This window comes from Eucalyptus grandis, chromosome 9 (genome assembly GCF_016545825.1).
Source record: "Eucalyptus grandis isolate ANBG69807.140 chromosome 9, ASM1654582v1, whole genome shotgun sequence".
NCBI lineage: Eukaryota > Viridiplantae > Streptophyta > Magnoliopsida > Myrtales > Myrtaceae > Eucalyptus > Eucalyptus grandis.
The window spans coordinates 34,811,960-34,884,048 of NC_052620.1; the positions used below are offsets into that span (position 1 = coordinate 34,811,960).

The 72,089-nt window shown below is 40.2% G+C and overlaps 4 protein-coding genes across 4 annotated transcripts; all 4 read right to left on the bottom strand.

Annotated features, from left to right (window-relative positions):
- Window positions 1-431: 431 nt before the first annotated feature.
- LOC104420726 (GDSL esterase/lipase 5-like) lies at window positions 432-9,318 on the bottom strand. The gene is made up of 3 exons (XM_039302566.1): window positions 9,268-9,318; window positions 1,393-1,628; window positions 432-603 (listed from the first exon to the last, which is right to left on the bottom strand). Exons 1-3 carry the CDS (start codon window positions 9,316-9,318, stop codon window positions 432-434), a joined length of 459 nt encoding a protein of 152 aa, XP_039158500.1.
- A 55-nt stretch (window positions 9,319-9,373) lies between these two features.
- Window positions 9,374-9,984, bottom strand: LOC104420727 (GDSL lipase-like). The gene is made up of 2 exons (XM_010032517.1): window positions 9,729-9,984; window positions 9,374-9,648 (listed from the first exon to the last, which is right to left on the bottom strand). Exons 1-2 carry the CDS (start codon window positions 9,982-9,984, stop codon window positions 9,374-9,376), a joined length of 531 nt encoding a protein of 176 aa, XP_010030819.1.
- Window positions 9,985-14,178: 4,194 nt separating this feature from the next.
- Window positions 14,179-14,967, bottom strand: LOC104420728 (GDSL esterase/lipase 1-like). Its single transcript, XM_010032518.2, has 3 exons — window positions 14,712-14,967; window positions 14,511-14,632; window positions 14,179-14,424 (listed from the first exon to the last, which is right to left on the bottom strand). The coding sequence occupies exons 1-3, from the start codon at window positions 14,965-14,967 to the stop codon at window positions 14,179-14,181; spliced, it is 624 nt and encodes a 207-aa protein (XP_010030820.1).
- Window positions 14,968-38,711: 23,744 nt separating this feature from the next.
- LOC104419513 (GDSL esterase/lipase 4) lies at window positions 38,712-40,903 on the bottom strand. The gene is made up of 5 exons (XM_010031190.3): window positions 40,533-40,903; window positions 40,331-40,452; window positions 40,014-40,244; window positions 39,181-39,430; window positions 38,712-39,103 (listed from the first exon to the last, which is right to left on the bottom strand). Exons 1-5 carry the CDS (start codon window positions 40,786-40,788, stop codon window positions 38,859-38,861), a joined length of 1,104 nt encoding a protein of 367 aa, XP_010029492.1. The 5' UTR covers window positions 40,789-40,903; the 3' UTR covers window positions 38,712-38,858.
- Between the last annotated feature and the right edge of the window lie 31,186 nt (window positions 40,904-72,089).

Consider the following 72,089-nt stretch of genomic DNA (forward strand, 5'->3'; position numbering starts at 1 on the left):
TTTGGCTTCTTATCTTTTATAATTTTGCGAAAGAATGAATATTTCGAAACGTCAACAAAAATTCAGGTGTCAGTAATTAGTAAGGCCACATGCACATGTGAAAAACCTTAAAGAACCAGTATTTAAAACTTGTATGATGTTCTATGGACTTCTAAATATTCTGGTAATGAAATAGACCATTAATCTGACATATGCTTTGATTTGAACCTCTTATAATCAAACTGCAATAATATGCCTCATTTATTCATGAGATAAAGTTTGATCCCCCTTGTTCGCATTATTACAACAGTAATGCTATTATAATTTTAAACTGTAATAATATGCCTCATTTATTCATGAGATGAAGTTCGATTCTCGTTGTTTGCCCTAGACTTTGAAAAAACAAAAGATCAAATGTCCCCATGTTTGAACAATGCTTCCAAATTATAAGGCTAGGTTGTGTGCCAACTTCCATTCCACATCAATTGAGCGAATTGCCAATAAGCCCTCTCACTCGGATGGTAGGAATCGAAGAACACATACTCCTCCGGATTAGGGCACAACGAGTACTCTCTCACCCCTCTCATACCTCCGTAGCTATAGTTCCCCTCGTACAGACCCGAGCTACAACACTCCGATTTTCCATTCTTTTAGTCAAGGAAGTATACAAGTCGAAGACAGAGTACTCGAATCCTTGCAATTGAGACTCTAGCTTGGGGAGAGTCGCGGGAAGAGCCACGTTGGGAAGCTTCGTTAGCTCAGTGGCTAATCTCTGACAAGAACCATTTTCGGTGACCGGTCAAACAGTCGGGAGGCACCCAAGAGGTGGCATCGTAACAAACCCAAATTTTCTTGCTCCAACTTTATATATGCCCTGAAAAAAAAAAATCAAAGATTGATAAATTTGTTACTATCCATTTACAAAAATCAATTGCGACAATTGATAATGATGTACGATAACATTTAATTTATTATCAAATAAAAGAAAGTCAAATTATAATAGGCTCAGAGTAGAATGTGGTGAATACACGAGCAAAAAACAAATAATAAATTGCAAGTGTCCTTACTTATTCATTATAACAGAACTCATAAAAAAAACAAAAAAATATATATTATGTGTCTCGAGAGTGAAAGTTTGTTCGCTTAATTTGACCCTAATAATAAAAAATACTTTGACTTCACAACCAACATGAAAATATCTTCAATATCTTGGGAGATAATAGATATAGATTTTAAAAAAGAATTATTGATCTGTATCAAACAAAAAGTCAGGTGGCGACTAAACTATAAAGAATAAAATGCGTTGGTCAACAAAATCCTCCCAATAATTGCAACCCGGTTTACTTGTTTATGAGGATTAAACAGTGCTGTACTGCTCCGCTAATTGGAAAGAAATTATGGACATGGGTTAACCTCAAGCACTGCACAGTGCTAATGTTACCAACCACCATCCCCACGTAATCCTCCATGGAAATGGACTGAAACAAAGCTGGATTGTTGAGAACCGGGTTCAAGTAATCGTTGCCTCCGATGCTGACCATGTAAATGCCCTCCAAAACCATTCTCTTCACCTTCTCGTCCCCCAGCTTCTTCCTTAGATCCTTCACCAGTTTCTCGAACTGCTTCTGCTGAGTCCTGAGGTCCACCACCTAATGAAAGAAAACTAAGGAAGAGAAACTGGAAGCGGAATGATGGTTTTAATTAGTGATGGGCCTAAGTTGGCCCGTCCGCCCATGCTGGGCCCAAAAGGCCCGACCCACGGGAATATGGCCCGTGGAAGGGGAAGGTATAAAAGGGAGGAGAGAGAGAGAGAAGAGAACGTTTTGGCAGAACGTACGTCTTCTTCTCTCCAACGCTCTCTCCCCCCTTAAGACAAAACAGTAAGCAAACGGACACTGTCTTCCCTTCAAGGCGTCATCGGATCGAACCGGGGCCAGATTTTCTTCCTCTTTCAGCATTGGTGTCTAATCTGTGGCTAACAAGGTACGCTCGAATCCGTGGTGTGCTTTAGGATCGGTGATACGTGTTTTCCCGGGCTTCGTCTTCCGCATTTGATTTAGGGGTTCGATTGAGTGTCGAATCCGTTTTCGGGGATCAGTCATTCCCAACATTGGTATCAGAGCCCTAGTTCATGTTTTTCCCGATCAATTTGACATTTTTTCATTGATTTTTTCGCGAAAACCTTCGGCCGTACGGATCGGGGCGAAAATCCCGACACCCGAGCGCTGTTCGGCCATTTTTATGAGTTTTCGTAAGTTGAAATTGAATTCTAAAAGCACTGGGTGAAAGAGGTCGTCGAGACGATTCCGGCGACATGTTGTGAGTTGCCGGAAGATACCGCACGCGCCCACACGCGCGGCCACAAGCCGCTGCGCGTGGGCGCCACGCGCCCGAAGCGCTGGCAATGGCTAGCGCGTGCGCCACACGCGCCGGTGACGAACCGGCACGTGCGCGCCGGGCGGCGGCGAACGGCACGCGCCGGTCCGCGGACCGACGCGCGTCCGACGTCACCGTGACGTCATCCAACGGTCGGTAACCGCTCGGATGACGTCACCGATGACGTCATCGCCGACGACGTTTCGCCGGCGGTCACCGGCCGGTGACCCGACGACGACCCGACCCGAACCGTGACGCCCGGCACGCGCGCGGCTCGTGCCGGGTGACGTCTGCGTGACGTCATCCCGCGCACGCGCGCGGCACGTGCGGACGGTTCGCCCGAACCGGCCCGACCGGTCTGTCCGGTCCGTCCGGCGACCGGCGACCGTTGACCCGTTGACCGACCGTTGACCGTTGACCGACGACCGTTGACCCGAAAAAAAAAAAAGAAAAAAAAAAAAAAAAAAAAAAGAATTTGTTTCTTTTTCATGTATGGCTATGTGGTTTATATGTAATCAAAATAATTTATTCTGCATTTGTTGCATGAATTTTGGAAAATTATGTATTTTCCCTTATGTAAATTATGGATTATGAGTAATCCATTTTTAGTTATGCATTTGTTGCAAGAATTATGATGCGTTATGCACGGATAACTGCAATCTCGAGAACGGACGAGGGAAATGCAAGACTTAAAAGGCTGATGTAAGATTTAGCTAATTATCCGTGGCATAACGGTGATTTAGTATTACATGTGGTCAAGGTCAATCAGATGATACAAGAAATCATCAGTAATGGTTATCTTATGCCGGATTTTGAGAAGGTGCCGACTTTGATGAACACTCTTCCACCTGAATGGTAAGCAGTGTTAGATCGGCTATGTGAGGTCAACGTGGTCCCGGGTTATAGGAGGCTGGTGGAAGCTTTTGTAAGAGAGCACTATAGGATTGAGTTAACCAAAACTTCAATCCTTAGGTTGAGCGCCACATGGCGCAAAGTGAATGCGCCTTGGTGGCGACATGAATGCTCTTCAAAAGTTTTTTCCATGGTTGGCAAATGTGCCTTCAGTTTTCTCAGATGTTTTGACTGATAGATTAGAAGGGACATTCCCTATTTATTTCTTTGATTAATTATGTAATGTTTACTACCTGATTGTTGTTGATGTAGCAACCGATATGTAAGTTGTATCATGTGAAAGCATTGTTATTTTATTGGATGTAGATTTTATTTGCTTTCTGTTATTGCTGGTTGTCTTTGTGGGTAATTAGTCAGTGGGTAGTCATAGAAGTTTTTGTAGCTTCATAGAATTGATTTTGCATATGACAATCATATTAATGATAGTTTTAAGTTAGGATTTTTGGAGGATGATTGGAAACGTAGTGACCTTTTGATTCTGAAACCTTACTTGAAATTATTCATTAATATGATGGGTATATGCAAATAGGGATGCATAAATGATAGGCATTAATTATTCGTGCACATATGTCTTATATGTTCAGATTGATGGATTCAACAACTAAGAACGTAATTGCTGATGTGAACGGCAACAATTGTGGAATATTGAATATGAAGATTCAATATGTGCTGGAAAAGCTAGAAGCACTAGAAGCTCTTGACCATATTATGGAAGATCTAGAGGATGTTGTGCGCCACCTTGAGCTAGTAGAGGACTGCCTATCGGCATTTGAGCCGAAAATATACATTGGCTATGTTGGTCCTAGCTCAGAAAGGGCTTTGTGCTAGAAGCGCAAACGTATTGATTCGTTCAATATGTGGGAATGCAAAGGATCAAGTCCTTACTGCAAGAAATCAAGAGTTAACCAACACAAGAGAGGAAAACGTCCTCAAGTGAAGAAAATGTCAAGGGTGAAATGTTACAATTGTGACAAGAGAGGTCACTATGCTCGCGACTGTCGTGAGCCAAAGAAGGCATACACCTCTTGTACATTTGAGAACTTTGCTTATGTGTCAAGTTCTGCATTATAGGCTGAATCCAATCCTTTGTGGAATGTAGATTCGGGAGCGACGCACCATGTAGCAAAGGATAGAGGATCCTTCATGGAATTCCGACGATACCAATTGGAACTAAGTGGATCTATATTGGAAATAATTCCAGAGCTGAAGTTAAAGAGATTGGCACTGACCAATTGAACATGAGTGGTGGACGCACCTTGATGTTCTATATGCTCCAGAGATTCGTCGAAATTTTGTGTCTGTTTTTTATGTTGGTTAAGCTTGGTTTTGGTATGAACTTCCATAATAAAGGTGTAGATTTGTATTTAGATACAAACTATTATAGTTGTAGTCACTTTCTGGATGGTTTTATTGTACTAAATGTTGACTGTGGTGATGTTAATATGTTATTCCCTTGTTTCACGTCTTCTACCTTATATGATAATGATGTGAATATGGTGGCATGCTAGACTTGGTCATATGGGCCAACAACATATGAAAAAAACTAGCCAAAAGAGCTTGTTGGGCAATATTGAAAAAGTCAATTTGTCTATATGTGAGCATAGCCTAGTAGGGAAAATGACAAGGAAACCATTTAGAAAAGGTAAAAGAGCTGAATTTTCTCTGCATTTAATCCATTTGGGCGTCTGTGGTTCAATGAATGTGAGAGGAAGGCAATGGGCTGTTTATTTCATCACTTTTTTATAGATAATTATACTCGAGTCAGATATGTCTATTTGATTTATCATAAATCTAAAGCATAAGTTGTTTCAGAAGGTTTATGAACCTGGCAAAAAAAAATCAATTAGACAAGAAAATAAAAGCATTAAGATCCGATCGAGGTCGAGAATATTTATCTGATGAGTTCAGAAAATTATGTGGTGATAAGGAATAGAAATACAATTGTCTATTCCATATACTCCTCAACAAAATGGTGTTGCAGAGAGAAGAAACAGAACCCTACTGGAAATGGTTAGGCCCATGATGGCGCATGCTAACTTACATATTACTTTTTGGAGTGATGCGTTGTTAACTGCTGCCTATATACTTAACCGGGTGCCTTCCAAATCAGTTAGTTCCACTCCATATGAGTTATGGATAGGTAGAAACCGGACTTAAGTTTACTTAAGCCATGGGGTTATGCTACCTATACTCATATGTTCTCTCACAAGTTTGGGAAATTGAGTCCCGATAAAAGTAGAGTATTTTAATGAGATACTCCGAACACTCGAAATGGTATGTGTTCATAGGTGAGCAGGAAAGTGGGAGAATAACTGAATTTTGAATCACGGGATGTCATATTCTTAGTGGATGAATTTCCTTAGAGGGGCGAAATAGGGGAAGATTACTTCCTATTTGAAACCTTGGATCAAGATAATGATATTAATGGAGTTCATCCAAGTGGGAGTAATATGAGATGTGATGAATTGAATTCAACTCATTCTCAATTGCAACCACCTGATGTGACGACATCATCATTACCTAATCCAAGTGGGAGCATAATGGGGAATGATGTGCTAAGTGTACAATCTCCCATACGGTGAACAAGTTGCCAAAGTATTCCCCGTCGACGTCTTGACATTGAAGGGGAAACTTTTATGATTGCTCCACAAGATGAGTATGAGCCAAGAAATATTAATGAGGCTCTAAATTGCCCTAGTAAGGAAAAATGGATTAATGCAATAAAAGAGGAGATGGAGTCAATGAAGTCAAACCAAGTCTGAGAACTGGTTGATCTTCCAAAAGGGACGCAGAGCTATTGGGAACAAGTGGGTTCTCAAAATAAAGCGAAAGGCTGATGGCTCGATAGAAAGCATAAGGCTCGCCTTGTGGCAAAGGGGTATAATCAACAGGAAGGAATTGATTATGTAGAAACATTCTCTCCTGTAGTGAGATTTACCTTGATTTGCATAATTCTGGCAATAGTGTTTGGTATGGATCTTGAGTTACATTAAATGGATGTAAAGACTGCTTTCCTCAATAGAGAATTAGAGGAAGAAATAAATATGGAACAACCTGTTGGTTTCATAGTAAAAGGCTAAGAAGAAAAGGTATGTCGACTTTGGAGGTCGATATATGGCCTTAAGCAGTCGTCAAGACAATGGTATATATGTTTTCATAATGCCATAATGGCATATGACTTTACAATGATAGACAAAGGATCATTATGTATATATCAAAAGATCCAATGATCAATTTGTGATCATATCATTATATGTTGATGATATACTGATTGCCGAAAGCAATATGGAGTTTGTTAATACTGTGAAGAATTGGTTATCTTCCAACTTTGATATAAAAGACATGGGTGATGTTGCATACATTATTGGAGTTAAGATTTCAAGATTGCGAACCCATAGACACTCCTATTGCAAAATGTGAAGGATTGAGCCATAGACTGTGTCCAAGGACTCCAAAAGAGAATGAACAAATGAAAGATGTTCCTTATGCTAGTGCTGTTGGGAGCTTGATGTATGCTATGATGTGTACAAGACCTGACATATGTTATGTAGTTGGAATGGTGAGCAGATACCAATCCAATCTAGCCAATCCAATCCAGGTCAAGCACGTTGGAAAGCCGTTAAAAGAATACTAAGGTATCTAAAGGGGACTGCTGATTATACGCTGAGTTATTATGGAAATGATCTGCGACTCTAAGGCTATTCTGATGTTGATTGGGGAGGAGATTTAAATAAAAGGAAATATACCTCTAGGTTTGTTCTCTTACCGAATAATGGCACCATGTGTTGGAGCAGTAAGAAACAAAAGTGTATAGCCTTGTCCACGATGGGAATTGAGTTCGTGGCATTATCAGCAGCAGTATAAGAAGATGTTTGGCTTAAGAGATTTTTTTGGATCATTTAGGTGTTATTGGAAGTGCTGCAGATTAATTGTTGGTTAATTATGATAGCCAAGTAGCAAAAGCGTACACCAAAGATCCAAAATATCATGGCAAGACCAAACATATAGATACCAAGTATAATTTTGTCATGGATATGATTGTACGAAAAGATGTGAACTTAGAGTACATACTACGCATAGAATGGTAGCAGATCCTATGACAAAACCAGTACCTAGAGATGTGTTTTGTGGCCATATGAAATCTCTAGGACTGTAGAGAGGCTAATGTACTGAATATTATAATTTTCCCTAAGTGTTCACATATGATGAATTTATGTTTTTCATCATTAATGCCTATGAATCTTTGTTTGATCTTTATGCATCTTAATGCTCAGTGCATTACTTTAAGTTAGGAAAGTATGTCGGACAGATATGAAATTAGCCCACTCACACGGGTAATCGCCTCTATTTACTGTGTGATAAATAGAGATGAGACTGTTTTTAAGCTTATTATCTAGGTGATAATCGAGAGCTCAAGCTTAAAACACGTATGTCGCCTTAACTGGGTGTTAAGATGAGGACATAATACTTACTATGTCTGAGAGTAAAATACCCAACATATTTTATTTTATCTGTCTAAGATGCCAGATGTGAGTTCTGATAAATTTTGTGAAAGAGTAGATACGTGAACTCAAGTTAGACATTGGGTATGTCTGAACTATCATCTGTACGGTATTGAAAGGTGTAGACATACACTCCATGGGAAAGGAGTTGATACTGTAATACGTATTTCATACTACGTATGCATGAGACGACCAATAAGAGTGGCAAAAGTTTGATCTCAACTTTTTATGTCGTGTGAGACTCTTGAGGAAAAGAGTTTCTCAATTTTTAGTCCCCTCATGACTCTTACTTATTCTCAAGATTTCTATTTAGTGTTTGCTATCTTAGGATGTTGCCAATGGTCATGAGTTTGATTCGATCTAATGGGGCATTTCTAGAAAAGCAAGTTGAACTGAAATTGAGAGTTTGAAGGGAAGAGGAAGATCGATTTTGGAGAATCACATTGTAGTTTTGTGTTCACCGGTTAACCAATTATGACTGTCTTTGGGATAATCATAATTGTGAATACAATATATATATATATATATATATATATATATCATTGTTTAAAAGAGATTAAGATAGATATAAATGTGATCGATCGATCTAGGGTACTGCATACTAAATCTACTCGAAGTGTGATGCCCATTATGAGCTGCTATATATTCCTAACAGATGTATGGCAACGAGCTCTCAAAGTATGATGGTCGCACGGATTATACATCGGTATGAATGTTGAAGATAGGTAAAGAGAATTCTGTTCGGCCCACCATGTGCGAGTGGGAGATGATGGTTTTAATTAGTGATGGGCCTAAGTTGGCCCGTCCGCCCATGCTGGGCCCAAAAGGCCCGGCCCACGGGAATATGGCCCGTGGAAGGGGAAGGTATAAAAGGGAGGAGAGAGAGAGAAAGAGAACGTTTTGGCAGAACGTACGTCTTCTTCTCTCCAACGCTCTCTCCCCCTTAAGACAAAACAAGTAAGCAAACGGACACTGTCTTCCCTTCAAGGCGTCATCGGATCGAACCAGGGGCCAGATTTTCTTCCTCTTTCAGCATTGGTGTCTAATCTGTGGCTAACAAGGTACGCTCGAATCTGTGGTGTGCTTTAGGATCGGTGATACGTGTTTTCCCGGGCTTCGTCTTCCGCATTTGATTTAGGGGTTCGATTGAGTGTCGAATCCGTTTTCGGGGATCAGTCATTCCCAACACGGAACATCAAAAAACATCAAAGCAAAGACGAGGAAAGACACTCGATATACAAATCCTTGGTAATTATCGGAACAAACGCCTGCTCCACCAGACGCGAAATTTGCCCCTTCTGCAGTCGTCGTTCTTCAGCTGGAGATATGGTGGGATCAGTGGTAGCTTCGCATATTCAGCTGAATCGCCCGAAAAGAATTTGAGTGTGCAATCAATCATTTATGGGGGAAGAAAAGGCTCGAGCATAGAGAAGTAATACCAATGAAATCAGCTATAAGACGATCGTCAATGAATCTGCCAGTGGGATAATGGGTTTACCTCAAGCACAGTGCTAATGTTGCCAACCACCATCCCCACGTAATCTTCCATTGAAACGGACTGAAACAAAGCAGGATTGTTGAGAAACAGCGGCGCAGTCGCTGAATCAGATGCTGATGAAGTAAACACCATGCGAAACTATTCTCTCCGCCTTCTCATCCCCCAGTTTATCCCTCAGATTCTTCACCAGACTCTCAAACTGCTTCAGCTGCGTCTTGAAATCCACGGCCTGAAAAGGCAACATTGAGGAATATGGAGAAACGACCGGGAAAGTTTCAGGTAAAGCACCAGCTCCAGCGGACGCGAAATTTGCTTCTCCCACAAATTGGTCATTCCTCAGCTGGAGATAAGGTGGGATCAGTAGCAGCTTCGCATATTCAGCTGAATCACCCAGAAAGATTTGATTAAACAATCGATCGTTTATGGGGGAAGAAAAAGCAAGAATATGGAGTAAGTTATACCAATGAAATCAGCCATAATACGACCATCAGTGAATCTGCCAGTGGGATAGTGAAAGAAAGTCTCGCCATCTGGAGAAAAATTTGCTTTGAAAAAAGCGGTGGTGTTTATGTAGTTGTTAGTCCCCGCGTCGTTGAGGATGTCGCTGAAGATGAACAGAGCGATGTCATTTTGGGTTTGATCGATGTTGCAGAGAGTTGACAGAAGGAGGCTGGCGAAAATGGTGAAGAACAGGATGTAGATATTCGGAGTCGACATTGGTGATCCCGGGTTGGACCATGCGGCTTCTCTTCGGATCTTATAGGACGTCCGGGTGATTCTAATAAGCAATTTGTATAGAAGTCTTCTCAGGGAAGAAGGCCCGTGATAGTTCTTTCCCTTTTTGGCCAAACATATGACGTCATAATGATTTTTTTGGAGGGCTTTAAAGATGATTTGCGTTCTGAACTTCACATTAATGAACTAACGATACGTTTGGCCAATTCACAGTTCCATACTTCATCTTTTGCTTTCCCATTTTGGGGTAAACTAGCAATTTTAGCACGCATCTACGCAGGGATTATGCTGAGATTGGGTAATGACACCATCGATGGGTTCATTGACCTATATGTAGGTAAATTAAGCTAAGAGCAGAGAGGATTGGCCGCTCGTGATGGTTTCTTTAGGTTTTGATAGTTTGGCAAGTGATGCGAGGTCGGTGCGCTTGATACAGCCGATAAAGAGTCAATGAAGCAATGACAAAAGAGTTTGTGAATATATTGGCATATAGAATACATTAGAAGGACCAAAAATTGTGTACGATACTCATTTTGGTGTCAAAAGTTTTCGCTGGCTCATCCAAGTACCAAATAAATAAAAAATGATAACTTAAATGCCCTTAGTGAGAAATTCTGGCTAAAATGATTACTTTGCTTTTATAATTAAAATTTTAATATGAGTTGGCATATTTTTATTAGAAACCAGTCCACATAGATATCATAAACGATGTCGCAAGAGCCAACGTGGCTGGCTTGCCTAAAAATGATGCCCTTTCTCTCCTCTCACTCGGTCACGCACAGAGACAATCTTCTTCTTTCTTATGGAATTTTTGCCCATGGCAGTCGCTGCCATCTCCTCCCCGATGCAGAGGATATTCCACCACCTGATCTCCGATGCGAAACCGTCAACGCTCTCCCTCTTCGCTACGAGGGAAACCAGGTCCTTCTCACGTGGCTTTATCCTCACCTTCATCGCCCGCACCTTCCTCTTTGTCCTCAACCTAGCCACCCACTCCTCTCCTTGGCTCATCAATTAGGGTTTCAATTTTGGGGGAAATTGAACTAGAGTATCAATGGAGATTTCTTTTGATTTACAATTTAGAGTTTATATTTTGGGGCAAGGCTGTAGACAACGTCATTTAGGGTCTATATGTTGATAGGGCATATTGGCGATCCATGTCGCCAAATAAATTAATAAAATACAACAACATCGCATTTCCGGCAACCCAAATAGAAATTGGCACTTAAGTGATTGCTTTTTTAAAAAGTAGTACTTAAGCAATTTGAAAGAAAACTTTTAACTTTAAAATGAGTGCTATACATAACTTTTGGTATTTTGATTGTACTTCTCTCCCCAAAAGGCTATAGAGAAAAATGATTAAAAAGCATATTTATCTACCATAAGCATATATGATAATATCTGCAACAAAAAGTATCTGAAAACAAAATCAAAACAGCTACAAGATGGAAGAAATCAAATAAAAGTATTAATTTATGTTTTGTCGGGAATATCTCTTTTTCATTTCATTGAAGAATGCATCGATAAGAAAAGAATTGGACCTCAGAACAAAGGAGATCCCTCAAGGTTTGAGAAGGGAAGGGGGGCATGGATCCCTTTAGGCTGTAATTGGTTTCGTTTGATTGATTTTCTTATATTATTCGAATCTTTCTAAGCTAATAGAATTGAAGACTTCATTGTTTTGATTAAGAGTATTATCATCAAGACGTAGTTTATTGAGCTTTTTTTGTTGATCTTACGATATCTAGAAATGTGACCTTGCTCTCCGCATTTAAAGCATTTGATATTCTAATTGAATGTTTGTTTTGGCTTTTGGTTAGGTCAAGAAGGATGAGATTTAGTTTGTTTCGTTTACGGGAAAACTATCTTTGTTTTGTCTTATTGAGCTTTTGTCTTTTTGTTTGGAGCAATTTTTATTATAAGAACTGGAGATTGAACCCTTGGGTTCGCTGAAACAATGATCATATTGAGCACAGAAAGATGGTAAATATTTCTTTGTTTGTAATTTTTCCTTCAAGAGTGGTACACATGCATGCCCTCTCTTTGGACATAGGAGATTAATTCTCCATAAAAGAGATTTTGATGAGGGATTTGACTATTGTGGTCCTCTCTAAGTTTATTACGGATATGTTCTAGGCTAGTCCTACGAGAAATTATTTTTTCCAGAATGGTGATTGTAATATGATCTGATCACGACCTAGTAAGGAATGTATCTTTGTACACTTGAAATTTAGAAGGTGACTTGCAGTTAAGATTGAATAGGAGTTCTGCACTCTTAAATTTAAATGGGCTACCTCAAGGTGAGCAAAAGTGTCATATTTTTCGAATAGTTGATAGTAGTTTTGTAAAACTTTAGAAATCCTTATAATTTACTACAAGCGATGGAGCCTTTCCTGTTGAAAAGAATTTCTTCTTCGCAAGTTTTTTAGCTTTCCTTTCTTAGTCTCTGTTTGAATTTACATTCCTCACATCTTCTCCTCAAACTCTTGCACACCACTCTCTGATAGTGATTCTATAAAATCTCATATGGTATTAGAGTTGAAGATCCTGAGTAAAATTTTCCAGACCCCTATTTACCTTCCTTATTATATATTTCACGAGGGACAATGATTGAATAAATAAATATTAAATCATGTTGTCGTCTAACAGTTTAAGGTTTTAGAATAATAATTTCACAAAATCTCATAGCGTTCGTTATGATGCCAAAGTTACATTATAGCAATCCAAACCATATTCGATTGGCTTAATTGGTTAGGGTTTTGAGGATTTTCCACTCAGAAATTGCAATTCCCCTGACGTGTTATTTGTAAAGTCACCCACACATACCAAGAACCTTGATTTGTTTGCTTTCAAATAGCTTGGCAATGGAACATATCGCAAATATAGCAATATGAACCTAGTAAAATTTATTCATTACTAATTTCTATTGTCGCTTTGTTACAGCATTAATGTAGTCATAAAATCAAACCATGACATTATGCCTCGCTTATTCATGAGATGAAGCTGGATTCTCATTATATGCCCGAAAATTTCAAAAAGGAAGAAATCAAACGTTCCCATGTTTGAACAATGCTTCCAGGTTATAAGGCTTGGTAGTGGGCGAACTTCCATTCCATATCAATTGGGAAAATTGATGGTAAGCCCTCTCGCTCAGATGATTAGAGTCGAAGAAGACATAATTTGAGGGATTAGGGCACATTGAATACTCTCTCACCCCCCTCATGCCTCCAAAGCTATAATTGCCCCCATACGGACCCGACCCACAACACGCGGTCTTCCCATCCTTAAAACCCGGAATCCAATTTCATGAGATTAAAGAAATCCTCATCCCTCCTTGCCACAAGGTGTTTAAGATCAAGAAAAAAAAATTAATGTGCGGAAAGATAATGCAAAAGGCTGACCATAAGTTGATGGGTGTTGGATTCTTTTAGTCAAGGAAGTGTACAAGTCGAAGAGGGAGTACTTGAAACCTTGCAATTGAGACTCTAGCTTGGTGAGAGTTGCGGGAAAAGCCGTGTTGTGAAGCTTTGTTAACTCGATACCTTGTCTCGAACAAGAACCATTTCTAGTGGCGAGCGAATGGTCGGGAGGCACCCAAGAGGTAGCATTGTAGAAAATCCAAAATTTCTTGCTCCAACTTTATATATACCCTGAAAAAAAAAATGAAAATCGATCCATTTATTGCAATCCCTTTATAAAGATTGATTGCGATAACTCACAAAGGTGTGTGATAAAGTTTAATTTATTATAGACCAAAGAAAAAAGTCAAATTTATAAGAGGCTTGAAGTAGAATTAGAATAAACGGGCAAAAAACTAATACTAAATTGCAAGTGTCCTTTATAAACTTGTTAACGAAGTTCTTATTCATTATAACAGAACTTACCATGGTAAATGAAAATTATATATTATGTGTCTTGATTACAGAACTTACCACGGCAAATGAAAATTATATACTATGTGTCTTGAGTGTGAAAACTTGTTTGCTTATATGACTAAAAAGAAATTTTTAAAAAATCTTCAATATCTAAAAGATCATAATTGTCGATTTTTATAAGGAATTATTGTACAGTATTAAACAAGAATCAGGTATTGACAAAACTATAAAGAAGAAATGCGCTGGTCAACAAAAACCTTCCAAAAATTGCAACCCGGTTGACTTGTTTATAAGAGGGAAATTATGGATACGGGTTTACCTCAAGCACAGTGCTGATGTTGCCAACCACCATCCCCACGTAATCTTCCATGGAAACGGACTGAAACAGAGCTGGATTGTTGAGAACGGCGACGTAGTCGTTGAGTCCGATGCTGATGAAGTAAACGCCGTCCAAAACTATTCTCTCCGCCTTCTCACCCCCCAGGTTATCCCTCAGGTTCTTCACCAGACTCTCAAACTGCTTCAGCTGAGTCTTGAAATCCACCACCTGAAAAGCCATCATCGAGGAAGACGATCCGAATGGGGTTATATGGAGCAACGACCCAGGAAAGACAAGGAAGAGACTCCACGTACGAATCCGGCGAAAGTTTCGGGTAAAGCACCAGCTCCAATGGACGCGAAATTCGCCCCTCCCACAATTTCGTCATTCTTCAGCTGGAGATAAGGTGGGATCAGTGGCAGCTTCGCATATTCAGCTGAATCACCCAGAAAGATTTGATTAAACGATGGATCGTCGATGGGCGAAGGAAAAGCAAGAATATGGAGAAGTTATACCAATGAAATCGACCATAATACGACCGTCAGTGATTCTGCCAGTGGGATAGTGAAAGAAAGTCTCGTCATATGGAGAGAAATTTGCTCTGAAAAATGCGGTGGTGTTTATGTAGTTGTTGGTCCCCGCATCATTCAGGGCGTCGCCGAAGATGAATAGAGCGACATCGTTCTGGGTTTGATTGATGTCACAGAGAGTCGACAGAAGGAGGCCAGTGAAGATGGTGAAGAAGAGGATGTGGACATTTGGAGTTGACATTGGTGATCTCGGGTCGGACGATGCGACTTCTCTTCAGATCTTGTAGGTACGTTGAGTGATTTAGAGAATGATTCCATAACAGTTTTTAATTTACTATGAGATTGACAGTCTATTCTAAACTGCAAGAAACCAAATAACAAAAGATTATAAATTGTCATGGGACCTATTCCTTCAATAATTTGTGGCTAACAACAAACTATTATTTTCACAATAACCTAAAAATTATTATGCTAGCAAAGTCTAGTGATTTGAATAAAGCAATTTGTACAGCCGTCTTCTCGGGGAAGAAGGCCCGTGATACTTCTTTCCCTTTTGGCCAAACACATGGCGTCATACAGATTTTTTGGGGGGCTTTGAAGATGATTTGCGTTCTGAACTTCACCTTCACATTAATGAACTAACGATACGTTTGGCCAATTCCCAGTTCTATGCTTCATCTTTTGCTTTTTCATTTTGGGGTAATGAGACCATTTAGCACGCTTTTACGTCAGGGATTATGCTCAGATTGGGTAATGAGACCATTAATGGGTTCATTGATCCATATGTAGTTAAATTAAGCTAAGAGCCAAGAGGGTTGGCCGCGCGAGACGGTTTCTCTAGATTTTGATAGTTTGGCAAGTAATACGAGGTCAGTGCGCTTGATAAAACCGATAAAAAGAAAGTCAAATAAGTAATGACAAAAGGAGAGTATGTGAATATATTGGTTTGTAGACCCAAAAAGGCTGTAGAGATCAATGATTAAAAGACTTATTTAGCTCCCATAAACATCAGTTATGATAATATCTGCAAAAAGTATCTAGAAACAAAATCAAAACAGCTACAAGATATAAGAAATCAGATAAAGGTATTTATTTATTTTTTAATCGGAAATATCTCTTTTTCATTTCATTGAAGGAAGCATCGATGAGAGGAGGAAATGGGCCTCAAAACGAAGGAAATCCCTTAAGGTTTGAGAAGGGGGAGGCGGGCATGGATCGCCACGCCAGTAAACTTTAACTATCCAATCCACGACTTGATTGGACTCCCGTAAGCAATGGGCCACTTGAATATCTTGGAATTAGGCCATTCGGCAATCCATGAAGAAGGCCTTTAAATCCCATGGAGATAGGGAAAATTGTCTAAAAAATGTTAAATCTATTGCACTTTTACTAATTTAATTATAAACCTTTTAATTTTGTCAATTGAATTATAATCAATTTTTAAGTTTTGCTAATTGAGTCCATCTGAATACTTTTGACTGAAAATTGTTGACATAGACAAATTTTATTAATATATTTTCAAATTTTTTTTTTTTTTTTATAATTCAAAGGATTGGCAACCTCTGTCGGCCCCTTGTTGAGGCCCACGAAGTCCTCATTGATCAGAGGCACGGGTCATGACCCTCGCCAAATTTGGCAAGGGCGTCGCGAGTCCTCGTGGGCCCTCAGTTAGTGGTTGGTGGATGGTGGAGGTCATCGGCCCTCATCCAATGGCAGTGTCTTGCCGGCCTTTAAATCAAAAAAAAAAGAAAAAGAAAAATGTTTTAAAAATAATTATAAATTCGAAAAAATATGAAAATATTGTTAAAATTATCCCCAATAGCTTTAGCTGTGCCATGTAGAATAGCTTACACTAATTAGACTGTTACGTCACCAATCCAATCAAAATTAGCTAATCAATTGGCAAATTGTAAAAATGTTTTAACTGAATTGACAAAAATATAATAGATTTAGAACTTTTTGAATAATTTTTCTTGTGAAGGTTGGGCCTCACCTTTGAGATAGTTATTCGATTCTAAAATCAGCTTGTGACCTGCAGAATGGTAAAAGTGCTTCAACGCTTCTAAAGAAGCCCAAGTCTCCACCCAAAGTACTGAAGAAACCCTGCAGATATAACGAAAACCATAGACCACTTTTCCAGGGAAATCTCTGCATATACCGGGGACTGCACCTTTGGATGAGCCTCTGCTTCCACTGATCTCTCAATATTGATCTTCAATGTCCCTCTCAGTAGTAAGTTCCAAGCAACTAGTTAATTCTGCTTCTTCTTCGCTTTCTATTCGTTGTCCAAGTTCCATCTCAAATAATTTTTTGTTCATGACTATGGCTTCCTCAAAGGATTATCTCGAATCTACTCGCCGCTGACGTAACACGAAGTTATTTTTTGCTTCTCTAGATATGCCAAAGCACTCTGGCGATGATTTCTAGCTTCGGTAAGTCTGGCTTTGCCTTTTCACGGTTAATTACACTCTTCAATTCTACTAGCACCTTAAAATGTGTCTTGGAGATTTCATTCTGATGCAGCCCACACTGCCCGAGTCTAGCAACATGATAAGAAGATGCTCCATGGATTCAGTGTATTTTTGGAACAGAGGAAAGAGTGGAGCGGAAAAGTAAAAGAAGAACGAAGAAAGGAAAAAAAAAAAAAAGATTCGACTTTTTTTTTAAAAAAATTATGCAGATTGTCAACATTAGTGATTTCCAGTTGAAATTGGTCAAAATGATTAAATTGACAAATTGTTAAAAGGTTAATGATTAAATTGATAAATCATCAAAATATATAGGACTAATTTGATACAAATGTTTAGAACTAAATTGGTAAATTGTCAAAAGATTTAGGACTAAAGCTCCATTTGATTTGCAAAATATGAATGATTGGAAAAATATTTTCCTAAAAAATGATTATTTGTATTGCTTGAAATTAATAGTTAATGAATAATGTTTTTATTACCAACACCAATTTCTGTTTAAACATTTTCATAGACGATGAAAATATTTTTTATTTTCTCATTTTAATAAACGATTCAAGCGATTTTTTTAGTAATTTTCCCTACAAATGAGCTAGGTTGGCCGAGACAAAGGGACATGATCCCAAGAGGGAGAGCTAGACTCCAAAACCCCGCCCTTAACTTGGACTTGAACTTACCATAAAAATCGCCAATTAGAATGTGTTCAAGGCTTTTCTGGTGGGATAATGAAAGAATGCTTCTCTATAGGGATAAAGGTTTGCTTTGAAGCAAGAGGTGGTGTTTATGTAACTATCGTTCCCTACACCAGCAAGGAATTGAAAACGAACATAGCAACACCATGTTGGGATTGATCAATGTCACAGTGAATTGAGAAGGAGAAGGTCGTGTAAATAGCAAACAAGATCATTTGGATATTCGGAGTTGACATGATTTTTAGAGTGTTATAGTAACTAAATATTAAACTATGCATTCATCTAACAACTTGAACTTTTAGAATAGTTGACAATAGTGCAATAAAATCTCATATGGCATCAAAGCAGGAGATTTGAGTTCATATCTTTTTAGGCCCATATTTACCTCTCCTATTATATATTTCCACACCTTTAGGCTAGGTCAAAGTCTAGTCCACATGTCATGGGGAGTGTTAAAGTGTTAGAGTAATTAAATATTAAACTACATATTCATCTAACATTTTAAACATTTACAATAGTTGGCAATGTTCCCATAAAATCTCACAATGATGATCTTGATCTAGGTCAAATTCAGAAATTCGAGTTGGTTATTTATAAGGAACTTTTTGTGACAAATTTTAAAGCCCCTAATTGGCAGCATCAAAGGATGTTTATGAGATTTTGCATTGACATGCATACTATCTTACATAGGTTTGTAGTTGCTGTAGAGCATACTTGGAGGGTTATTTTTATTCTATATTTTACATGTTCCTGATAGAATAAATGAAGATATAATTCAGTGTTTACAATTAAACTTGTCCAAATGGGTCATAAATAAATTTCTTAACTCATATATGACGAATTGAGTTGTTAGACAAATTAAGTGTATCTAGTAAATGAGTAATAAAATGGATTTAAACATAGAGAAATAATTGAGTGACAATCTTTGACTTCATGTGAGATGACTTCACGTGAGAATAACAATCTGTTTTAGACTATAAACAACCAAATAATTATAAATTATTATGAGATCTTTTTAAGAATTTGTGACTCACAACATATTGTTCCTCTCACAGTAGCCCAAAAGTTTTTATACTAGCAACGCCCTTAAACATAATATGGTTATCAAATGGGTCATAAATGAGGTTACAATTTACTTAAATCCAACCTATCTCTATCACTCTCTTGTTATTCTCTTTCACCTAACTCAATCTCACGCTCGTTTGCTCACTCTACATTCTTATCTCAGTTTAGGTATAAGTTTTTCAAGATTGGGTTACATATGGAAGTGTTTTAGCAATATGGGTATAAGTTGGGTCGGTTGTAGGTTACTAGATTTGCATTGTATGAAAATAGGTTAACACAGGTTAATGGAGTCTATTTGGGTCGAACCATCTTTGACCTTACCAAAACCCAACTCAATCCACCCATCTGACCAGTCTATCCACGACTAAAGAAAATATGGTGCTAGAAAGTCATTAATCTTCTCGATGAATTGACTCGGATAGATCCATAGTTCGCCTACCAAGCCATGCGACATCTCTGACGATCATTGCCAAATGCTAGCCTTGCCTATGGTTGTGGCCACAATAGTAGTTTGTAATGGTCTTGCCTGTGGTTGTGATGGCCTCATCCAAATTTGGGCGAGGGTTTCATAGCCCTTGCCCAAAGGCTACCAAGCTATGGTCACCATTGCTAGCCACAGAGAAGGGAAAAAAAAAAGAGAGAAGAGAAGAAAAACATAATAAAAATGTTCGTACAAAATATTAAAAAAATAGAAAAGTTTTTCAAATTATCATTGACTATACCACGTAAGACAGTCAACGTTTATATCAGTGATTTTAAGCCAAAATTGGCCAAACAGACTATATTAGCAAAACGTGAAAATATTTAAAATCAAATTAGCATAATTAAAATGTTTAAAATTGAATTGGCATAAATATAATAGGTTTAAAACTATTTTGGATAACTTTTCCTCCATATCCATCATTGTTGATTTGGACAATAGGTCAAATTTTCAACAACACATTTTAAGTAAGATACAAATCCTTTAAATTCAAATGGGCATCTAAAGATGAACAAAATCACCCTTTTTTTCTTTTTTTTTAAGTAGATGGCAAATTTGTAAAAATTTATAAACCCTAATACATTTAAATGGTTATCTCATGATGAGCAAAAGCATCTTTTCTTGTTGAAATTGGGCACGGACAGGATATTTTCTTCTTTGCATTATAATCTCCGTTTGAATTCCTCTTCCGTAACTCGAGATCAATCGGTATGGGCCGGAATCGTAGCACGCCATTTTTACAACCTTGAAACTTGGAATGAAGTTTCTCATTAATTCTGATTGTTACATGCTTCAAATAAGGCAATTAAGGGCGCATAGTGATATGAAGGGCTGAGCATATTTTGATGGGTATTGGATTCGTTCACTGAGCGGAGTGCAGAAGTCGAAGTAGGAGTACTCGAATCCTTGCAGTTGAGCCTCCAGCTTTGGGAGAATTGCAGTAAGAGTAGTGTTGTGAAGCTTTGCGAGCTTATTGGCTTCACCCGAGCAAGAACCGTTTCTGGTTGATGATCTCATACCCGGCGCACACCTGATTGGCACTAATCCCATCATTGCAAATTTTCTTCCTCCTACTTCATATATTCCGTGAAAAGAAGAGTCAGAGAGTAATTTGTTATCATCTCCTTGAAATGCCATAACAATTGACAGACGTCTAAGCAAAATCTTATTTACTGTGAGACCATAACAACAAGGTTTCACTTGCCAAACATACTAGCACGGGGTGCACCCTTAAGGTCGTCTGGAGATATGAACTAATTGAAATGCGCAAAAATTAATCTGATCACCTGATCTCCAGATAATTTTTGACGCCCAAATTAGCTTATCGGGCTTCGAAAACCGAAGAGAATAAAGCAAGCTCAAAACATAGGAATCCATAGAGAATGAGCCGGGATGCTAGCAGTAGACAAATAAAGGTCTCAAACAATGCGAAAAAGGGCTTGCAACTTCTGGAACATTATTGATATCAAGATGGTAACCACAACAAGGCAATTGCTTTTGGAATACCACCATAAATAGCCAAAGAGGCACCAATGTAAAGGACCTTTTGCCAAATCAACAATCGATCATTTACTTTCAAGTTGTTATCTTTCATTTTATTGCATTTTTACATTCAATTGTACTTATACTTTTCTCCTGTTGTTCCTACACTTTACTTTTTACCAATAATTTAGATCGGTTGCTTCTTTTCTAGAGTGACACAGGACTTGTCGTAAACAATAAAGCTGAAGCTTTGTCTCTTTGGTGAAAGATTTTGTTGAGGGAACTTTCCCCCGGTGAACATCTTTTTAGCACGCTCAGTGGGACCATTGTGTTCCGCTCTTAGGAGTTGTTGATGACAAAAACAATGAATTAGGTGAGTTGCACTTCTGCTGGCGAGGATAATTCATCCCCACAACGTGTTGGAGAGAGAACTGTCCGTTTTGAGATTTCCAGTTAGAATCCAAATCCTATTGATGGTTTCGATACAGCTAATAATCCTAAGGACATTCCATGAGAATTGTTCAAAGACCAAATGAAAGAGTTGGCTTCGACTCCAACGGTGATGGCCACCATGAGAAGGATGTTTAAATGATCTAGCCAATCATATGGCTAGTTATTCGTTGAGTATTTCAACTCCTCTTTTAAACAATTTGGTTATTGATCTAACTTTGAGGATGGGAGTGCCAAATCAAGCAAATGTGATTCATAACGGTCACACTAGCATAGTTCCATAACCCATGCAAATTCCAGCCCAACCTATTATTAGCGATTCGAATCCCATGCTGCCGGTTAGAATTCTACAAAGGGTTGGTAGTGTGAACGACTAGAACTAAATCAACCAGAGTCAACAAGTTCAAATGCTTGGAATGTTTACCCTCGCTGGATCAGCGCTAGAAATCTCTAGTGGCATAAATCCTGCAAGGGTAATCGAAGATACTTCAAACCCTGAAAATGAGGCTTAGACAGGTGTCCCGCAACCAATACTCCCCGATATTAATTGTCTAGGGGGCAATAATGTGACATCACCTACAAGGGTAGTGAATAGTGGGTTGATTCCCATGTTGGTTGCAAGGTAGTAGCTTTATCGACTGTAAGAGGGACCAAGCGATTTTGCAAATTGTCCTCCTTCACCACCGAGGGTATGAATGAATCAAGCCAATCAAGCAATGGATCCAGTAAAAGATCAAAGGATAAAACAGGTCGCTTGTTTAGTGATGTAGAGGATGGGATTGGATGGAGGCGTCCTGAGGCATGTGTATCACAAACTGTACTCAGATTGAATTGATAATGTTCCATACCCCAGGGGATATAAAATTCCTGAGTTTACTCTCTTTACTGAGGAGGATAATCAGTCCACAATGGATCATATTAGCCGATTTACGACTCAATGTGGTGATGTTAACAATAACAGGAGATTGTACATTTATTCTCTCCGTTATTATTGAAGACGACATTCACTTGGTATACTGGACTTCCTACAAATTTGGTACATAATTGGGAAGAAATGGAGAACAAATTCCATTCACAATTTTACCGTCCAATTCCCAAAGTGACATTGTCGGATTTGGCAATGGTCAAGCACTATAACAACGAGATTGTTGATTAGCTAGTTACGCGAATTAAAAAGATAAGAAATTGGTGTTTGTTCTTCCTTCCGGAAAAACAAGTTGTTGAAATGACGAAAAATGGTCTAAAGTTTGCATTAAAGTAGCATTTGACTAGGCAAAAATTCACTAATTTATAAGCACAATGTGGTAATGTATGATCCTGAAGAGGATTTGGAAGAGGATAATACTCAGGAGGATGCTACCGAGATTACGATGGCAAAGATGACTCTGGATAAGGCATACGTCTGCCATGCTTTGAAGCCCACTAAAATAAAAAGAGTCAGTAATGGTTAGGGTTAAGTACACATCGAGGTATTCATTTGATGTCACCGAGTTGGATGATATCATTGACAACTTGGTACGCAATGGGGGTGGTAAGGTTGACAGAGGGTCATGCCATCCCAAGCAAGGAGGAAATTGGCAACATAAGGTATTGTAAATGGCACTAGGTATTGTAGACGGCACCAGTCTTGGAGCCATAGTACCAATAATTGCAATGTTTTCAGGAAAGCTGTTCAAGAGGCAATTCGTCAAGGTAAGATTAAGTTTGCTAAGGAAGAAGATAGGAGAATGGAAATTGACTTGAATCCATTCCCTCAAATGACCAGGATGGTGTCGATAGCTTTTAGAGGACGTACAAACCGAAGGAATTTATGTCAAAGGTGCCGAAGAGAAATCATGGATCAGTATTTCTCGGATGGTGATGACTATCCTACAGTATCAAGGTATTGCCATGATCGGGAAGGAACATTTGTAAGAGCTAAGAACATGAATGATGACTGGTAGTACCACCAATCTCCTCGGTACTATGGCTCCCTATGCAATTACTTTGTTCACATACAACCGATGGTTGAAGATAGGAGAAATCCAAGGTTCGGGGGGAGGTATTTTAATGAGCATAGTTTCCAAGAATAGACGCTTGAAAGTGTGGCAACACCAAGATGGAAACAGACAAGTAGGGTACTGCTCAAGTGGCTTTATGAAGAAGGGCATCTAGACATTGGAACTTTGGGAAAACTAAGCAAAAAGTTCGATTATTACGTTTGGTACTCGAGGACTCCTAAGCTAAAACAAAAGTCACTTGAGGTGGTACTGTTAGGATGGGGATCCAAATTCGAATATGAAGATGAATCCCACCTTTAATCATTCAACATGAGAAGCCTCCCAGAATAATCAAACACAACCCTCCTAAGGGCAGTGGTTTATAAGGAAAGAAATCTAGCATAGCCTACAAGAAACTCAACTTTTCGAGAAAAGCTGATGTCGAGGACTCAGAGAAGGAGAATGCAGTAAAAGAAAAGGCTACAAGAATTATGTATGCAGACTGGCACTTCAGAAATATCAAAAAGTAAACATCGCAATAAAACCAAAAGTGTAGTTTGGATAAGATAAGAGGGAGATTTTTCTGAGGTGGATGGAGAGTAGAATAGCTACCAAGAAGATGACATTGTAGAAAGAAAGAGCCCTTCTCGAAAGCAGAAAGAACAAAGGACTAAGAGAAGGGTAGACAAAGTGAAAAGTAAGTTCGATAGAGAAAGATTCGATTCTGGTTCTTCGATTGGGTCAAACATGATGCAAGTGAGACTTCCACCTAAGTTCAAAGTTTCTACTTACTGTCAATTATTCAAAAAACTAGGCACTTTTACTCATCTTAAGGTAGCCCATTCAAATTTAAGAGCGTAGAACTCCTATTCAATTTTAAGTATAAGTCACTTTCTAAATTTCAAGCATACAAAGATACATTTCTTATAGGGGTCATGGTCATATCATATTGCAATCTGTCACGCCGCGAACCTTAAGCGCGCGCACATCCCTCGATGGTCGATAAAATTTGCGACATCCCAAGATGCGTCGCCGACCCATTCATTTTATTGCACATATGGAAGCGTATAAACAATCCCCAAACAACACATATATGGGATAGAAAAGCATGATACAAATTTTCACAATACATTTTTATAAACAACCTAGGTTTATATACAATACTAGTTTATAACCAAAAGCCTACTAAAAAAAGAAGGGTCACCAAGTCATCAAGGCATACGACTCCTCAATCAAAACCTCTGAGGCCTCCGGGGTTTCTAGGTCTTCTACGACACCATCAAGGGGATCAGCTACCCCCTCACCCGCCGCAACGTTGACCGCAACGACGGGCGTGTCGAAACCCTAAAGGAGACTTTCCCAAATTCCATTGATCCTATGATGAAACCACGCCCTAAATCAATGAGGTACCAACTGAGGTTGGCCCTCATCGACCAAGATAGTGGTTATAATGAGCTCATGGAGCCAAGGACTCTCGGGAATAGGGACATTGGTACTCTGCTTCGACACCCCCTCGGTTGTCCAAAACATACTAGAGGAACCGCCATCTACGGACCTGGAAAGATTTAGCCCTCAATGGGGTGAGACAACATCTCAACGAGTTCACGTCCTAAATCATGATTAGGAGGGAAATACGTCTAGAAATAGTCTAATCACACATCATACAAGACTCACCTCGCCTCAGTTCATTCCTGCATGTCAATACAGTTCATATCACATACAATTGCATTAAAAGCACTCATCAATTGGGACGTCTCAACTTATATCACAGACAAGTATAGGGGTGCCACTTAAAAGGCCAAATCGTTATGGCACGTCTCATTCCGTGCCACACAATTTTGTCTCATAATCAAGCGCGTCAATTTCAATCATCCATGAATCCTAATAGATTACGACCCAACGGCCATGATCGACTCAATAGTCAGCAGTCTTCCGGCGTAGTCGGATGTTGTCTTGCACCATAGAGCATGGCAACGTTTACATCTAGACGACATTCCAAGACATCATGCTTTGCACTCAATTGTCCCAATTAAAATAATACACTTGGCACATTTTCTTCATATTAAAAACACACGATAAAATAATCGTATGTGGGTACACGATCATATCAAACCAAAAAAAATTGATATCATTCCTTTTTAAAATCCCACTATTTGATATAATATTTAAAAGCAATTTCGATGTCAAAACCAGACACCCGGTATTTTAATTTCACAATTTTGAAATAAATACTTAAAATTTACAAGCATCACTCAATTGCACAATTTAGCAGTCAATTACATAAACTAAGTATACCACTGCAATCAGCACGAAATTTCGGCTATCGGCTATTCCGGTATAATTTCCAAAAAATATTAAATAATTAAATACTTAGCAAAATTAATTAAATATATGCAAATTAATTAGATAAATGCGTACTTAGGCCTAAAACACTCATTTAACCACCTAAACGGGCCTAGAAAAATAATGCACCTATCTAATTAAATACTACAATCTAATTAACCCTTAACTAATCTAATCTAACCACCTAATTAGCCTAATTAAGTAACTAAATCACTAATTATAACTAACTAACCACCTAAGCCATATTTAATGTGACATCCTGATTTTTCTCAATTTTATTTTCAGTTAATTGAGTCGGGCAATTTATCTGTGCATGTCGTTCGCCTCTTAGAGTTGGCCACTCACGAGGGAACTAGTCTATTGAGTGAAGTAATTAAGGAATTTTACCGCGTCGAACTTGGGGACTGATCATCCTCGGGTCGGATGCGAGAAAATTTCCCCAAAAGCTACTCAATAGATTAGGCGCGCTGAAATCGCACCAGATTGAATTCAACCATAAAAATTGGGATTGAATTTAGAAGTTGGAAGCCCGGTCATGTCACATATCTTATTATAGGATCATGGGATAATTTTTATGGATTTTAATTGGATTCAATTAGAAGAGAATTGAAAGAAAAATTGAAGAAATTGGATGTACAAGGATTTGGACCCCGGCGGAAATGATATTGCACCCATTGAATGATGTTGTGGGAGAGGAGATAGTGGGAGATGACATCATGGGATGATGTCATGGTGGGTAGCCAAAATGAAGGATATCTTGACAAGTGGAGGGCCAAGATTTGCCCTCACACCCATCAACATCATCTTCTTCATTTGAATTGGGAGGAGAGAGAAAGGGAGAGAGAGAGAGAGAATCGGCGAGGAGGAGCTCGCCAGTTGACCAGCAGCCGCGTCGCCCCTTCGCCCGCTCGATCGCCGCTCCTCCGCCGTTCGTCGCCGTCGTGCAGCGTTGTCGCCGCCGTCTCGCACGACCCCGCGTTGCGCCGCGCCCGCGTGCCCGTGCTCCGTCAACACCACCTCTCCATCCCGCCGATCTAACCACCCCAGTCGCCGTTCGACCTCGCCGAAGCCTCCTTCACTGTCGCCGTTGAGCCAGCCGAGCCACCGCCTCTTCCTCCGCCTGTTTCGCACGCCCGAACCTCCCCGTCGCACCTCCTTCCGGCCTGGTTCAGCTACTCCATTTGTGGGTATCTCAGCCCCTTCTAGGCCCATTTTGGCCGTCTTCCCGGCCCCGAAAGCTAGGCCCGCCTTTGGAAAAGTTGATCCTGGTGTCGCCCTCGTCGTTTTGGTCCAAGCGGCGAGTTAATCAAGTGAGTTTACCTCACTAAACCTTGATTAGAGTGTTAATGATGCCCTAAGTGTGTTTAGTTTAAATTAAGTAAGTTTAGGTGGGTAGATTAGTATATTTAATTATAAGTTTGATTAAGAGATTGGTTTATATTAAAGTGTGTTTAATTAAGGTTAAAATGAGTTATTTAATGTTAAACCTTGATGGGACATAATAGGACTTTAGTTTTGAATTATTTAATTGCTTCGAAAATTCTGGAAAATACAATATTCTATTATAATCCGAAAAAAAAAATGGAAAAATTATTTTTAACCCCGGTTGCTCAGAATTTCATGTTGATCGCTACTGTGCATGTAGAATTGAAATTGATGATTGGTTGTGGTGAATTAAGTGTGATTGCAATATATAGGGACTCTTTATAAAATCCTAAGTGTGGAAATTGATGGGCGATTGGCTGTGATATGCCACCTATTAGAGGTCGCGCCTAATGGGGCCGTGATATGCCACCTATTAAAAGTCGCGCCCAGTGGGGCCGTGATATGCCACCTGATAAAGGTCGCGCCCAGTGGCGAATTGAGTGTGATTGCGATATATAGGGATTCTTTATAAAATCCTAAGTGTGGAAATTGATGGGCGATTGGCCGTGATATGCCACCTATTAGAGGTCGCGCCTAGTGGGGCCATGATATGCCACCTATTAGAGGTCACACCCAGTGGGGCCGTGATATGCCACCTATTAGAGGTCACGCCCAATGGGGCCGTGATATGCCACCTGATAAAGGTCGCGCCCAGTGGGGCCATAATATGCCACCTGATAAAGGTCGCGCCCAACCGGGCTGTAATTTACCACCTACTAGAGGTCGTGCCAAGTGGGGCTGTGATGCCACTAATTCTAATTGTGTCGAGTGGGGCCATGATTGCCACTGGTTAATAAACCTTCCTATAGGGTCGTGATTGGAAGCAGTAATTGATTTGCTAGAATGACATGTAATCGGTCGAGTCGATTGATCGCTGAGACGATCCACGTGACTGAATAGTTCTGATGATGTGATTGTGCCTTAGTTGTTGGGTCATTAGAATTGCACGTGGTTGAATTACATAAACTGTGCTAACCTACAGATGAAGGCTAAGGCGAGGTAAGTCTTCTTGATCTCATGGCTAGGCCACTCTGGGGCGTATTTATTTTCTAATAGGGGTTTAGGAGGGGTGAACTTGCTGAAACAAAGTTTCATCCTGGTTTGGGGAAAATATTACAAGACCGTAGATGGCGGTACCCTCAGAGAAGAGTGGTATGCCAACGGAGATTATCCAGACGACACAGAGTGCTCCTGACCCTGGAAGTCCTTGGGTCTATCAGCTAGTTAGGTCCACCGTTTGGGTTGATGTGTCCGTGGATGCTAGAGTACCTTATAATTTTAGGGCTTGGTTTCGTTTTGGGGTCGATGGCATCAGGGTTAGCCTGCTGGATAGCCTGGACATTCCTCTGGCTGTGATGAATGCCATTTTGGGTGAGGGCGTGGTGGATTTTCCCGACGGTGGAGTAATCAACACATTGCCCCCGGCCTCTTGGGTGACGGATCCTGAGGATGTGGGATCGTCAAACAGGGCTGACTAGTTGATCCATGTGATGTAGACTGACCATTTTTTATGCACATAAAATCTGACCCATTTTTGGTTCATATAGTCTCCGGATCCCGTTGGTGTATGTAAACCCTGGATTGATAATGATGTATGAAAATATGTTTGATTTTGAATTGATTTTCCGGTTATCCTATCCCGTATGTTTTTGTCATGGGATTTCTTATTACGTTCCGCATGCGCATAATAATTTAAAAATTGGGGTCGGTGACACTACTTGGGAATGTCGCATTTACATGACCATGGCAGGTTGTTCACGTGTCTCGGGGTTCGGGGCGTGACAACCCCGTTTAAGTGGTATCAGAGCATGGTTTGTGTATGGAGTGATAAGGACGATGAGCCATGGGATAGTTAGTAGGAAGAACTTTCCATATCCTATTGCATGTGATTGTTAGTTGTTTGTTAGCTTGGTTGGAAGGTTACTCAAATTCTAATATGGTATTGGAATTCGCCAATAGGCATTTGTATTGAGCCTGTAGCATGAGTGACCGAGAGCCGAGAGCTGCTAGGAAGAGAGCAGCATGCCCTGTGTTTCGGGGTGGTGCCCGTGGTGCCCGTGGTGCCCTGAGAGGAGCGTAGGCCGAGACCAGTGCAGGTGGTGCAACTTTGCCGCCAGATGGTGCAGCAGCCCCAAAGGATCCGAGATTTATTGGAATCATGCAAATGCTCGAGGCGATGGAAGACAGGATGGATCAGTAAGCCGCTGCTATCGCCATCGCATTGAACACCGCCAATGCCGCTAATGCCACTACTACTGCCACCGCAGCTGCCGCCGCACCGGTTGTCAAACCAGAAGAGGAACCTGATGAAATTCCACCTGAGGATGTGGCCGCTGGGAGGCCTAGAAAGAAGTTGGTACAACATTTTCTGAGGTTGAATCCGCCAATGTTCACGGGAGCAGGAGACCCCGAAGCTGCAGCATTATGGATTCTGGAGTTAGGGAATGCCTTTGAGTTGCTATTGTGCACTGAAGCAGAAAAAGTCATCCTGGCAGCCTATCAGTTGAGGGGGATCGTAGCTACATGGTGGAAGACTAACAAAAGGATAGTGTTCCCTGAAGGTGTGGTTCCAGAGTGGAATTCTTTTCTTGAACTCTTCAATGAGAAGTACTTTTCTGATTGTGCCAGAGAGGTGAAAATGGCGGAGTTTTAGCGCCTTCGTCAAGGTACCATGTCAGTTGATCAGTATGAAGCGAAGTTCGCCGAATTGTCGTAGTATGCCCTTGAGTTGGTCCAGCGACCGTTAGACCGAGCTCAAAGGTTTAGAGATGGGTTCCGACCGGAGGTGAGGAGTTTGTTGGTACCCCTAGATCTGAAGGAGTACAATGACCTCTACAGGCGGGCACAGCTGATCTAGAAAGACCAGAATGAGAGAGCTGCCGCATCTGGGTCGCGGTTTAATTCAAACAAAGGTGATAATCAGTTTAGGAAGAGGCCGATGCCTGGAGGAAGGTACCCCGTTCCACCCAACAGGAAGGGCGGAGTGGGGAAGTCGTCATCGAGCTACAATGAAGCATGTCATTCGTGTGGGAGGCGACATGGCTTAGCCCTGTGCCCTCTTAGGACAGGTGCCTACTATGAGTGTGGCCAGCAGGGTCACCGTGCTAGGGATTGTCCCAGGAGACCTTCGAGACCGCCTCAGTTGCCGCCACCGCTGGGTCAGAACAGAGGATTCGCACTGCAGATCATGCCGCTGGGTGGGTTGAACTGACCTCTAGCTCGGAGAAGGACTTATGCGCCCACTAGAGGACATGCGGAGGATGTGCCTAATGTGGTTATAGGTATGGTCTTGCTGAACGACCAACCTGCTTATGCTTTATTTGATCCTGGAGCTTCGCGTTCGTTTATAGCTGAAAGATTTGTTAAATTGGTAGAATTAATTCTTGAATTGTTGGAGTTTATGGTTAGTATATCTACTCCATTAAAAGATAAAGTGTCAGCTACAGTAGGTTGCCTTGGTTGCAAGTTAGTGATTGGTGAGCGAGATGGGAGGATAGACTTGATAGTCCTAGCCATGTATGATTTTGATGTGATAATTGGCATGGACTGGCTCACCAAGCAACGAGCTAAGATGGACTGTTATCGCAAGGCGATTTAGTTTAACCCATTAGAGGGTGAGAGTTTCGAATTCATAGGGAGTCGAGGAGGACCCTCAATTTCTTTAATCTCATCGCTCGAGGCAACTCGATTACTAGGCAAGGGTTGCCAAGGTTACCTGGCGACTATCATGGACATGACAGTAGAGGAATCGAGGATAGAAGACATCCCAGTGGTGCAAGAGTTTCCAAATGTGTTCCCGAAAGAATTGCCGAGTTTGTCGCCGGAAAGAGAGATAGAGTTCGTAATTGAGTTAGCTCCCGAGACCGAGCCTATCTCCAAGGCTCCTTACTGAATGGCCTTGTCAGAGCTTAAGGAACTAAAGGTGTAAATGCAAGAGTTGTTGGATAAGGATTTATACGTCCGAGTGCATCGCCTTGGGGAGCACCGGTGTTGTTTGTGAAGAAGAAGGATGGTTCATTACGCTTGTGTATCGACTACCGATAGCTCAACTAGGTGACAATTAAGAACAAGTATCCATTGCCAAGGATTGATGATTTGTTTGATCAACTTCAAGGAGCATCGATATTTTCTAAGATCGACTTGAGAACGGGGTATCATCAGCTAAGAATCAAGAAGGAAGATATACTGAAGTCGGCGTTTCACACTCAATACGGCCATTACGAGTTTACTGTGATGCCGTTGATGAACGCCCCAGCTGCTTTCATGGACCTGATGAACCGGGTGTTCATAGAGTATTTAGATCAGTTCGTAATTGTCTTCATCAACGACATCCTGGTGTATTCGAGGAGTATTGAGGAGCATGAGAGACACCTAAGAATAGTGCTTCAGACTTTGAGAGATCACGAGTTGTACGCTAAGTTCAGTAAATGCGAGTTTTGGCTAACTCGTGTGGCCTTCCTAGGTCATGTCATCTCTGGAGAAGGGATCTCAATGGACCCAGCCAAGATTGAAGCAGTGATCAACTAGCCGAGATCGACTACAGTGACAAATCAGAAGTTTTCTGGCTTTAGCAGGGTATTACAGACGGTTTGTAGAAGGGTTTTCAGTGTTAGCATCGCCAATGACGAGACTACTGAAGAAGGAAGAAAAAAAGTTTGTATGGTTAGATAAGTGCGAGCGTAGTTTCCAAGAGCTCAAGCAAAAGCTAACTACCGCACCTGTACTTACTATTCCATCTAGTCTAGGAGGATTTGAAATCTACAGCGATGCGTCGTTTAAGGGATTGGGTTGCGTATTGATGCAGCATGGTAGGGTTGTTGCGTATGCGTCCTATCAGTTGAGACCTCATGAGTTGAATTATCCGACGCATGACTTAGAACTTGTAGTGATCATCTTTGCCCTTAAGATTTGGAGGCACTACCTGTGCAGAGAAAGATTCTAGATCTTCACTGACCACTAGAGTCTTAAGTACTTATTCTCTCAGAAGGAGTTGAATATAAGACAACGCCGATGGATGGAACTCCTAAAAGACTGACTGTAAGATTTTGTATCATCCTGGAAGGGTGAACAAGGTCGCTGATGCATTGAGTAGGAAGTCTTCAGTTGCACATATGGTACTCAAGGAATGGAGTCTACTTGAGGGAGCACAAGATTCGAGTTTCAAGTTTGAAGTAGGCCACCTTTCGAGCCAGAAGTATAGGTCAGAATCAGGACGCTTCAGCAGACATATCCGGATATTCAGAAAATTGTACAAGAGGATGCAGAGAAGAGGAAAGCTGACTTCCAGATTACTGAAGATGGAACGTTGAGGTTCCAAGGACGGTTAGTTGTACCTGACGATGTGGAGCTTAGGGAGGAGATTTTATTAGAAGCACATCGTAGCAGTTACAGCATCCATCCTGGTAGCACCAAGATGTATCAGAATCTGCGTCAACACTACTGGTGGTGTGGCATGAAGGCGGATATCACCAAGCATGTCGCCAAGTGTTTGACGTGTCAGCAGGTGAAAGCTTAGCATTGCAAATCGGGAGGACTTCTGCAACCCCTTGAGATCCCAGAGTGGAAATGGGAGCATATCACGATGGACTTCGTGACGGGACTACTGAGGAGCCAGAGAGGAAATGATTCGATTTGGGTAGTAGTTGACAAACTGACAAAATCGGCTCACTTCATTGCAATTTGAAGGGACTTGAGTTTGGATAGACTCGCAGATTTGTATGTACGTCAGATAGTTCGTATGCATGGAGTGCCGGTTTCAATTACTTCAGACAGAGACCCGAGGTTCACCGCCGCTTTTTGGAAGAGCTTGCAATCTGCTTTAGGAACGAAGCTGCAGTACAGTACGGCCTATCACCTGCAGACTGATGAACAGTCTGAGAGGACAATTCAGATTCTTGAGGACATGCTGCGAGCTTGTGTCTTGGACTTCAAAGGAAGTTGGGAGGAACAGCTTCATCTGGTCGAGTTTGCCTACAACAACAATTATCAGCAGTCAGTGGAAGCAGTTGCAATTATCAGAGACAGACTAAAGACCGCTCAAAGTCAATAGAAAAGTTATGCTGATAAGCGTCGGAGGCCATTGGAATTCCAAGTTGGTGAGCACGTCTTCTTGAAGGTGTCACCGGTGAGAGGTACTTCCTGCTTTGGCAAAAAGGGGAAACTGAGTTCGAGGTACGTAGGTTCCTTCGAGATTTTGGAAAGAATAGGGACTCTAGCGTATCGTCTTGTACTGCCACCGAAGTTGTCACAGGTGCACGATGTCTTTCAAGTGTCAATATTGAGGAAGTATGAACCTGACCCAACTCACGTTCTAAATTTCGAGGAATTAGACATGGACGACAAAGTGTCGTACGTTGAAAGCCCAGTTCAGATTGTGGATCGCAAAGAGCAAGTTCTGCGCACCAGGACCATCCCAATGGTCAAAGTGGTTTGGCAACACCATGGCACTGAAGGAGCAACCTGGGAGATCGAAGATTTAATGAGAGAATTGTACCCTTACCTTTTTGCCTCAGATGTGTAATGATTTCAATTTTGAGGATGAAATTTTTATAAGAGGGGAAGAGTTGTGACATCCCAATTTTTCTCAATTTTATTTTCAGTCAATTGAGTCGGGCAATTCATCTGTGCATGTAGTTTGCCTCTCAGAGTTGGCCACTCACGAGGGAACTAGTCTATTGAGTGAAGTAATTAAGGAATTTTACCGCGTCGGACTTGGGGACTGATCACCCTCGGTTTGGATGAGAGAAAATTTCCCCAAAAGCTACTCAGTAGATTAGGCGCGCTGAAATTGCACCAGATTGAATTCAACAGTAAAAATTGGGATTGAATTTAGAAGTTGGAAGCCCGGTCATGTCACATATCTTATTAGGATCATGGGATAATTTTTAAGGATTTTAATTGGATTCAATTAGAAGAGAATTGAAAGAAAAATTGAAGAAATTGGATGTACAAGGATTTGGACCCCATGAAATGATATTGCACCCATTGAATGATGTTGTGGGAGAGGAGATAATGGGAGATGACATCATGGGATGATGTCATGGTGGGTAGCCAAAATGAAGGAGATCTTGACAAGTGGAGGGCCAAGATTTGCCCTCACACCCATCAACATCATCTTCTTCATTTGAATTGGGAGGAGAGAGAAAGGGAGAGAGAGAGAGAGAGAGAGAGAGAGAGAGAGAGAGAGAATTGGCGAGGAGAAGCTCGCCCGTCGACCAGTAGCCGCGTCGCCCCTTCGCCCGCTTGGTCGCCACTCCTCCGCCATTTGTCGCCGTCGTGCAGCGCTGTCGCCGCCGTCCCGCGCGACCGCGCGTCGCGCCGCGCCCACGTGCCCATGCTCCATCAATGCCACCTCTCCATCCCGTTGGTCCAGCCACCCCAACGGCTGTTTGACCTCGCCGAAGCCTCCTTCACTGTCGCCATTGAGCCAGCCGAGCCACTGCCTCTTCCTCCGCCCGTTTCGCACGCCCGCACCTCCCCGTCGCGCCTCCTTTCGGCCCAGTTCAATTGCTCCATTTGTGGGTATCTCAGCCCCTTCTAGGCTCGTTTTGGCTGTCTTCCCGGCCCCGGAAGCTAGGCCCGCTTTTGGAAAAGTTGATCCCGACGTCGCCCTTGTCATTTTGGTCCAAGCGGTGAGTTAATCAAGTGAGTTTACCTCACTAAACCTTGATTAGAGTGTTAATGATGCCCTAAGTGTGTTTAGTTTAAATTAAGTAAGTTTAGGTGGGTAGATTAGTATATTTAATTATAAGTTTGATTAAGAGATTGGTTTATATTAAAGTGTGTTTAATTAAGGTTAAAAGGAGTTATTTAATGTTAAAACTTGATGGGACATAATAGGATTTTAGTTTTGAATTATTTAATTGCTTCGAAAATTCTGGAAAATATAATATTATATTATAATCCGAAAAAAAAACGGAAAAATTATTTTTAACCCCAGTTGCTCAAAATTTCGTGCCGATCGCTGCTGTGCATGTAGAATTTGAAATTGATGATTGGTTGTGGTGAATTAAGTGTGATTGTGATATATAGGGACTCTTTATAAAAATCCTAAGTGTGGAAATTGATGGGCGATTGGCCGTGATATGCCACCTATTAGAGGTTGCGCCCAGTGGGGCCATGATATACCACCTATTAAAGGTCGCGCCCAGTGGGGCTGTGATATGCCACCTATTAGAGGTCACGCCCAGTGGGGCCGTGATATGCCACCTGATAAAGGTCGCGCCCAACCGGGCCGCAATTTACCATTTACTAGAGGTCGTGCCGAGTTGGGCCGTGATGTCACTGATTCTAATTGTTCCGAGTGGGGCCGTGATTGCCACTAGTTATTAAACCTTCCTATAGGGTCGTGATTGGAAGCAGTAATTGATTTGCTAGAATGACATGTAATCGGCCGAGTCGATTGATCGCTGAGACAATCCACGTGACTAAATTGTTCTAATGATGTGATTGTGCCTTAGTTGTTGGGTTATTAGAATTGCACATGGTTGAATTACATAAACTGTGCTAACCTGCAGATGAAGGCTAAGGCGAGGTAAGTCTTCTTGATCTCATGGCTAGGCCACTCTGGGGCGTATTTATTTTCTAATAGGGGTTTAGGAGGGGTGAACTTGCTGAGACAAAGTTTCATCCCAGTTTGGGGAAAATATTACAAGACCGTAGATGGCGGTACCCTCGGAGAAGAGTGGCATGCCAACAGAGATTATCCAGATGACGCAGAGTGCTCATGACCTTGGAAGTCCTTGGGTCTATTAGCTAGTTAGGTCCACCGTTTGGGTTGATGTGTCCGTGGGTGCTAGAGTACCTTATAATTTTAGGGTTTGGTTTCGTTTTGGGGTCGATGGCGTTAGGGTCGGCTCGCTGGATAGCCTGGACATTCCTCTGGCTGTGATGAATGCCATTTTAGGTGAGGGCGTGGTGGATTTTCCTGACGGTGGAGTAATCAACGCATCGCCCCCGGCCTCTTGGGTAACAGATCCTGAGGATGTGGGATCGTCGAACGAGGCTGACTAGTTGATCCATGTGATGTAGACTAACCATTTTTGATGCACATAAACTCTGACCCATTTTTGGTGCATATAGTCTCCGGATCCTGTTGGTGTATGTAAACCCTGGATTGATAATGATGTATGAAAGTATGTTTGATTTTGAATTGATTTTCCGACTGTCCTATCCCGTATGTTTTTGTCAGGGGATTTCTTAGCACGTTCCGCATGTGCATAATAATTTAAAAATTGGGGTCGGCGACACTACCTGGGAATGTCACATTTACATGACCATGGCGGGTTGTTCACGTGTCTCGGGGTTCGGGGAGCGACATTTAAGCTAATATAATTATCCCATAAACATCATTAACCTCCTAAGTAAGGTTTAGTGAGTAAACTCATTGGATTAGCGGGCCGGTGAGTTTACGGCGACGACAACGTGACGACAAGTGACACTCAGGTCTATGGTAACACCAAGGGAGGTTCAGACGGGCTCGGAAAAGGCCCATGAATTATCAGCTTTTGCTTGCTGATTGGAACAGGCTGCCGAACGAGCTAGGATGGTGGAAAGGGGCACAACGAGCGGCTAGGTGGTGAAAACGGGTCCAAGCGACTTAGGGGTGGTGAACGGCGGTTGGATGACGGTCGATGGTTGTTAGACAAAGGGCTCAGCGGCTTGGAACTTCGGGACGGTGACTAGGATGCAAGCAGGGGCAGATGCGATGGCGGGACACTAGCGGGTTCGAGTAGCAGCAACGACGCATGACAGGCGACAGAGGGCAGTCAACGGGCTGCTGTTGTCTCTTGGTTAGCTTTCTCTAGTTTTCTTGAGTTCAAACAACAACAACAACAATGGGGAAAACAAAGCCAAGGAAGAAGAAGAAGAGCTCAGCTGAAGAGGGACCACCAAATGCCTTGAAAGACTCCCTAAATATCCCATTTCACTCATTACAAGGCCCCCACCACATTCAACCATATCCACAGCAGCTATTTCCCTCTCAAATCTTCCTCAACAAGCCATGGAAGCGGCTGAAATGTTGCACCCCACATGGACCTACGAATTTTGGACATTTCTCCTCCAATTCCAATTCAAATCCTCTCCAATTCCATCCAATTGGTGCCCAAAAATTCTAGCCAAGGTATCCACATCCATTCCACAATTTTCCTTGCCAATGAATCCATCTTGAACACCAAAATCCAAACCAAAAACGGCTCTCTTAATTTACCGGTCCAAAAACACCCAATCTTGAATTTTCGCCAAAAACTCAAGTTTGCAGAAAATTATTTGGAGGATGAGTCGACGTTCCTAAAATAAATTGTGACATGATAGAACTTTCAATTTATGAAATTGGTTTTAATTTCGCGGTTAATTTCAACCGGACACGATTTTAGCGTGACCTAATCTACCGGGTAGCTTTTAGGAATTTTAAATGCATTTGACCCGTGGTCGATTATTTTTTAGCCACATTGTACATCTTCAACTTATTGGTGACTCTTGGTTGTCATGAAAATCTCGAGATTTCAAATACGAGCATAGAGTACAGAAATGACAGAAAAAAATTAGTTTAGTGTTGTTCAACAAGAATTTTGCAATTAGGTGGAACACTTTAATCACATACCTCTGTCGAACTGACCTATCTCCAATCTCCGATCGATTTTGACAGTGCCATATTGACCATTGCAAATTAGCACAGTTGAACAGTCGACTTCTAGTTGAATTCTCAAGTTTGTCGCGTTTAGATTCCTTAATAGCTTCACCTGATAGATTAGTTTTCTCGTGAGTGATTAGCTCAAAGAAAAAGACTATCGGCGTGTCGATGAAAATCCTAACTCATTCAATCGAAAACAGAATTTGCAAATCAGGATGTCACACAATCACTATCTGGAAAGAATAATTTCTTGTAGCACTGCCTTATTTAATACGAGAACAAATCCGCTATTAAATTAGAGGGGACTACAATGGCCAAATCCCTTTTCAAAATCTCTCATGTAGAGAATTAATCTCCTATGTCCAAAAAGAGGGCATGCATGTGTTCCCCACTTGAAGGAAATATTACAAACAAAGAAATATTTATCATCTTTCTGTGCTCGATATGATCATTGTTTCAGCGAATCTAAGGGTTTGAACTCTAATTCTTATAACAAAAATTGCTCCAAACAACAAGACAAATTGCGTTAGCCGCAAGAGTAGCTCTCTGAACGCGGTGATTTGTGCAGAGAATCTTCCTTTCTTTTCAGCTTTCCATTTCTAATGTCTCGTTAAATTCACCTTCTTTCAGTTTTCTCCTCAAACTCTAGCGTATAAGGCTGGTGTAAATATAGACCATTGGGCGTGACCAAAGTTACATTTCAGTATGCAAAATTGCTTAGTTGATTGGTGTCAGAGAATTTCCAATCCATAAATTAAAAGTCACCTGTTTGAAACCCCATAAACTGCGTGTAATTTGCAAGGCCGCATGCACATCTAAAAAAAACTTAACGGAACCGGTATTTAAAACTTGCATGATGTCCTCTTGATTTCTAAATATTTTGGCAATGGAATAGACCATTGATATGATATATGCTTCATTTTGAACCTCGTATAATGAAACTGCAATAATATGCCTCCTTTACTCATGAGATGAAGTTCGATTCCCATCATTCACATTATTACAATAGTAATGCAATCACAAATTTAAACTGGGATAATATGCCTCATTCATTTATTCATAAGATGAAGCTTGATTCCCAATTGTTTGCCCAGGATGTTGAAAAAACAAAAGATCAAATGTTCCCATGTTTGAACAATGCTTCCAAATTATAAGGCTTGGTTGTGCGCAAACGTCCACTCCACATCAACTGCGCAAATTGCTGATGAACTCTCTCAGTTGGATGGTAGGAATCGAAGAACACATACTCCTTGGGATTAGGGCACAACGAGTACTCCTTCACCCCTCTCATGCCTCCGCAGCTATTGTTCCCCCCGTAGGGACCCGAGCCGCAACACGCCGATTTCCCTTCCTTGAAACCTGGAATTTAATTTCACGAGATTAACGAAAATCTAGGGAAAAGTTTAATATGTGCAAAAATAACGCAAATGACTGACCATATTTTGATGGGTATTGGATTCTTTCAATCCAGGAAGTGTACACGTCAAAGAGGGAGTACTTGAATCCCTGCAATTGAGATTCTAGCTTGGCGAGAGTTGCGGGAAAAGCTACGTTGTGAAGCTTCGTTAGCTTGATGGCCGGTCTCAAACAAGAACCATTTCCGGTTACCAATCGAAGGGCTGGGAGGCACCCAACAGGTGGAACTGCCAAAAACCCAAATTTTCTTGCTCCAACTTTATATATACCCTGGAAAAAAAAAATTGAAGATCGATCCATGTGTTACAATTCTTTTATAAAGATCAATTGCAACAATTGATAAAGATGTGTGATAACATTTAATTTAATATCAGACTAAAGAAAAAGTCGAATTTATAAGAGCTTCGGAGTAGAACGTGAAAAATACATGGGCAAAAAACAAATAATGAAGTTCAACCGACCTTTAAATACCCTTTAACAAATTACTTATTTATTATAATGAACTCATCATAGAAAATGAAAACTTTTATTAAGTGTCTTGAGTGTGAAAGCATGTTTGCTTAACATGACTCAAATAATAAGAAAATATTTTGACTATAGAACCAACATGAAAATCGCTTTAATATCTCAAAAGATCATAGATATATATTTTAATAAGGAATTATTGGTTAGCATCAAACAAAAAGTCAGGGAGCGACAGAACCATAAAGAAGAAAATGCGTTGGTCAACAAAATCCTCAAACCGACCACAAAAAAAAAAAAAAATCCTCCCTATAATTGCAACCCTTGTTTATATGGATTTAATAGTGCTGTACTGCTCCGCAATTGAAGGAAAATTATGGATATGGCTTACCTCAAGGACAGTGCTAATGTTGCCAACCACCATCCCCACGTAATCCTCCATAGAAATGGACTGAAACAGAGCTGGATTGTTGACAACCGGGTACATGTAATCGTTGCCTCCGATGCTGACCATGTAAACGCCCTCCGAAACCATTCTCTTTGCCTTCTCGTCCCCCAGCTTCCTCTTCAGATCCTTCACCAGTTTCTCGAACTGCTTGAGCTGAGTCCCGAGATCCACCACCTAAAGAAGCAAAACTAAGTAAGACGACCCGGAAGTGGAACATAAAAAAACATCTAAGCAAAGACAAGGAAAGAGACTCGTCATACATATCCTTGGTGAGTTTCGGGTAAAGCGCCAGCTCCACCAGATGCGAAATTCGCCCCTCCCACAAATTCGCCGTTCTTTTGCTGGAGATATGATGGGATCGGTGGTAGCTTCGCATATTCAGCTGAATCGCCCAAAAAGATGTTGAGTGTGCAATCAATCATTTATGGGGGAAAAAAAGACTAGAGCATGGAGAAGTTATACCAATAAAATCAACCATAAGACGGCCGTTAGTGAATCTGCCAGTCGGATAGCGGAAGAAAGTCTCGCCATAAGGAGGGAAGTTTGCCCTGTAAGACGCAGTAGTGTTTATGTAGTTGTTGGTCCCAGCGTCGTAGAGTGAGTCGCCGAAGATGAACAGAGCGACGTCATGTTGTGGTCGATCAATGTCGCAGCGAGACAAGAGGAGAATGCTGGCGAAGACGGCAACGAAAAGGATGTGGAGATCCGGAGCCGACATGGCGAACTTGGGTCGGACGATGAGGCGTCTCTTGGGATTTTGTACCGATGCTTGGGTGACTTAAACACGTAACTTGGGAAGAGGAAGGCTCCTGGTAGCTCTTCCCTCTTCTGGCCAAACATATGACCTCATAAATTGGCAGGGTAAAAACTTTCTGGGGCTGTTTGCTTGCCAAATTTGCATTCTGACTCTCGCTACACATTAATGGTACGTGAGGCACGTTTGAACAACGCCTTGTTCCGTACTTCATTTTTTTGTTTCGATTTTGCGGTCCACGGGCAATTTCAGCACATCTCCGCAGAAGTTTCGGTCGAAGCAACTCATTACCAATTTATAAATTATAATCTTTTCAATTTTTCGCGACCCCATATTACCTAGAGCTCTTCACAGAAATTCCGGAATAATCGAGTAATCGACTTTTATGCAATTATATATGGTGACTTAAATAAATTAAATTAATTACTCGCTATCAGTATGTCATGTTTAATTTACTAGTTAAGGACTTTTCTACTTCTTGAGCACGTCAGGGTGCTTTCACTGAACTCCACTTCCACCGCTTCCACGTTTTTGCACTGGCTGTTCCTTCGTGAAAAAACGGAGGGGTCTTATTCTCTAAGCACTCGCAGTTTTTTACTCATCCACGTAAAAAATCTGATCCAAGTGGTAGTAACTAATGACAAAAAAGTGCTCAACAAAAAAGCTAATAATAAATGGTAGGAAAAATACCACAAATAATCCAACAAAAAAATACTCGAAACACCACAAAGTTTTTTTTTTTTTTTTTAGAGTAGCTAAAACCCCTAAACTTGTATCGATATGATATACATTCTGTCCACCACAAAAAATCATAGTTTTGCCTAACGTGACACCAATAGTCCAAGCTTCTTCTTCTTCTTCTTTCCACATCTCCAAGCTTAGTACAAGTCTTGACAAATGCATCATTTGTTTATCACAAAAAAATGGTACACACTTTCGTCACTGTGATACCAATAGCCCAAAATGTTTTTTGGGTCACCAAATCCTAAACTTATATCAGTGACAAGAGTAAAATGTTCCATCACCTATTCCGTCCAAGGGGACCGTTTAATATATGATGCAGTGGCTTGCATAAGCAAAAGTAGGAAAATGGATCTCACTTCAAGCAAATAGCGTGGAAGTACTTTTGTCACGTCAGTCTAAGTTTGGAGGTTTTAGTGTTAGAAAATGAAAAAAATTCGATTATCAATATCATAATGGGCATGGTTTAGAGTCTCTCGGTGTCGTGGCGACATAATTTATAGTTTTTAGCATCATTAACCCTAAAAAGTATCGTGCGTAATGTCTCACTGATTTCTTCATATGTAATTCGGTTAAGATTAACCGTAGAAAATTAATAATGAATGGGTGAAGTCTGCCTCGGAAGAAGAAGAATTCAAAATAATCATAGAAAATCAATGCCGTTTGGCATGTGAAAAACGATGAGTGGAGATGTGTTGCTGATTATTGGATGCCCGATGGCTATATAGGAAATAATTAGCATCTTAATAATTAGATAATACTTATTTCGATATGTCTTCTATTACTTGTACAGGTTTCGTCCTTACGTCGTGATTTTCTAGATATGCTTTTGCACGCTACTTTGGAGGTGAGGACACCTGGAGTGCCATAACTTGGCACGGAGGGACACTTAAGTGCCATAACTTTAAAATGGTACACTTAAGTGCCATCATCGGAGTAAAATGGAACACTTAAGTGCCAATCCGGCCAAAAACCGCTTAAAATGTAGATGTGGCATTTTCCGGCGACATGCTTAACTGATGTGGCAAATTTTTTTTTAAAAAAAAAGCACACGTGGAGGAGGAAAACGACGTCGCCCCATCCACTGTGCATTTGGCCAAACTAAACGACGTCGTTTGGTTTATTTGGATTTTAACCTTTCGTCAGTTCACACTAGGTCTGACGTCCTCTCCATCCATCGCCGTTCACAGCTCGTCGTTCGCAGGTGATCGCTCGTCGTCGTCGCTCGCCTTCGTTGCTCGCCGTCGTCGCTCGCCATCGTCGATTTGCTCAGGTTTTTTCTCTTCTTCCTCTCCCCTGTGGTGAAATTAGGGCTCCGACTCGTTTATTAGGGCTCGGACTTCAAATTTGGGGGTCGGCTGGGAAAGGTCAGGCTTGATGTGAGATTTATGGCTCAGATGTGGTGCTACAATCCTATTGGGGGGTTCGGATTGACAGTTTAGGAGCGGCATTGAAATATAGGCTCGGTGTAGGGCTCGGCGGGGGGAAAATTAGGGCTCGGTGTAGGGCTCGACGTTGCCTCATCCACTGTGATGTGTGATTCATTCAGGGTGTTGAATTGTGATGTGCGAAAGCAATTTGTAGTGGTCGGATGTGAAATGTGCGATGATTGGTGATTGTTAGGGTTCAGAGTATTGGACTTTGGACATGTTCGAATCGAAGGTTGTGGGGATGGGGACTTCTGGATATTTTTTTAATAAATTGCATCGTTGAGGACCCATGCTAAGGAATCTCTCCATATTTTAAAGGAATGCGACGGCATAATCAAAGCAGTTGTCGGGTCCCATCTTTATTTTTATTTGCCATTGTCTTGAGGCCTCTTGTTTTCAAGCTGCAGCTGTCGTCTGACCGCATCTTCCCTCTCTCTTCTTCTTTTCTTTTCTTTAATAAAGAGTGTAGGGACCTCCACTTGCAATTGTCTGCTCTTTGTGAATGTGATCCCAAAAGTTAATTGTATATTTGTCCTCTTTTGTTGCAGAAATGGTGCATAAAGACTATGTTGCTGTCATCATTTATTACAGTGGAGATTTTGTGATTGGGGAGGATGAGTGGGAGTATGAGGGGGGGAATGAGGGTACTGTCATTGTAGATATAAAGAAGGCATCTTATATTGGATTTGTTAGGGATATAGTGACATTTTTACCTTGTAGAGTACAAAAGTTACTGTACTGTGTTCCTGGGAAAGGCTTGAGAGATGGTTTGAGAGTTTTGGAAGATGATAATGGTTTTAGGGATGTCTTATATCATTATCTTCATGGCGAAGAGGCGAAAGTGTTTGTTGAAAAAAATAGTGATAGTGAGGACGAAGATGAGGACAGAGATAACACCCAAGTAGGAGAAGGAGGAGATGGTATTCAAGCTAGTACTGAGGTTAGGGATGAAGTAGGTCATGATGGACAAGATGGGGAGGAGAGGGGCACAGATGCTGTTCACCAGAGTGATTGTGACATGGGTGATGTCACCATCACTGAATTAGATTGGGAAGTAGCTTAATCCAGTGATGGTGATGATGACGATGACGATGAAGGGTTGGCTGTTGAAGCTGAAAATTTGTTAATCTTAAGTGACGATGAGGAGCTTACACAGTCAAGGAAAAAACAAATGGACTTTTTGTCAGATAGATTTGCAACTTTGCATGTAGCTGTTCATCCAAACAGAGACGAAGGCCCTGCAGATGTTGGTGTTGCTGGCCAGGTCCTGGAGACAGATTATGAAGAAAGCATTAACACCACAACTTCCCAGGACGAAGTTGAAGAAGATTAACGAGTTGTGCGTAGAAGGAAAAGTAAGTTTCCTTCCTATGATCCATCTGTTGCGTCTCCTACTTTGTCAGTAGGTATGAAATTCCATGATGCGATACAATTTAGGGAAGCTATACTGAAGAACTCCATTGCTGCACAAAGAAATGTTGATTTCATTAGAAATACCAAGAAATTTGTAAGAGCTAGGTGCTCGCAGCAAAACTGTCCATGGAAGATTTACGGTGCGTTTGTTAAGAAGAGTGGGTCTTTTCATATTAGAGCCTACCAAGAGGAACACACTTGTTCCATTAATTTTCAAAACAAAAGGGTAACAAGTGCATGGTTGTCCAAGCACTTCTTCGATCGATCAAGGTGATGCCCAACTTGAAACTTGCTAACTTTAGGATGCTGGTGAAGGAGCGTGTAGGCATCAATGTATCTAGGAATCAGTGCAAAAGAGCAAAGCAAAATGTGATAAAGATACTTATTGGTCAGTATGCTAAGGAATATGGGCAGGTGTGGGAGTATGCTTGGGAGTGGAAGCTGCAAAACCCTACAAGTAGAGTGTATGTAGAGGTGATTGAGAGACCGCTTCCTGATCATGGGACCAAGTTTGATAAGTTCTATGTGTGCTTTGATGCATGCAGACAAGGATTTTTAGCTGGTTGTAGACGGATTATAGGATATTACGGCTGTTTCTTGAAGGGCTTGTGCAAGGGAGAATTGTTGGCAGCGATTGGAAGAGATGCGAATAACCAAATGTTCCCACTAGCTTGGGCTATTGTAAAGATTGAGAACAAGGACAATTGGTCCTAGTTCTTGAAAAATCTTATGGCTGACTTGGAGATAACAAACGGGGAAGGGTGGGCATTCATGAGCGACCAACAAAAGGTAATGCTTGCTTTTTGAAAAATTTAGTCAATAGTTTGCTTTGCTTTGTAATATGAACATGTAATTTGCTCTAGTATTTCTTACTTTGAATTATTGCGGGGATTGGTTCCGCATGTGCGAGTTGTTGCCCTATGCTGAACATCGAATGTGTGCGCGGCACATATACGGAAATTGGGCAAAGAACTATAAAGGGGATAAGCTGCAATTGCAATTTTGGCAATTAGCAAAGAGTGCAAACATGGATAACTTTAGAATAGCCAAAGAAGGACTGCTTCAGTTGACAAAGGAAGGTTATGCTACCCTATTTCAACTAGAACCGAAGCATTGGTGTAGGGCATTCTTCAGTGAGGAGTTCAAGTGCGATAACGTCGACAACAACATTTGTGAAGTATTTAATTCGAAGATAATAGATGCCGAGATGCAAACCAGTCATCTCAATGCTTGAAGATATACGAGTTGCGGTTATGACTCAGCTGCGAAAAAAGAGATGAGGCTGCAAAGTGGACAAGACAATATGGTCCTAGGATTGTGAAGAAATTGGATGAGAACTTGGCTGCAAGTACGCATTGTCATCCCATTTGGAATGGAGATGACGGATATGAGATAATGAAGGGTGCGAGATAAGTATGTTGTCAATCTAGGAAGTAGGAAGTGTTCATGTAGAGCATGGCAAGTAAGTGGAATTCCATGTGCACATGCCATATGTGTCATCCAGTTGAAGGGCGACAATACAGATGATTACATCGATGATTGGTACCATAAATCAAAATATCTTGCTTCCTATCAGTTCATGATGCAGCCAATTAGAAGTAGCAAGTTTTGGGAGCCCACAGATCATGAAGCACCTCAACCTTTGCCACTGAAGAAGAAAATTTGAAGGACAAAACGAAGACGAAGAATGGCGGAGGGAGAGGTCTCAGGTCAGCAAAGAATGAGTAGGCAGGGTGCAAAGATCACGTGCTCTTATTGTTGCCTAACAGGCCACAATATTAAAGGTTGTCAATTGAGGAAGCAACAACAACCGTTGAGGCAAGGTGAAGGGCCTAGTGAAGAGACAGTTGGAGAAATGCACACAGCAGGGCCAAGTGAGTCGACTGTTCTTTAGTCAACAAGTAGAACCCCGGTAAGTCATGAAATTTATTTTATGTTTATGTTGCTTTCTTGTCGTTTATCATAAAAATGTACATAATATTCTATTTGGCCTTGTATGTAATGTGTTTGTTAGGTCACAAGAAGAACCTCAGTAAGTCATGAAACTGAATAGCCTGTTCGAAGAAGGCAAGGTAGAACATAGCCAGGTGAAGAATTGGCCCAAGCAACATCACGGCCAGCTGAAGGATTGACCCAAGCAGCATCAGGGCCAGTTGAAGGATTAGCCCAAGCAGCATCACGGCCAGTGTAGTCGACTGTTCTTCAGCAACGAAAGAAATACCCAGTGGTAAATTCAACCAATTTGTATTCAGTTTTTATTATTATATGTCTCGATATTATATTTATGTTATCTTTTGGCCTCTTTCTTAGGTTCGAAGAAAGCAAGTTGGAACTCAACGCCAACGAAGGGCCATCACGGAGCCACCTCAAGGATCATCACGGGAGCCACCGGAAGAATCACTTTGCAAGGGGCACCACAATTACCACCACCGGTACCACCAAAAGGCCCAACGAAGGAGGTGTCACTTTGAAGTTGAAGGGCTACACGAAGGACAACTAGAACAAGGCCGGATGAAGGGGCGGTACACAAAGGCCATCTAGAAGACGCCCGACAATTGGTCGAAGAAGCCCCGGCTGTAGTTAAAGGGCCCAAGAAAGCAGGAAAAATGGGCAACAAATCACAAGTTCCTGAAAGTGACGCCCCTATTCAAACAAGAGGGGCACTTGGGAAGAGGTTAAGACAATATAGCTATGGCCTTTATACAGATGAGCATACTGGAACAGCCATTCTCAATGTAAGTTTTATTGGCTGCATTTAATTTAATTTAATTTATGCTGTAGATTTTTGCTAACAATTTATTGTTCTTTTTGTAGCCTGGGAGAAGTTCAGAAGTTCTTATCTCAAGCCTAACTCAAGAATCGACGGCTGTACCAACAAAAAAGAAAACATCAACATCAACTATGCCAACAAAAAATAAGAGAAAGAACCCAGCTCCAGCTCCAGCTCTAGCTCCTTTTGATTCAATTTGGCCTAGGACATTTGCAGCTCCATCTCGAGTCGGTGGATGCGAGAAGGTTGAAGAAGAAGTTGCACATCCAGGTTAGAAAGAGTGCCAGAATTATGAATCAAGTGAAAGGCCCATCGAAAGGAGCACGAACGGGGGTGTCGTGCATATTGATTGATGAGATGAGATGTGATAGGATTTGTGGAGCTTAGGAGTCAAAACAGTTATGTAAACGTTGATGTTGTCGTGCATATAGAAAGTCTATGGATGGTTATCTTTTGTTTTTTCTTTAGTTTGTCATTCATTGATGTTGTCAGACTCAGACTTGATGAAATATCAATGAAATGATCTTGCGCTGCTTGTCAATTTATATTGTTGTTAATCATGGATTCTGCTTTTACTTGTTGCTTTGCTCTTGTTGGTGTTCGTGGTGATAGGTGGAGTCTTTGGTGTATCGGTGATGGTGGATGGTGATGTTTGGTGGTAGTCAGTTTGTTGTTGGGGTGCTAATGTGGTGGTTGGGGGTGCTGGTGTGGCTGGTGGTGATGCCTGGTGATTATCGGTTTGTGGTGGGGGTTATAGGCTTAAGCAGCTGCACCTACACCTGGTACAAGTGTGCAGTTTGCACATCTTACACCATGTGTACTGGTGCAAACTAGTGCAAGGCTCAGCTTGCACTAGTATCTTGTGCAGCAACACCACCAGCATGGTGGTAGCTGGAGCGCCTAGTGTGTAGTGTGGCTAGTGGTGATGGTTGGTGGTGCCGCCGATGCTGGTGGCTGACGCAATTTTTACAGAAAACCCACAAAAAAATTGGCACTTAACTGATCCTATTCTAAAAAAAACTTGGCACTTAACTGTTCACTTTTATCTACAAGTGACACTTAACCGATCACTTTAACAATAACTTGACACTTAAGTGATTATTTTTTCATCGCAACTAGCACTTACGTGTTTACTAAATACAACTTATGGCACTCGGGTAATCACTCATGTTTGTCTTGTGTATATGTTGGTCTGCATCAAAACAGAGAAGATGATTCTACATCAAAACAAAGAAGATGATGGTAAACTTATGGCAAGTCCATACGATAGCACAAACAACAACAAAGCTACAATGATCTTGTGGAACAACACAAACTTCTTTGCATCTTTCAAAAAGAAAAACCCTACGTTTAATCCAGAACAACACCATTTTTAACTATGGCAGTCGGAGAAACTTTTTCTCATTTTCAAGTACTTTACATTTCATCATAAAGTACAATAGACAACAAAACAACACCATAATACACGCTTGGTAACACTTTCGTTCAATTTTCATCATTGAAACTTCATTCTTGAAAGGTTTAGTTGAAGATGCTTGAGCATGCATTGAGACTTCATTCTTGAAAAGTTTAACTGAAGACACTTGAGCTTGCATTGAGTCAACATCGTCCAAGTCGTCCACGAACACAGATGGAGATTGCTGTCTTTTATGAAGTAGATCCAATATCACCTCTGTGGCTCGGTCAGAGAATTTCTCATCGATCCATTTGAAGTATTTGCACTTACGCTTCTTTATATCGGGAGCATCCATAAAATCTTCTCCCAGGATTGATTTGAGTCCACGATGTTCTTCTTGGACTCGGTAACCCACAAAAACAGAAACGCTGGCCTTCTCCTTTGCTTCAGTGAGAGGAAATTGAGGTGCTGCTGCGAGTCCTGCTCTCCATTTCCAAGATTCGATGAAGGAATTTTGGGCAAATGAAAATTAGGGTTCGAGACTTCAATTCGAGCACTTCAATAGGGATTTTGGCCGATTTAGGGTTTTAGATTTGGGGCATTTGGGGAGACAATGTCGTTTTTGGAAGATTTGGGGCTTTTATTATGCAGACGACGTCGTTTCTGGTGAGTTAGAGCCGACTCAGCTCTCCAGCGAGCCACGTAGGCAAAAAATAATAATAAAATATTGCCACGTAGGATTTCCGGCAAGGGTCGCCGGAGGTGGCACTTAAATGTCCCACTAGAAAAAAAAAAAGTGGCACTTAAGTGTACTGTTTTGAAGTTATGGCACTTAAGTGTCCCCCCGTGCCAAGTTATGGCACTTGTGCTGGACTTCTGCCCGCTACTTTGTTTACACAATTGTGATAGTTTGGAATGTTGGTTTCATTTTCTAGATACGCGGGTGATTGCTCAATTTTGCATATCAAGACATTAGTGTCTTCTAATTGGGAGTTTCAACAAATGAAAGTTAAAAGGAAAATGACAATAATACGTTTACAGACATTATGAATTTATAAAAATTATGAAAAACGAGCAAATAGATGTCCTCATAAATAGTCAATTCATACATAAAATTGATTTGTCATTTTCTTTTCAATTTTTTACCACCCCATATTGCCAAGGGGTACTCATAGAATTCTTTCTCTAGCACAAAGACATCGAGTAATTGAGTTTTATGTAATTAAATACAATGATTGAAATAAATTAATTAATATCATGCTTAACTTACTAGTTAGGGACTTTTCAATTATTAAGCACGATATGACAAAAAAAGATAGGGATAAGTGTATTAGAAGTCTGAAAACTTGTCACGAAAATGCAATTGCGTTTTAAAACTCTCAAAAAGTGCAATCAAATCCTACAACTTTCAAAAAGTGTTATCAAATGAGGGACCTAATTTGATCAATTTGACAACTTTTAAGACTCAATTGCACTTTCTTAACAAGTTTTAGGATTTAATTGCACTTTTTAAAAGTTTTAAGGCTAAATTACACTTTATTGACAAATTTTAGAATTTTCAATACATTTATTCTAAAAGAAAAAAAATATTGAGCACGTGGAAGTGCTTTCATTAAATTCCCTTCCACGTTTTTGCGCTGGGCGTTCCTTCATGAACAAGTGAAAAAGGGGTCTTATTATCTAAGCACTTGCATTTTATTTTTTTTAAGAGTTAATACCCTAAAAAATCCCAACTGGTACACTTATAACAAATTTACCTTAAACTATTTTTTTGACCACCAAAAATCCCAAACTGGTATACCGTTGACAAATTTACTCCAAATCGGTACACTTGCGACAAATTTACCCTCTGTTAGTTTCATTGAATTTTACTGTCAAATTATTAAGTTAAATGACACGTAATACTTGACTGGTGAGATTTTACACTCTATTTGTCACAATTTATAATTTTTGTGAATTTTGTTTTGTGGTATTAATCAAATTTAGTGGATGGTATATTTGTCACAAATTTACCAATTTATGGTTTTTTACGATCGAATAAATTTGTTTGGGGTAAATTTTTCATAAATGTACCAGTTTAGGGTTTTTATGATCAGTCGAGGTAAATTTATCACATGTGTACCAATTTGAGGTTTTCAGGATATTAACCTTTTCTTTAATCATCCACGTTGACAATTTGATCCAAGTCACAGTAACTAATGACAAAAAAGTGCTCAACATAAAGAAGCTAATAATAAATGTTAGGAAAATTGCCCTCGTATTTTTTTCCTCCCAAACCTCTAAATTTGTGCTGGTATGACACAAATACATTATATCAACCACAAAAAGATTTAAGTTTTGTCCAACGTGACATCAATAGCCTAAGCTCTTTTTTTTTTTTTTTTTTTTTTTTTGCTTTTCGTGTCTTCGCTACCCCAACTTGTACCAATATACCATTCATTTACTACAGAAAATGATCATAATCCCAATAGCCCCAATTGTTTGTCGGGTCACCAATAATTTAAATTTGTACTAGTGATAGAAAAAAAAAACATTTTATCACCCATTACGTTCAAGATGACCATTTAAAGTCTAATGTGATGACTTGCATAAACAACAGTAAGAAAACAGAGTTTACATAGATCTCACTTCAAGCAAATAGCTTGAAAGTACTTTTGTGACACTGATGCGAATTTGAAGGTTTTGATGTTAAGAAAAAAAATTAGATTATTTATATCATAATGGGCATAATTTACAGCTTTTCGGTGTCGCAGTGATATAGTTTAGCGTTTTTGACATTATTAACCCTAAAAGTATCGTGCTTGATGTCTCACTAATTTCCTCACATGTAACTTTCGTCAAGATTATCTGTAGAAAATTAATAAAGGGTGAAGTCTGCCTTAGAAGAAGAAGAATTCAAAATAAACATAGAAAATCAATACTCTTTGGCATGTGAGAAACGACGAGTGGAGATGTGAAGGCATCAACGATGATTGAGAGAAGGCTTAACTTATTCACCCAAAAGTCTTTTCATAGTTCAATGGAGATATATAGAGTAAATCATTATAAGTAGACCTATTAAAATGGATCATAAACGTATTTTTCACTTATATTTGATGTGCTGAGTTGATAAGCAAGTTAGTTATATTCAGTAAATTAATCATAAATAGGTTTAGAATGATAATACCTAAAATAATACCACTATTAAATGAGTTTACAACTGATTTAGATCCAATCCACTTCATTACTTTCTTTTCACTTTTTCTCACCCTTACGTTCTCGCGCCCGCTCACTCTATGCTTTCGTTCAAATTTTCCTAGATTGGGTTATATGTATAAGTGTTTTATAGATCAGGTACGAGTTACTAAATTAATATTGCATGAAAATTAGTACAAAAAAATGGTTAAAATGTGTTAATATGGGTCAAAGCATTTTTAATTCAACCCGCCTATTTGACGAGTCCAGCCACAAGTCAATTACAAAAGCAATAAATTTCTTTTCCTTGAATTGTTTTTTGGGTTTAAAAGAGACCAAAGCCCACATGTTTTCAGACAATGGAGAAATCAGTCATCATCAATCATCGATTTGTCCATTAAGGCAAGACCAAAGGGTTAAGTCCCCATTAAAGTTTGTGAAGGTGGCAGAAAGTTGAAAGCTTCGTGGTTGCTGGAGAACTTCGGATGACTTTTCCTAGTCCGACTTTACTCCACGTGTAAGAGTTGGCTGGTAGGTGAGGGGTGAATGGTCAAAGAAGAGGAGAAGACCGAGAGCCCCCTCGGGAGAAAAGATCGAAGAAAAAGAAGAGAGAGAGAGAGCAGGGGCAGAAGAATGGAGAAAGAAGAGAGAAAAGAAAAGAAGGGAAAGGATAAAGAAGAAAGGAGGAAGAGAAAATTTTGTCGCGCTTATGATCCGAACGCTTTGCCAAGCCAACTTAACTCTCTTTTACAACGTCAATAAGTGATCAAAGTAACTAATCGTTTATTCAAACAATTCATCATAAATAGGGTTTGAAATTTAGAATTTTTGAAAATTTGTGTAGCAAAATCTGATTTTTGAGTCATTAAGTTGCGTATTTTCATAGAAAAAGATAGTCTAAAATCTTATGAAACTGTAAGATTTTATGAATTTTGATTTGAACTTACAATTTGTCCACGTGAGAGTTAGGCTGCGTATTCTTTTGGTTCCTTCTCTCTCTTCTTTTTCTTGCACCTTTTCTCCGTGGGCTCTGTCAGTCTTCTCCTCTTCTTTGACCGTTTATCCTTGGCCCACCAGTCAGAAAATAGGGGAAAGCACAGGCTCTTGCACCAAATCTGTTCAAATTCAATATACACACACGTTTATGATGACAGTTAGGTATATGATTTACCATATGTTAAAAAGAGTGCTACCGACACACACATATACACATATGTTTATAATAAAAGTTAGGTATATGACTTGCCATCTGTTAAAAAGAGTGCTACCGAGACACACACATATACACACATGTTTATAATGACAGGTATATGATTTGCCATATGTTAAAAGAGTGCTACACATATATACATACACACATACATTTATAGTGACGGTTAGGTATATAAATTGTCATATGTTAAAGAGTGCTATCAATGATTGCTTGGACACATTTAATAAGCAAATTTTTTGTTTGAGACAATTAAATTTTCAAGGCACTAAATTGTGCTTAACACAAGAATGATCAATATTTTGAGGGGAAAAAGTCACAAAAAATCCTAAACTTTGCCTAGAGTGATAAATTTACCTTAAATTATTTTTTATGACATAAAAAGTCGCAAACTTTGCCTACTATGACACATTTATCAAAAACTTCTTTCTATGACCTCAAAAATCTCAAATTTTTATTTGTATGATATATTTACCGCAAATTTTTTATGTGACACTAAATTTTTAAGATAAATCTATCACACAGATACAAGTTTAGGTTTTTTTGATGTCACTAAATAAAGTTTGAGGTTTTTAATGTAACAAAAGAAAAGTTTAGAGTAAATGTGTCACACTGTATAAATTTGAGGTAAATGTATCACATGGGTACAAGTTTGGGGTTCTTAGTGGCTTTTACCCTATTTTGAAAATTGTATGATTTCCTAAATTGGTTGCCTAACAATTGCTATTGAAGAGAAAATCTTAATTTGAATTATTCCACTCAAGAAAAACATGATGTGATTATAACGCGAGATTCGTCACCCTGACCCCTCGCCCGTGTGCTCAAAGGAACTTTTCAAGTAGCATGCTACAACTAAAGTCAATTGATTAAGTGGGAGGTACTTAGGCCCCGTTTGGTTTAGCTTTCCCAAGGGACTTTGGGCCCCCAAAGCCCCTTAGGGAAAATATTTTATGTTTGGCAAATAATTTTGAAAGCTCATTGGCCAAATATCATCATTCCTAATGTTGAAAGCCCAATGCAGGTCCAGACCTGCTTTGAGCATTGGGCAATTTGGAAATGCAAGTTTTATCACTATTCATCTTCTTCCTCATTCATCTTTGTCATTCCCCCGCCTGAGAGACGGGTTTCTCCGGCAACCGCCACCATCGCCTAAGGGTTACGTGTGCCCAGTGACCACTGCTTAGAGTGGCGCAACCCGTGACCCAGGTGGCGTCGCCTGGCTCGTGCGAGCTAGGAGACGCCGCCTAAAGTTGTGACCTTAGGGCACCAGATCTGGCTATCTAGAGGCTAGATCTGGCCGCGACCTTAGGCCGCCAGATCTGGTGATCTAACAGCCAAATCTGGCCATCCAACAATTGACCGGCGGTTAGCCAGCCGCCATATTTGATTTTCAAACTTTAAAAAAAAAAAACAAAAGCCAATTACAAATGTGAGTTTTGCCAAATGGTGTTTATGCTAAATTACTTTTCAATGCTATTTGACATTACAATTTACCAAACGGTGTAGCATTTCGGAAAACCCCTTTACGTCAAAGATATTTGCATTTTCTCAAAGTCATTTCCCCATAGCTGAACCAAACGAGCCCTTAGTACGGGACCACAAGTCCTTATTCATAATCTACCTGAAATAAAAAACTTTTCTACATAACATGGGATCGGTATGAATTGGGTCGGGTATGGAAAAATTGGCGATTTGGGTCCAGAAAAGAAATCACTTCCTTAGGTTCATTTGTTCTTCCCTTTGAGCCAATTGAGCCTAGTCAGGCCTACCCTACCTACGGCTCGCGTACATACAAGGGGTGAACCCTGAACACGAGGTTTGCCCATCGAATTCATGTGGATCGAAATGCCCTAGTCCATCCAACCCACAACAACTCTATGTCCTAATAATGGATGTTTTCAATAAATTGGGTCACCTTTGACGTATAATAGGAGTGGGAAAACCATAAATGGGGGATGGAGAGGGGATGGTGGTAATTAATTTCACAGGATAAAGGTGTGGAACACGGAGTCTCCTTTGATGAATAATAGAAAGTGGGAAAAACCATAAATGGGCAATGGATGGGGATTGGTGGTAATTAATTTCACGAGATAAGGGTGTGGAGCATGGGGTCACCTTTGATGAATAATAGGAAGTAGGAAAAACCATAAATGGGCAATGGAGGGGAGGGACGGTTGTAATTAATATCATGAGATAAGGGTGTAGAGCACACCAGATGGAAGTTTCAATGACCTTTGGGTTTGCCATCATCGTCATTCTCATCTTTGTCATCATCATCTATCTATCAAATTTTGGATGTGTGAATGTTGTCACAATCGTGATAGAAAGAGACCGAAGAAAGGTCTTGGTGTCTCTCGCCCTCACCACCTATGTGGATTGAGAGCTCAAATGAGGTGGCCAGTTGAATGCCCTGCTATGTCAAGCTCAATTCCCCTACACCCATTTTTTTAGTCGTACGGCCACTCACTCTACTTTCAAGGAGAGGCAAAGTGCTCGCCCAAGCATCAACAACTATCTTTAATCGAGGTGAAAATGACACAAATGGTCGTTGAAGTTTGATCAAATGCACAATGTTATTCATGAATTTTTAATCTATTTAATGAGAGTCCCTGAATTTGAGCTAATATATGATATAGTTTCTGAACATTTAATTTGTTCAATGTTATCCATAGACTTTATCTCAATATTTGACATTGTTGACACCTAAATTTTGTCATTTTTAAGGACTTAATTACATAGAAAATTAGATATTGATCTCTAAAAAAAGAGAGTAAAAAGTAAAGTAAATAATTTTCACTAAAATGCATCGGGTTCTCGTTAAATCATATAGGCATTAGGAACATTTGCATTACTAGTATTAAAATTAAAATCAAAAATTGAATTTTTTTAAAATGTTATTATTATAATAACAATTAAATAAAAAAGAAAAAAGAGGGAAAAGTGAGATCGGGCCGGGGCGGCCCAGCCTCTTTCTTTTCTTTTCCTTCTTCTCTCCTGCTTGGGCTTGGCCCATCCCATTCTTTTTCTTTCTTTCTTTTCAGCCCAAGCCGACCTCTCCTTCCCCCCTCCCTCAAGCTCTCATGCGTTCTGCTAAAAAAAGAGAGAGAGGACCAAAGAGGGAGGCATAGGAGACAAGCAGAGGAGACAAGCGCGATCGTCACACTGGAGTTGGTGGTCAGAGGCAAACTGATGGCAACAGCTGATGTGGTAAGAGGCCATCCACATCGATGCTTAAAACAAGAGAGGAAAGAATGAGAAAGGGGGTCTTAGGTGAGAGTCCAAGCGAAAGGGGGGCTAGTTCTTTTCTTCAGTTGAGAGTGATAGAAAATAAAGATAGATGAACTAGGAGAATTTTCTGTATATTCATATATCGTGTACAATTACAATGATTCACTTATAGTGTAAGAATACAAGGAATTTAGAAAATAATATACAAAGAATCATAATCTCCATTAACTAAGGCAATTACAAATCTACTGAATCAATCACAATCGGCACCAAAGTCAAAATCTTCAGTTATATCTTCAACACTCCCTCTCAAGCCGGTGGCCTGTATATGTCAAGGACACCAAGCTTGCTCAGTAAATATGCATGTTGTTTAGTGGCTTAGTAAAAATATCTAATGGTTGATCCACAGTTCCAATTCCCTTTGCTACTAGTACTCCTTCTATGATCTTGTCTCGAGTGAAATGACAATTAACTTCTATATGCTTTGTTCTTTCATGAAATACAGGATTTGCCACTAATTTGAGTGCAACATTATTGTCAAAAAATAATTCAGTTGGTACACTGACTTGTAATCCGAGGTCTGAGAGCAATCCTCGAATCCAAACTACTTTGTAAGTAGTTTTTCGCCATGGCCCGATACTCTAATTCGGCTAATGACAATGATACAGTTGACTACTTCTTCATTTTCCATGAAATCAACGAATCTCCCAATTTAATGCAAAAACCAGTAATGGATCTTCTGGTCATTTGGCAAGTAGCATAATCTGTATCACAAAAAGCTGTCATTTTCATGTTGCACTCCCAAGATAAGAATATTCCAAGTCCAAGACATCCTTAAGATATTTTACAACTTTCAGAGCTGCATTCATATGAGACTGCTTCAAACTATGCATGAATTGACTTAGAATTTGCACCACATAGCAAATGTTGGGTCTTGTCATGGTAAGATATATCAACTTCCCAACAAGCCTATGATATGCCGATGAATCCTTGAGCAAAGGGTCATCAATAGATAAAGAGGAAACCATGTCATACTCATGAGTAGTCAGCTTTCTATTATGTTCAATTGGTATGATAGCTGGCTCACACCCTGACAATCCCGCTTCTAAAATGATTTCTAGGATGAATTTCCTCTGGCTAAGACCGATACCCTTTTTAGAACAAGCAATCTTAATACCAAGAAAATATATAGGAGGTCCCAAATCCTCGATGTGAAAAGTAGAATGCAAATATTCTTTGAATTCTGCAACAAGCTGTGACACCCCTCGACGGCCCCCGAACCACTAGGGTCGCCATAGTCCGCTTACCTTTCACTTCACTTGATAATATAATACTTTGATACTAAGGAATTTCATTATAATTCATAAATCTTGGAGGTTTACATCTTTTAGATCGATCCCTACGCAATTTATATGGCAAAAGCACATCTATCAACTCCATTCCCTATATTCAGAAAACGATGCACACCTACTAAACATTTATAGGTAAAAGCCGGACACTTTTATTTACTTAAACCAGATAGACATCATTCATCAGTACATCAAAATACCATAGTCTTCTATACTCAGCAATACTTTAAAAGATGACCGACATCTCCTCCAACAGTCATATACTTAAAGTCCATCGATTAGTGTCAGCATCCAAAAGTTCATTCCTTTGCTATCCTCCTCCTCGCGATCACATCCAACCCCTCAATCCATCTACCGATAGCAGTGGTAGCAAAGGTATCTTATCTAGTCAGAAATGTTAGTCCTCAAAAGGAGTGAGTATAACCACTCAGCTGTAAAAATCCATCAAACTACATAAGGCAACAAGCAAGACAATCGAGATATCACGAGTAAAGCACATATCATCCATGCTATCGAGCATACATCACCATACGGTCGTGCATATATCGTCATGCAGTCGTGCATATCTCACCATGCCATCATGCATATACCACCATGCAATCATGCTTGTGTTTCCATAAGGTTCATTCCATGCCATATGCACATACATACGCATGATTCATATTATCCATACAATTATGTATACATCTCCATGAGATTCATTCAAGCCTTCATGATCGTATTTTCAATGTCAAATAGCATCAATTTACTTCCATAAGCAGATCATACATCATGCCACATGCACACACCCATGTGTATGATTCAATTTCAGATTTTATCTTTCAATAGGATCTCATCATTTTTCTTCTAGGGACCAATGTTTGCATCCCTCAATTTATTGCTCGCACCCAACCTGGCGTCGTAAGGAACCTCCGGCACAAACCTCCGGGCATTCAACACAAACCTCCGGGCATCTCGCATCCCAACTAGCATCACGAGGAATCCCCCCTGCACAAACCTCCAGGGCTTCCGGGATTACGTACCGACAGGAATTACGTACTGTATACCACCGGACATCTCGAAACTCCCGAGGACCCTCTGGCACAAACCTCCGGGCATCCAGCGCACACACTCCGGGCATCCCAACACTCCTGGGGCATCATCGGCTCACACCTCCGATGATATCATTATTATCACAATATATTCACATATATGTCTCATTTTTAACATGGCATTTGATGCAACAATGTCAAAGATCTAAACCAGCTTTTTGATATCATATAATATGCCAAATTTCACCATATATGTAGCACACATAACACCCACGATATCACATTTCATAGAGAAATTCATTGGTTTTTTAAAATAGAACCAATTTTCGGGTAAAACAGAATGCACCTCTTTAGTAAAAATTCTTGGAAAATTAGTAAAAAATCTCCATAAATTCTGAAAATTTTACATAATGTAAAAAAGATCTAGAGGAAGATATTTCATGAATAACACCATGTCAAAAAAGTTTCACATCAATCACATAAGTTCATACATCACAGCAAAAGAAATCCCAGCACCACTTTTTGCACAGTTTCAGAAATAATTTTAATTAAGCCCTTAAATGAACTCCAAAAATTATAAAATTTTAATATGTTATATATGAGATCAAGAGGTAAAAGTCTTATGAATAAATTGAAGTCTAATTCCTTCTTTATTAAAATCTATAATTTTTATAACTCTCCCTAACTCTCGGTTCACTGTTCAGATTCATCCTCTTCAAAGAAAATCGTTTTCCCCAATCATTACTTGTCCGTTTATTATCAAATTTTATTATGTTTCTCCTCAAGATTTCTTCTACAACTCTTATCAAGAACACAAGATCAAATTCGGACTGGATAATTTCACAAAATTCACAGAATCACAATAGACCAACATAACAGTTTCCAGATCTAGCTTTTTTAAAGAAAAATTGTTTCACCAACCTATACTTGTTCATTTCATCTAAAATTTTGATATGTTACTCAATTCCTATACAACTTTCATCAAGAAGTCAAAGTGAGATTCCAACTATAACATTGCATGCAACTCACAAAATCACCAAAGGTTGGACTGTTTTTCCAGAAAACAGAATACTAGGTTAGAACACAACTTCTATAACTCCAAAATTTCTCACCTCTACCACATCCGAAATTTCACCATTCATTACACACAAACACAGCAAGCAAAGGGTAGATCAATGGACTCTACTTGCCTCTAATCCAAAGAGAATCACAGCAAGCACACAGCGGGGCAAGGCGGCTCGACGGTGGGACTAAGTGCACATATGACAGTCGGTCTTCTTCTCCTTTTTCTCCCTCACACGCCCTCTTCCTCTCTTTCTCTCTTCCTCTCCTCTCGTACGAAAACTCTCTCTCTCTCTCTCTCTCTCGGTACCTTGCTAAATCCACCCCCTCCCCTTTTCCTTTTTGGTTGTTTAATTACTTGCCTTTGGTTAATTTTGCATGGAATGACACTTGTCTTTATAAGAAGGACGCTTGGCTTCATGGGAAGGACACTTGTAGAGTCCCTCCCACCACTTGTCGTTCTCCATGCAAGCTGATGGGCTTTCTTTGGGCCGGATTTGGGCCAGCTTTTTGGCCGACCAAATGGGGAGAAACGGTGGGGGATTCGGTGGGGCTATTGGCTGGTTTTGACCTAAAAATTTCGGCCCACTCCCTCCTTTACTCTACTATAAATCCCTACTTATATAAATACTTAATTACACTTATTCACTTGGCCATAAAACTTTGTAACATCAATGAAAATCCAACCTATAAAACACATGGTCAAGAATAGAATTTTCTTTCCTATCAAATAATTATCCATTGAAAAGCTTGGCCTTAATCTTATTGCAAATCATGGATCAAATGGCTACAATATAATTTGATGGTACTTCCATCACCTATCCATGGTCCATATATATTTCTTCATCAAGATCACCATGGAGGAAGGCATTGTGGACACCCATTTGATGCAACTACCAATTACGAATGGCAGCAACAGATAAGAAGGATCGGACAGTGATTTCTTTTGCAACCGGAGAGAAAGTCTCATGATACAAAACCTTCTCTCTGTGTAAAACCCTTGGCCACCAAGCGAGCTTTGTAACATTCAACGGAACCATTTTATAGACCCATTTACATTCGATTGGTTTCCAGTGTGGAGGAAGTGAAACAATATCCTAAGTATAATTCTCCATTAGTGCGTTAAGTTCTAATTCCATGGCACTTTGCCATCGAGGATCACGTGACGCTTCATAAAAGGAAGATGGTTCATGTTCTTCTGAGAGACAACTAATGCAACACATGTATTCTGGTGATAACCAATTAAATGAGACGTACGAGGAGACAGGATATTTTGTACCTAAAGAACCTAACACTAAGCAGATATAGTCATTTGTCCAAATAGGTGGGCAAGTTTGTCGACTAGAACGCCGAGGCTGATCAGCTATTAGATGTTGCGACGCTAGAGAAGTCTTTATATAGTCAGGTGAAGTCATAGTTGCAGGAACTTCCTCAAATAATGCTTGAGATACGACTGGTGACCCAATTTCAGATGAGGCTAGAGAAACAGATGACTCCTGTATAACTAGCATTGATTGTTCTGGGATGACCAATAGGTATTGCGATGCCATGGACAAGTCTGCCTCAAATAGAAAAAGACGCTTGCCTTCTGATGATGGAGTAGAAGATATCATATCTTTGAAAGGGAATATATCCTCGTGAAATGTGACATCTCTTCTTATAAAGAATCGCCCAGTAGAGATATCCATAACTCTGTATCCTTTTTGAAGTGGAGGGTATCCCATGAAAACACATTAGGTAGCATGGGGACCCATTTTATCCAAAAAGCCAACATTTGTCGCATAGCATAAATGACCAAATACTCGAAAATGATCATTTATTGGTTGTTTCTTGTATAGCATCTCAAAAGGAGTTTTACCATTAAGGATTCTAGTCGGCATACAATTAATCAGATAAGCAGTTGTGACCACACAATATCCCCAAAAATCTTCTAGAATAGAAGCTTGGTATTTTAAAGCATGGGCTACTTCCAAGAGATGTCTATGTTTACGTTCAACAATTCCATTTTGTTGTGAAGTGTAAGTACATGAGTTTTCATGAAGTATTCCATGTGAAGATAGAAATTTGATGCAATCAGAAGTAAAGAATTCATGTCCATTATCTATACGAATTCATTGCACAAATATATCAAATTGGTTTTTGACTAAAGAAACGAAATTCAATAGATGAGCAAAAGTCTGACTTTTTGATTGCATAAGATAGACCCAAGTGCCCCGTGTATAATCCTCAACAATAGTAAGGAAGAAACGGGAGCCATCATGATGAGGGGTATGATAAGGGCACCAAATATCCATATGAAGTAATGAGAAGGGTTTATTGGCTCAGGAAGTACTTATAGGAAATGATTTTCTAGATTGTTTAGCCAAAAGACATACTGGACATTCAGGATGTGGAAAACAAGCACTATGACCCAATCTTTGATGAAAAATATATTTTTATTTCTACTGATAGCATTACAAGAGATGATGTTATTCAATAATTCTAAATCTCCTTAGGAATCAATCTAGAAATACAGTCCTTATGCAACACTACCCAAGCTCATTAGTCTCCCAGTCGAATGGTCTTGAAAGAAACAATTATCGGAACTGAATATTGCACAATATGAATTATCTGTGCAGACTTTTGAGATAGAGAGTAGGTTGAATTCAAAATTAGGAATGTATAGCACATTCTTGAGAACAAAGTTTGGACCAAGATGAACAGTTCCAATCTTGGTAACATGAATGACGTTTCCATTTGGAAGACGTACTGATACGGGAGATTGTGATTTTCTATCCACATGGGAAAATAAATGTTCATTGCATACTATGTGGTCACTAGCTCCTGTATCGATTATCCATGCATTAATAGAAAAAAGAATTCTCCTTTTGAAGAAAAGTACCTGAGAACCTTGCGCCTTTGTCGTTGGTTTTCAGCTTATTCAGGATTTCAATAGTATGCTGGTATTGATCCTTGATAATTGTCTGTTGTTCCACGTCAATCCCTTTTGTAGAACTTGATACACTGAGTGATTCTTTTTTGTTTTTGTCAGTAGGCTTTCCATTGAGTTTCCAACATGTCTCAATAGTATGATGGGGCCATTTGCAATATTCTTATTTCTAAATTTACCATTTTGCCCACTAATTTTTCCTGATGACATGGCCTGACGTGGACCGTAGGATCCTTTGTAAGAGGTAGACGTGGCCTAATAAGGGCCCTCCGATCCGATCAGATTGAGCAACGATCCTGGGCCGTCCATCAACGCACGTGATCCTGAGCCGTCCATTCTAGCGCGCAATCTTGGACCATCCATCAGCGAGCGTTGATCCCAGCCACTCATTCCCATCTTCTAATCTAGACCGTCCATTGCGAGTGATGATCCAGGCTGTCCGTGCAAGGAAACCTAGGGTTCTCGTCACTTCTTCTCCTTCCCATAGCCACATAACCCATTTTTAGGTATACAGCAACTTCGTGAGATCCTCTGCCTACAAGACCTCCGGCCATCTTGCCAAAGCCGACTCCAAAGGAAAGAGCCACGAGACTCATCCCTTCTCCTCCTCGAGTGTGTTCCGTCACAGCAAGACAGTGATTCTCCTCCTGGATCGCTAGCTAATATATGCGGTCGAGGGGTGGTGGAGGATCCATGGCAAGAATTTGAGATCGAAACGCTAAATAGGACTCATTTAAGATGACTAAGAATCTCGTAGCCTTCTCTCATTCTTTGATTTCTTTATATTGCATTAACTTACTCTCGAGTCCTTGCAAGCATTCTTCAGCAGCCTCGAGTTCATTCCATAGGGTAGAGAGGCGGTTGAAGCAAGTGGTAACCAAGAGGTTCCCTTGTTTCAACTCCGTTAGTGCTTGGGTGATAGTGAAAAGCTTTGCTTGGTCAAGGCGTCCGTACATCTACTTGATGCTGTCCAAGAATCGCTTCACGTCTTTGGTTGGTGGAAGCCCACCCACGATGTCGTGGGCGAGACAATTGCCGATCCAAGTACATACTAACTGATTGCATCTCCACCAGTGCCTCTAGTTGTGTTCATCTGTCGGAAAGGGGACAGCTCCATTAAGGAAGTTGTCCTTGTCTTTGGTGACGAGCACCCGACGGAGATCTCAAGCCCAGGTGGTATAATTGTCCAGTTCGGTGAGCTGAAGGTTGATGAGGCGAAGTTCCAATCCGTCAGCCGGCAAGGTATAGAGAGGATCGCCTGGTTCAAGGCAACCGCTGCTGCCAACGGGGAAGGTGTACGGCAAGAAACCGAGCGAGTAGGCTGGGTAGGGAGTTGTCCCCTGAACCGGCAAAGATTTGGGTCTATGACCCAGATTTGGTTGTCCTAAATCAATTGTCAGGTCATTCTCATCCGACGAAGGAGCTGGGTGGTTTACGCTGGGCTGATTTGCAAGCCCCAAATAACCAGCTTCACCAAGTAGATGCTGAACCCACGCTTGTCCGGGTCTAGTGCCCCCATTGGGTTTGGACGGTATACCACTAAACTGGATGAAGCGTGGGAGGTCATTAAATTTGACCCGAAGCAGGAAGTTGCCCTCGAATGGTTGGTCGTTCCTCCTCGGGTAGGTTGGTAATATCTAACGGTAATAAGGTTGGATTTTGGGGATTCTCCTCTGTTAAAGAGCTCTTGATGTTCTTATCTTTTTCCATGGTAAAGATGAATTCCTAATCATTTGGCTGATTTGTTTTGCAAAATGAAGAACTGCAACAACACCTCAGAAAGAAAACGAAAGCAATTCTGGAATTTGTAGAAACTGGAATTTGCAGAAGCTAAGCCAAGATCAAGGGCTACTCTAATACCATGACAGAAAGTAAAGATGAATGAAGTGGGAGAATTGTTTGTATATTCATATATCATGTGCAATTACAATGATTCACTTATAGTGTAAGAATACAAGGAATTTAGGAAATAATATACAAAGAATCATAATCTCCATTAACTAAGGCAATTATAAATCTACTGAATCAATCACAATCGGTGCCAAGGTCAGAATCTTCAATTTTGTCTTCAATAGAGAGCTGCTCGATAGAGAATCCTAGAGAGAGCTTGAGGGAGAGACCAAGATTGAGAGCGAGAGAGAGTTTTTGGGCTTGGGGAGCTTGAGACTGAGGAGGGCGAGAGCGAATGCAGAAGGAGAGGTCCATGCGCCTGAGAGAGAGTGAGGAAACCTCGGCCAAAGCCTCGGCCGCACACCGCGTCTAACGACCTCCCTGGGCAACGTCCTCAAGCCGCACAAGTACGCTCAACTCTACTCTTGCCTTATTTTAGGCACGCCAGGCCAGAGCTCGTGGCCGTCTGGCTCGCGCAAGATCCGGCCCGCATCTCCCCGCATTTTGCTTCGAGTGTTGAGGCCATCGGTGTTGGTTCAAGTCCCGCTTTTGGGTTAGGAACCCCTCGTTTCCGCAGCGCACCCCCTATGTTCGACGGAATGCCTTAACTAGATTTGCATTGGTTTTCTTGGTTCGTCTAATCTGGACACTTGCGAATTGAGAGACACATTTCTTTATGGAGTTTCATCACCGTCATTGTTCTGGGTGTCACTCGTGTTCGCGTCTTTGCTTCAGCTTCATCTACCTCATACTACGTTCGTTGGGGGCCAGATGGGATGACTCATGGCCGATGTTGATGTGGTCGCCGGAGGAGCGACGGCGTGGATGAGAAGGTCGAGGGTGTGGTCGGAGACACGGCCAGTGGTTGCCCATCATGGCTGTCCGTGGAAACCGTGGTTTGGTGGTTTGGGTGTTCGGTGGTCGCGGCTAGAGTTGTGGTGACTGGTAATGATGGTTGAACATGGCAACCAACGGTGGACGCCTGGTGAACGAGCATATATCGATTGACTGTAAGACATTATGTTCACGGCTGGAGTTTTGGTGTTCTTGAATCAGTGCGCAAATCTTCGGGTGTTTTGGGCGCGCTTGAAGAAGACAAGTCGTGGGATTGGATAATTGGTGAGAGAGAGTAGTGGACTTTGGGCTTAGTTAGACTTGGTGAGCCTTGACCTTGGAGTGTTGATTTAGGTGAATTTCACACGAAGGAAATCATTTCTTCACCCATGATCAACTTGTCCCCAAGTGGATGACATACTTCTCTCATTATGGTTACTTAGGATCCTTCTCCACCAGGATGGATTAAACTGAATACGGATGGAGTGTCGAAATGTAATCTTGAACTTACAAGAGTTGGAGGATTATTCTGTAATGAAGAGGGAGATTGGCTTAGAGGTTTTACCTCATTTCTTGTAATATGTCCGTCTCTACAGGTTGAACTATGGGCGCTATGGATGGGACTCATCCTTGAGATGGACTTCAAAATTATTATCGAACTCATTAACCTAGAGAGAGTAGCGAATAACATCAATCCAACACTACTTAAGGATATCAAAAGGCTATTAAACTTCCATTTTGAGTTCAAAATTCATCACATTTTTTTAGAAGGCAATCAGCGTACTAATATGCTTACTAATGTTGGTATAGTGAAGCGTTTGGATACTATAGTTTACTTACAGCCTCCTAAATAATCATCTTATATTTTGCTTAGTGATAAAATTGGTATTGTAGACTTAAGACATTAATTTTTCTTAGTTTGTACCTTGTATTCACCCAAAAGAAAAAAAGGCTGAATTTCGGCTTCGTTTTTACTATAGGAGTAGTGAGTTTTGGGCTTAAACTGGCTTGTTTGGGTTTAATTGGGTTGAGCGGGCTTTGCATTTGGTCTTGTAGTGGCCGAATTGGGTTTTATTTCATTGAGCCCGTTCCTTTCTTAAGGCCTTTGATGTCCGTGGCCCAGCTTGCAGAGCAGTGGTAGCCCATGCTCGTCCATGGGCCCAGCCCAACTCCCCATTTCGGATAAAAACAAAAAATATTTTTAAAAGATATTTAAATTTAAAAAATCAAAAAATCAAAAAATTATTTTTTTTTTAAGTTATGAAAAAGCTTAAAACTTAGTTTTTGACTGGTTTTCTCTAAAATGTGCGAAAATCCTTGATAAAGAAAAACTTGTTATCAAAATTGAACAAGCTGTTACAGTTTCACCAAAGGATTGGAGTGTTCTTAGAGACAAATGATAGGTTATCATATGCATATTTTCATTTCAACTATTATGTGATTGTGCACTTTTAATGTTGATTTTGGTTTCTCCTTAACCTAGTTAGGAATGGTATTTTTCTTATTTCTCATCATTAGATTTTTGTTTTTTCTTACAATTTATTTAGTGCTTCATCAGTTGCCAATTGTTATTTCAATGATTGCACACCTGTATGATTGTTTCATATGTTAGTGAATAAATTTAAAATCAATCCAAACTATATGACAAATATCTTTTTAAAAAGAACAAAATTAGATATTGAAGGGGTATTAGTTATCAATTAGTATAACTAAGTCCTCAGCCCTAGATCTCTGATTGCATAGGAAGTATGGCATGCTCTCATATCTCACTTAGTTTCTAGTCGACCTCTGCTTTTTAAGCAATTCCCCTAAACCTCTGTCTCTAGACGGAAAAGGTAGTCCGCGACAATGGGGAGGCACCCAAGAGGTAGGTGGCATTAATTAAAATCCAAATTTTCTTGCTCCAACTTTGTAAATACCCAAGAAAAGAAAAAGAAAATCAAAGACTTATCCATTTGTTACAATTACATTTGTCAAACAGGTAGGTTAGTTAGTTTTAGGTTAAGTTGAAAATGGACCTACCAAAATTGATCTATTTTTATGTAATAAAAATCTCATGACCCATACTCGACCCGATCCTAACTGTCAAAACACTTTTATATTTAATCCAATTTAGGAAAACTTGTACCTAAACTAGAATCCATTCATTTCGTGGAAAATGAATGATTTGAAAAATATTTTCCCAAAAAATGATAATTAATATTGCTTAGAAAACAAATTAATGGAAAAAAAATTCATCCACAAAAATAGTTAAGCATAAATTGTTATCAATGAAGAAAATATTTTCTACTTGACTAATTTTTCTCAATAATATAAGCAATTATTTTTGCAAAATATTTTTCAAATCACTTATTTTCTATGAAATGAATGCATCTATTATAAAGTATTTATTTAAAGGTGTATGATAACGTTTAATTCATTATCAAATTCATTATCAAACCAAAGAAAATAGTCAAGCTTATAAGAGACTTGGAGTAGAACGTGGAGAATACATGGGCAAAAAACAAATAATGAATTGCAACTATCCTTTAAATGCCCATTAACAAAGTACTTATTTATTATAATGAACTCATGACAGAAAATGAAAATTTTATATTACGTGTCTTGAGAGTGTGAAAGTGTGTTTGCTTAATTTGACCCTAATAATATATATATATATATATATATATATATATATATTATTATATTTTGACTACACAACCGACATGAAAACTTCTTCAATATCTCAAAAGATCATAGATGTAGATTTTCATAAGGAATTATTTGTTAGCATATAAAAAATAAAAAATAAAAGTCAGGGAGCGACAAAACTTTAAAGAAGAAAATGCGTTGGTCAACAAAATCCTTCCAATAATTGCAATCCTATTGACTTGTTTATATCGATTAAATAGTGCTATATTGCTCCGCAATTGAAGGAAAATTATGGATTTGGCTTTACCTCAAGAACAGTGCTAGTGTTGCCATGCCGACCACCATCCCCACATAATCCTCCATGAAAATGGACTGAAACTATTAGAAATATGATTTGATATCGAATCCTCTTCATGAATTGATTGATTCAGCTAATCAATAATCGATTCACAAAATCCTTGATTGGCTTGGTAGATAGAAAATACAATCATGTATATTTTTCTTTTCCTATTTTACATTTTCTTTCTATTATTGCAAATAGAGCTTGTACATGTACATTTGATATACAGAAATATAGAAACCACAATTCCTTTAAACTTTTCCTCGATTCTTGTCATGGTACTAGAGCGGTCTATTCTTGCCTAGCTTCCACAACCCTAGAATTGCCTACGTTTTTTCTCAGACTTGTTGTTGCATTTCCATACCTGCAAAACAAGCCAACCATCTTATAGGAATTCAGCATTTTTTTTTTAATACCGTGTCAACCAACCAACATCACCAATGGAGGAAACCCACAACTCACCTAAGCAAACCCCAAGTCCAATTCATTTGCATAATCTGGGTCTGGTTGACCCAAATAAGGAAGATAGCTTTATTGCGTCTACACCTGCTTCAGTAAAGGTTACTAGCCCAATTCAATGGCCCCAAGTCTGGTACCCAGTTTAAGGCCAATGGACTGGCGGGCCAAGTTACACATGGGCCCAACATGGCCCATTTGAAGAGGAGTATGTTCCAAGTTTTGGAACTCGGCTTGATGGATGTGGGCAATTCCATCTTCACGAGAAAATATTTCAAATGGAGGTGGACCGGGTTGGATAGGCTCAGGTTAGGGACTCAAATCCATTCCACTAGGTCTAGGGATGAATCCCTATCCGGTTCTCTAACTCGAGTTTTTACCCTATGCTGTTCTAATCGCCAACGACCCCCCTGAGCCCAACGGCCCACTTTACACATTACTGGGTGACGGCCCAAAACTCCAACTAATCATCCTACAGCTCGCCAAACTGGATAATTACAGCGCCTGGGCTCTAGACTTCTGACAAACACTTGTAACAAAGGACAAGGACAACTTCCTCAACGAAGTCGTCCCCTTCCCAACCGACAAACGGCTTCGGTGGCACTAGAGAAGGTGCAACCAATTGGTTCACACATGGATCAACAATTGTTTGACATCGGATATCGCAGCCATTTTACCACCGATCGAGGACGCGAAAACGATCTAGGATAGCATACGAGAGGCTTGACTGAGCAAAACTCTTCGCACTCACGTAGGGCCTCTCAGAATTGAAGCAAGGGAACCTCTTAGTTACCTCTCACTTCAATCAGCTTTTAGCTCTGTGGAACGAGCTCAATGCGGTCAAAGAACGGCTTGAAAGGCCTAAGGCTAAGCTTCAGCAGTACCACAAAATAAATAGAAATGGAGAAAATTAATTGTTTTTTGTTGATTTTGAGCAAATCATACTCACCTTTAGGTCACAGATCTTGACAATGGAATATATGTCGACTCTTAGTTAGATCTACTAATTGGTTGTCCAAGAGGAAAGCCAACGACTTGTCATAGCCAAGCAAGGGAGAGCTGGTGAAGGCATTGCTCCTGCCGCCTTCTCAATGAGTTCTGGTTTGGTTGAAGCAGCAATTGGCATCCATGGAGGTCTCGGCTCCATTTGCACAAGGGGGTTGCAAGAAACAATGATCAAATGGTTACCGTTATAGGGAACCCTAAAAATCAATCAGATGGTTGGGATCAAAGAAAAATGAACGAATGGGATCAAACGAGATTGGACAGCTGAGATCAAAGAAGATCGAACGGCTATTTTTCGCCCATATGTCCAACCAAATTGAACAACCCATATCAAGCCACGATAGCACCAGCTTACAGATCATCCAACGGCCCACATAATGCCACGTCATTACAGGGAAATAATGGGTAAAATTCAAAAAATAAGGGTAAATATTATGAATATTGCAAACAACCGCATCATACTATTGATACATGTTGGAAATTATATGGTAAGCCAGGTGACAAGGACAAAATGGAGAAGGAACTTCTGTCTATCAAGTTTCAGCACATAAGATTGTTGGGGCATATGAAACAATTACCCAAGATCGGTACTAGAATATTATGAAGGCCCTAAATCAATTGACAACCAATGACAAAAAGTGCAACTTTCTCAAGTACTTTTCTTTGCAAGACAAATGTGATATGGCTAGTATAAGTACCTAGAGGGGGGTGAATAGGTATAACGAGTAATTTCTAATGATAATTGCACAATACTAGACAGTTGATAGAAATGAGACAATTTTTCCTCGTCAATAAACAAACAATGATCAAAGTAAGACTGAGAGTAGGGAAGAGAAAATTGAACACGAGGTTTATAGTGGTTCGGCTTATTTCAAGCCTACGTCCACTCTTAAATGCGACAGCCCCACTGGCTGGATTCCACTATGAACAAAAAGATATTATAGCACTGTTCTTCCTTGATTTCTTGGTGTAGAAGATCTACCACACTCTCTCAAGGTATCACTAAGTATAAACTCTCTTTGCGTGTACAGTTTTGCTCAATATGAATTGACTAATAATCAAGGAACTTCAGACTCTAAGATTTCTCTATCGAGCACACACTAGAATAACTGGAACGTCTTCTTTTTATACTCCTTTATGCCATCATACCCGTTGGCACTTACCAAAGGAATTCTTCCAATCTTCCCGTTGGACAGAATCAATTAAGAAGGTCAATCGAGCTATTAAAGGAACATGTCGATAGCCCATCAATCTTGTTCGCCCATACAATCAGGATCTTGGTTTCCAAGAATAGAACCTTCCAAGAATATTTCGTCAATCATCGGATCTTCAAACGATCTTGATTTCAAATAAATAATCCGTTGTATCAAATCCAACCAAGAGATCTTCTCCAGTCGATAAGACCAAATCCTTAACCAAACACTTTAGCTTTGGATCGTCTTCGTCGCTAGATTAGAAACTGTCAATGAGAATAGTCTTGAGTCTTGAGTCTTGTGTGCTTGAGTCTGGTGATTTGAAAGTCTTCGGACTCTAAGTACAAGGGTGCACAGCTTCCCGGACTAGGCGATAGAAACGTTTTGTCAGCTTTAAAACACTCTAGAGAGATTTCTCCAACAATCTCCCCCTTTTTATGGTGACAAAACTTTCCTGTAGATTTGAACAACTTTGACCTACAAAAACATTACTCAAGCAATATGGATATCTCATAAAGATTAATAATTCAACTAGATTCTGCATCCACAGAAAATAGGTTAGTCTTTCATGAGTAAAGCCATACAATAACACTTGATATATAAATGCATTACTCAATTTCAAATCCACACACTCAAGTTAGTCAAATTCACCAAGTCCACCACGCCCAAGTCATACTAAAAAATAAATATCAAACAAACTGAAATTAAAAAACAGATTCAAAATCAAAGTTTAGTTCAGTTCAAAGTTGGCAATTCTCCCCCTTTTTGTCATCATTAAAAAGGTGAGAAAGAGTCAAGTTTGCTTGGGAACGCGCACAAGCTGGAAATCTCCCATCGACTATACGACGCCTTCCAGCCTCTTCAAGTCTTCCCTTAGACGAGTTACCTCTACTTCTTTGGCATTTGCTTGAATTTGATGAGCGAGGTCTTGCATTTGATCCGACAGGGTAACAAAAGACGCTTGTCCAGCATTCTTCATGACTTGAATTTCACATTCCAAAGCATATATTTGACCCTACATTTCCAGAAGAAGATCAAGGATACGATGAAAATCTGCGGTATTGTCCGTTTGCGTGCTGGCATTTGCTCTATCAGATGGAGTAAAGGCAGACGATGGAACTTCGGTGTAATTGCGCAAATTTGGTGTTGAGGTGTCATGTCCTTCCTCAGGCATTTGAGAAGC

Coding starts and splice junctions, on each gene's coding strand:
- LOC104420726 (XM_039302566.1), bottom strand. CDS start 9,318: ATGGAAGATTACGTGGGGATGGTGGTTGGCAACATTAGCACTGTGCTT. Junction 1,629..9,267: donor ACATTAGCACTGTGCTTGAG/GTAAACCCATTA, acceptor TTCTTTCATTAG/GTGGTGGACCTCAGGACTCA. Junction 604..1,392: donor AGCACTGTGCAGTGCTTGAG/GTTAACCCATGT, acceptor GGAGTGTTGTAG/CTCGGGTCTGTACGAGGGGA.
- LOC104420727 (XM_010032517.1), bottom strand. CDS start 9,984: ATGTCGACTCCGAATATCTACATCCTGTTCTTCACCATTTTCGCCAGC. Junction 9,649..9,728: donor TATTATGGCTGATTTCATTG/GTATAACTTACT, acceptor TGGGTGATTCAG/CTGAATATGCGAAGCTGCTA.
- LOC104420728 (XM_010032518.2), bottom strand. CDS start 14,967: ATGTCAACTCCAAATGTCCACATCCTCTTCTTCACCATCTTCACTGGC. Junction 14,633..14,711: donor TATTATGGTCGATTTCATTG/GTATAACTTCTC, acceptor TGGGTGATTCAG/CTGAATATGCGAAGCTGCCA. Junction 14,425..14,510: donor CCGAAACTTTCGCCGGATTC/GTACGTGGAGTC, acceptor ATGGCTTTTCAG/GTGGTGGATTTCAAGACTCA.
- LOC104419513 (XM_010031190.3), bottom strand. CDS start 40,788: ATGTCGGCTCCGGATCTCCACATCCTTTTCGTTGCCGTCTTCGCCAGC. Junction 39,431..40,013: donor ACATTAGCACTGTCCTTGAG/GTAAGCCATATC, acceptor TTTTTTTTCCAG/GGTATATATAAAGTTGGAGC. Junction 39,104..39,180: donor CCAATACCCATCAAAATATG/GTCAGTCATTTG, acceptor ATTAAATTCCAG/GTTTCAAGGAAGGGAAATCG.